Raw genomic sequence first — 72,089 nt, 5'->3', positions numbered from 1 at the left:
CTGCTTAAATATCTTGAATAATTCTTATCTTAATATTTACAGTCCTTACAGAGGTATATCACAAGACTCAATTAGTAACACCTGCAGGAACGTACAGTACAAAGAAACATAGAAACATAGAAAATAGGTGCAGGAGGAGGCCATTCAGCCCTTTGAGCCAGCACCGCCATTCATTGTGATCATGGCTGATCATCCACAATCAGTAACCTGTGTCCAACTTCTCCCCATGTCCCTTCATTCCACTAGCCCCCAGAGCTCTATCTAACTATCTCTTAAATTCATCCAGTGATTTGGCCTCCACTGCCCTCTGTGGCAGAGAATTCCACAAATTCACAACTCTCAGGGTGAAAAAGTTCCTTCTCACCTCAGTTTTAAATGGCCTCCCCTTTATTCTAAGACTGTGGCTCCTGGTTCTGGACTCCCCCAACATTGGGAACATTTTTTCTGCATCTAGCTTGTCCAGTCCTTTTATAATTTTAGATGTCTCTATAAGATACCCTTTCATCCTTCTAAACTCCAGTGAATACAAGCCTAGTCTTTTCAATCTTTCCTCATATGACAGTCCCGCCATCCCAGGGATCAATCTCGTGAACCTACGCTGCACTGCCTCAATTACAAGGATATCCTTCTTCAAATTACAGTACTTAAGATCAGATCCAATGCTTATTTTCCAGATGAACAGTATGCATATTGTTCTCTCCTGAGATGCTGCCTGACCCGCTGAGTTATTCCAGCTTTTTGTGATACCTTTGGTATGCATATTTTTCCTTGCTTACACAGTTAAGGGCCTGAATGCCAAAATGAATTAATAATTTTAAGTGACCTTTTTGTAATATTATAAAGTTGGAAAACGAGTTTTTAAAACTTTAGAGATGCCAATATGACGTACCATTGCATACTGTCACAGAAAAGCACTGGACCAGCACTACTCGTTGGTCCCTGGGATGGCAGGACTTTCATATGAAGAAAGACTGGATAGACTAGGCTTATACACGCTGGAATTTAGAAGACTGAGGGGGGATCTTATTGAAACATATAAAATTCTTAAGGGGTTGGAGAGGCTAGATGCGGGAAGATTGTTCCCGATGTTGGGGAAGTCCAGAACTAGGGGTCACAGCTTAAGGATAAGGGGGAAGTCTTTTAGGACTGAGATGAGAAAACATTTCTTCACACAGAGAGTGGTGAGTCTGTGGAATTCTCTGCCACAGAAGGTAGTTGAGGCCAGTTCATTGGCTATATTTAAGAGGGAGTTAGATGTGGCCCTTGTGGCTAAAGGGATCAGGGGGTATGGAGAGAAGGCAGGTACAGGTTACTGAGCTGGATGATCAGCCATGATCATATTGAATGGCGGTGCAGGCTCGAAGGGCCGAATGGCCTACTCCTGCACCTATTTTCTATGTTTCTATGTTTCTATGTTACTCAATGAGGTCTGAAGACCACTTAACAATTTTCTCTTGGTTCAATGGAGTGTTTAGGCAGTCACTGCAAATGTAATACCTGTTCAAAAATACACTCTGTAACATTATAATGTCATTTGAATTTGCAGCCAAATTCTTGACGCTGTGTGTTATTTCACTTATCAAGCTCTACAACGACAGATTGAAGCATTACAGCCACTCACTGGTCCTAGTGCTCCCACAAAGTCTCTTTAACAGAAACCTTGTTGAAGCCAGACATTGGAGATGTGTGCAATGTGCATCAGGCAGTATATCCACCTCTACCCTCCTGAGATTCTTTTTCCCATTTAAAGCTTCAGAATGACTGACATTTCTCAAACTACAAGGCAGGAATCATAGACTGATCTTCTGACACTTGACATCCCATAGTGTAATTGCTAACTGGCAATCACCCGTACATTTCTAAAGACATCTCATATTTTGCTACAGCACCTCATATTTTGCTTGGGCAGCTTACAACCCATTGGTATGATATTTGATATCTCTTGCTTCAAGTAACCCTGGCTTCAAGTAACCTTCTCTCTCTGCCCCTCTCCTACCCAAATCGTTGTACTTGCTTCAAAACTGCCTTGTTGAGTCTCATTGTTTGGAATTTGTTTTCACCTAGGCCACAGCGAACAATGGCCTTTTCTCTTTATCATCGTTACTGTTTTGCGCATCTTTCATTCATTTGTTCTATATCTCTCTATATCGCCGTCTATATCCCTTGTTTCCCTTTCCCCTGACTCTCAGTCTGACGAAGACTCTTGACCCAAAACGTCCCGATTCCTTCTCCAGAGATGCTGCATGACCCGCTGAGTTACTCCAGCTTTTTATGTCGAGCTTCAACTCATTTGATATTGGCTCTGCCCATGGGATGGGACTCGATATGGGCTTCACTCTGGAATACAGCTGGATTTCTGACAAAACACCCTGCCTCGATAGTAAATTGTCACATTCACCTCATGGACCACCTACCTGAAACCACTTTTACTACTACCATAGACCACCGTGGTACAAGGGAAAGCCTGACAATAACAGGTTGCCTCTGGCAGGATTCATTAGTCTCTGATGCCAGGCTCTATAAAGTTCCTGTAGCTCCAAATTTGCCCTCATTGCAGCTAGACTCACTGTCCTGTCCTTTGAATCATCCTGTGAAGCTTATCTGTGGGATGGATAAGCATCAGGCCAAAGTATGGCATTAGTTTCTCTTGCAGTACACTGTGCCAGGTAAATAGGCAAGCATTGTATGCTTGGCAATGGCAGCTGCTCTCACACTCCCATGTACACAGCCCGAGCAGAACCTGACTAAGGATCTCCACCCAAAATGGCACCTATTCCTTTTCTCCAGAGATGCTGTCCGACCCGCTGAGTTACTCCGGCTTCTCGTGTCTATCTTCAGCAGAATCTACAATTAGTTAACGGCTCACAGTTGCACTAAGCATGGACTGCACAAATGGATCACAGCTACTTGAACGGAACTAAATATTTGGCTTCAAGCAAAAAATACTGAATCAACAGGCTAAAATCTATTAATTCCAGGTGTCTCTTAGTTTCTGTAAATGTACATGTATGTTTGGAGACGCATACCTACCTCCATGCTTGCCCTGTGATTATCACCCAGCTGCTAGAAGGCTGGATCTCTTCTCCTTGAGGATCCTGCAATGAGCATGTGACATTGATGAAACAAACTCCAGATTACTTGGTAAGAACTGGTGAGACTGCAGGCTTAGAAAGTGAGCTGGGGTTATTGGCAAGTGAACCAGAGGATGCGCCATAGACCTTGAAGTCTAGAGAAAACGCCACAGTCTTCCGATAATGGCATCTGTAGCTGCAGCTATCCAAATTGCATGACTGTAGTCGTGGCCTCTAGAACCCAGCCAAGGCCGGCAGGCAGATTTGTACCTTGTTATCACCACCAAAGCTGCTTAAAATTACCTGCTACTGATTTAGGGTTAGCAGAACTCTGTAGAAGGGCCTCACCTATTTACCTCAGCTACTGTCTTTCCTCAGCATTGCTATTGACTGACACAAACACATCACGTCCAAAATGTGTTAGAGTGCCCATGCCTTGATCTTTAAAATGTCTCCCTATATTCGGGCTCACCTGACCACTCTGAGTCATCACAAGTTCCATGAAATCAGAACTGTAGCTTCCCTTTAAAAATCAAACTACCTTGTCCTTCATCCCTGCAGATGCAACATTTTCTTATACTACTTGTCCTTCATCACTTTTCAGTTCGGTTTAGTTTATTGTCACGTGCACCGAGGTACAGTGAAAAGCTTTTTGTTGCATGCTAACCAGTCAGCAGAAAGACAATACATGATTACAACCGATCCATTTACAGTGTATAGATACAGGATAAGGGAATAATGGTTAGTGCAAGGTAATGCCAGCAAGGATAGCCCGAGGGACATCAAAGAGGTAGATAGTAGTTCTGGTTGTGGTGGGATGATACAGTTGCCTGACAACAGCTGGGAAGAAACTATCCCCGATCTGCAGGTGTGCGTTTTCACACTTCTGTACCTTTTGCCTGATGGGAGGGGGGGGGGGGGGGGGAGAGGGAGTGGCCAGGGTGCGACTCATCCTTGATTATGCTGCTGGCCTTGCCGAGGCAGCGTGAGGTATGAATGGAGTCAATGGAAGGGAGGCTGGTTTGGTCTGGGCTGCGTCCACTATTCACTGCAATTCAGGACGGAGTCCTGCATGGAGCTGTTCCCAAACCAAGCAGTCATGCATCCTGATGCCACAAAACTGCCTCAAATGTTCTTCAGCAGTCATGTTCCAAGCAGTCGTGCATCCTGATGCCTCAAATGTTCTTCAATTTTAATTTTATTTAAAAACTGACTGGAGCTACCAATGCTGAATCTCCTACAATGTTTATAAACTCTGCAATTGGCTGTGGGTCAAGACTTAGTTTAATTGAGCCATTTTACTGTCAGTTTCCCGACTTGTTTTCTTGAGGTTCCAATGGTCTTCCGAAAGATCTCTGATTAATATTCTGAATTTATGTAAGTCTTCTGACATCTGGCTTTCCCCTTGGTCTCATCCCTTAAAGTAAAACGTGGAAAAATCCCAGGGTATTTTAACTTCGTGAGAAAAAACTTTAATTATCCATAAATTATGTGTAAAAGTAGTGCTCACTTTTCATTTATTTTTAGAATATTAAGAAATGATTGTACATTAGGACACTTGCACCATTATAATAATACAAGCCAAAAGACAGCTACTTAATCTAAATTACTCCCAGGGTTTGGAATCACCATTTATTACAATTCAATACTCATCCAGGTGCTTTTTAAACATGATCTGTGTTGCTGTGTCACCACAGTTCAGGCTGTGAGTTATGGTCTCGGGATGAATGGGTTAATGTATGATCAGCGTTTGATTGCACTGGGCCTGTACTCGCTGGAGTTTAGAAGGATGAGTGGGGGACATTGAAACTTACTGAATAGTGAGAGGCCTGGGTAGAATATTCTTCTTGCGTTTGAGGCAGCAGAGGTTATGAAGCTGCTTCTGCTGTCTCTGTTTGTTGTCGTTCACCTGACTGAGGTCAGTTGACAGGGCTCACCACGGGGAGGTCGACAAAGTGAGTCCCCTGGGTAGAGTGGATGTGAAGAGAACATTTGCATTTGGGGGAGAGTCTAGAACCAGAGGGCACAACCTCAGAATAAACCTTTAGAAAGGAGATGAGGAGGAATTTCTTTGGTCAGAGGGTGGTAAATCTGTGGAATCCATTGCCACAGACAGCTGTGGATATGTCATTGGGTATTTTTGACTCTTGATTAGTAAGGGTGTCAAGGGTAATGGGGAGAAGGCAGGAGAATGGGGTTGAGAGGGAAAGATAGATCTGAATTGAATGATTGAATGACGGAGTAGACTCAATGGACCGAATGGCCTAATTCTTGTCCTGTGACTTTTGAAGTTATGGACGACTTTGCACTTTTTGGATGAAGAACATTTTCCTCAAAACCACTCTTATCCTTCTCCAAATTCTGTGAAATCCCGATTCCCCAGATATGATTCTCCCTGCTCTCTGAAGATATGTTGAATGTGTTGATGTGCTATGATTCATAGTCAGTTGCTCTTGGTGTGTGTCACCACACAACAGCTAGGAATTTGGATGATGGCAGTGCAGTTTAGCTAACCTCACCACCTGACGTTTAGTGAATTGTTACAGGGCATGAATATCAGACGGGGTATCAAACGTCTTCAAAGATACGACCTTCAAGGATGACCCAATGCTGCCAATGTTACGTGAGCAAACTTCTAACTCAGTGCGTAGTCACACTCAGTATTCCTGCTGAATGCCGTATAAAAAAACATTGTCAGGTGTCCTTTAGAAGATGTGGGGGTTTAGCCTTATTGCGCAGTGAAAATCAAACCGGAAGCACGTAATTGCTCTATTTGACCCTGCCAAGAGGCCACATTCCAGTTTTAAGTGGGGTGGAGATGAGCTCACCAGAACTCTGAATAAGGACAGGGTTGCTGATTCAAGGATATTCAAAGCTTGTTTTTCCAACAAAAATTCACATTGCACACAAAGCTTGTAATCTGATCTGCTCTGAGACATATTCGTTCATGCATCACATTGATAAAGATGTTCCATTGAATTTGTAAAAGCATTCATGTCACAGTTTCTGGCAGAAAGTGGTTTATTGCAATTCAAATACAGAAGTTTCCATTTCCCCATCAGTGAGACAGGAGCAGGTTCCTCTTCATTCCAGACTCACTATTTAAGTAAACAAGATGTGAAGCAGTTTACCTCAATGCTTTAATTGGTAAAAGAGGCTGCTTTTAGAAATTATGACTGTGCAGTGGAAAATTTAAAGACCTTTTGCCCTGAGATGTGAGCCTTTAAATACTGCTGGATTCTTAAAAAAATGTCCTGTCAAGCGACTTGCAGGGTCTTTGTGGCATCTATTCAGAGTCTGGCAATTGGAAATCCTCACTCCCTGTCGGTGTATTGCTGCCTCTTTGTTTCACAAGGTTCAATTGTAGTTAAGCGTGTGGCTGGAGGTGTTGGAGTGGGAGGGAGATGGAATTTCCCACTGACTCAACCTGTCATCAATACCTAAACTAATTCCAATTGATCAACGAACGTTGTCTCTTCCCAGCACCTTTGCTGAATTAGACTATATTGATATTCAAAGAAACACAGGACAGTCACTTAAATCGGAATCTCAGCAAATGATTTTGAATAGTTGCACAATATTTCTTTTTTATAATTAATGTTTTAATTAACTTTGCCTCCTTTCTTCTTCTTCCTGAAATGTGAAATAAACTCATCATGCCAATAAGCCAGGGATTGGAGATAGGTTCCCAGGCCTCCACATTTCTATGATTTCACAGCGGGTGGCTCATTCATAAGCCCACTGCCACCTTCCCATCTCCAACATTATACCTAACCCCAATGCTTCCACTGCTGCATCCCTAACCCCCTACCCCCTCCCTCACTGCCCCACTCTTCTTAGGAAGCAGCAGGCCGAGAGTGTCAAACTTACTCTTGATCTCTCACATATCACATTGCCGTGGCAACTACTAATGCAAGCATTTTTAATGACCTTCCTTTATCAAGTCCATTCATTTAATGAATGATTTCAGTGGCCCACCATTTTGTCCGGTGTCTGCAAAACTAGCATCACCTCTTGGGACGGGACTCAGGGTATTAGAGCTGGAGGGGTAAGGTCAGAGAGAGGGATTCGAGCAGTAGTTTGTGGATTAAATTCAAGATGTTGGCAGATGAGGAGCTAAATCGAGCAGGGCAGCACAGTGGCGCAGCGGTAGAGTTGCTGCCTTACAACGCCAGAGAGCCAAATTTGATCCTGACTACGGGAGCTGTCTGTACAGAGTTTGTACCCTCTCCCTGTGATCGTGTGTTGCGGTTTCCTTCCACACTCTAAAGACTCTCCAAAAAAAAAAGTTGCTTTGGTTAATTTGCTTTGGTAAAATTGTAAATTGTGTAATTAAGCTAGCCTCTAATGTAATGCTAGTGTACAGGGATCGCTGGTCGGCACAGACTCAGTGGGCCAAATGGGCATGTTTCCGTGCTGTAACTCCAAAATCTAAAGTAATGTCTTGATTGTTCCTTCTGGGGAACGCCATCCTTCTTACATCCCTTTACTGTTAGACTACGACACAGCATCTTTTTCCAATTAGCCTGATTCAAGTCTTCTGCGAATGCAGCTTCCTGAACTACGATAAGCACTTCAGCATATCTTGCCCCACTGTCCTTGACGATGGCACAGTCAGGAATCATGAAAAAGACCCAACAAATACGAGAATTCAACTGATCACCATGAATTCAACCTATTATTCCTGCTCAATCTTTAGCACTATTGTTGAAGGTGCTGAGATTCTGAGGAGTTGCTGCTGTTTCCCCATTCAATTTAAAATAATAACAGCAAAGGTACAATGGAAGGGTGTTTATAAAAATCTGGACAATATTCTTCCCTTAACTAAAACGCACCAAAGATCTCACCATTCTGTGATTTGTTTTGCTTCAAGTATAACAGTTTAATTAACTTCATAAACATAGCAAGTTAAAGAATCATCATTTCCAAGGAGGCAATTAAAATCTATGACTTCACAGAAGTGTCATTCTATTGGCAGCAGAGTGGCACAGCAGTAGAGTTGCTGCCTTACATCATCGGAGACCCGGATTTGATCCTGACTTCAGGTACTGCCTGTACGGAGTTTGTACGTTCTCCCTGTGAGGGCTTATTTCCGCGCTGCATCCCTGAAGTCTGAGACTGACTGTCCCAATGGTTTTTTAGGGGCAGCACAGTGGCACAGCTTTCGAGTTGCTGCCTTACAGAGCCAGGGACCCGGGTTTGATCTTGGCCCCGTGTGCTGTCTGTGTGGAGTTTGTACGTTCCCCCTGGGTTTCTCCGGGTGCACCAGTTTCCTCCCACACTCCAAAGACGTACAAGCTTGTAGGTTAATTGGCTTTGGTAAAATTGTATATTGTCCATTGTGCGTGGGATAGTGTTAATGTACAGGGTGATAACTGGTTAGCATGGACTCAGTGGGCAGAAGGGCCTGTTTCCACGCTGTATTTCTAAGCGGCACAGTGGCGCAGTGGCAGAGCTGCTGCCTTACAGCGTCAGAGACCTGGGTTCGATCCTGACTCTCTAGTTTGTACGTTCTCCCTGTGACCGCGTGGGTTTTCTCCGGGTGCTCCAGTTTCCTACCACATTCCAAAGATGTGCAGGTTTGTAGGTTGTCTGTCTTTTTTCTGTCTTTGTCTATTGTTAGCGTTTAAACATATGTATTGACCTATTTTTAGGTGTGTATATGTGGGGGGTGGTGGGGGGGGGGTGGGGGGAACCTTTTTTCTAAATCTCCTCCTCAACGGAGATGCGACCCTTTTCCATGTCGTATCTCCGTTCGCGCTAGGGCCTACCACCATGGAGTTGGTGGCCTCCAGCTGGTATCGACCTTGAAGGCTCCGGTCGCAGAGCCTAGACTCACCATCTTACCTGGACTTACCGCGGGCTCTGTGGACCGACCGCAACATCGGGAGCTCGTTGGTCCCTGGCTGGCGACCGGCTTTCGGGAGCTCCAGCCGCAGCAGCTTCGACCGCCCCGAATCGCGAGGCTCGATCGACCCGTTCGCAGGACCTTCATCGGCCTGCTCGGCTCGGGCCTGGGACTTTCCATCGCCCGGCGGGGGCTTCAAAAGTCGGGAGCCTCGATCGCCTCGAAGCAGCAGTCTGACTGCGTGACCGCGAGAGAAGAACAGAGGAGGAGATAAGACTTTTCTTTGCCTTCCATCACAGTGAGGGTGTGCCTGGAGGAATCACTGTGATGGTTGTCTGTGTTAAACTGTAATTGTGTGTCTTGTGCTCTTTATTGTTTATTGTTTGTGACTGCATGGTAACGACAATTTCATTCAAATCTATTTTTGAATGACAATAAAAGCAATTTGAATTTGAATTTGAATTTGAATTGGCTTCTGTAAATCGCACCTAGTGTGCGAGACATAGAATGAGTGTATGGGTGGTTGCTGGTCGGTGCAAACTCAGTGGGCTGGTGGGCCTGTTTCCACGCTGTATCTCTAAACTACATTACTTGTATAATCCCTAGTAGTCAGTATATATCATTCGGATGAATTAATCATATTTCTGACGGTATGTTGATTTAAAATGAATGTGTGAGATGGCATATGAGCATATGTGCAGGAATATACATGTGGTAGGGGTGTGTCTGAATGTGTATTGCCATGTATGGAGTGAAAGACAAAATAGAATCAGAAAAAAATAAAACTAGGAGAAAGCAAAGCCAGACTAATAACATTTATATTAGACATAGGAAATTCCACGTATAAATAAAGGAATGGAAATCATTTGAGGTCATCCTATCACGGAGGACAGCAACTGGTGTACAGTAATAGCACTTATCCTGCCATTCCTGCTCAGTTGTTCTCTCAATTTAAAAGAAAATTGTACTTTCTTATTGACGTTTTGTCCCTGATAAGATCATTAAAAAACAATTCAGTTGCAGATCTTTGCTGATGACACACAAACTTACCTCTGGCCTCCCCAGCATCCCCATGTTGCTAGACTGCTTGTCTGACATGCTGCACTGAGCAGGGGGCACACCTTTTGCAAATGAGTCTGGTGTGAGCCAAAGCAGTCATCTTTGGTACAGGCTGCAATTATGCTTTTCTTCCCACACATACCATCCATCTCTCTGATAACCAACTGAGTGAGGATGAACCAGACTGTTCACAGCCTTGTTGCCAGATTCCACCTGGATCAATGTTTTGGAATGACATTTGCAGTGCAGCGGTAGAGTTGCTGCCTTACAGCACTTGCAGCGCCGGAGACCCGGGTTCCATCCCGACTATGGGGGCTGTCTATACGAAGTTTGTACGTTCTCCCCGTGACCGCGTGGGTTTTCTCCGAGATCTCCGGTTTCCTCCCACATTCCAAAGACGTACAGATATGTAGGTAAATTGGCTTGGTAAATGTAAAAATTGTCCCTAGCCTGGGGCGGGCAAACACGCTGCCGCTGCCGCTGCTGTTGCACGTCGGGGCGGTCGTGGCTCCCGACATTGAAGCCCCCGCCGAGCAGAAAAAAATCCCGCGGCCTATTTCAGGCCGCGCCGGACGGTGAAATGTCCGCGGCGGGCTGACCCAGGCCCCACGATCCGGGGCGGGCGAAGATGCTGCCGCTGCCGGAGCTCCCGATGTCGGCATCCACGCGGACCAAGCCGAAGCCTCCGAAGGCGAGTCGCAGCCACTCCCGGACCTCCTGGACCTCCTCCATTGTCAAAGTGAGGTCACATGCAAAATGAAGGAGCAGTACCTCATATTTCACGTGGGCAACTTTACAACCCAGCAGTATGAACATTGATTTCTCTAATTTTGAGTAACTCCTGCATTCCTTACCCCCCACCCTCTCCCCACCTTAGTCATCCTACAAGTTCCACTGTTCTCATCCTTGCACCCCTGTCGTTAGCACATCTTCCCCAGCTAACAATGGGCCATTATGGACTCCAACCTTCCTAAGGTCATCTGTTGCTGGTCTTGTTTTGCCTTGTCAATCTTTCAGTCTGAAGAAGGGTTCTGACCTGAAATGCCACCTATTCCCTTTCTCCAGATATGCTGCCTGACCTGCTGAGCTACTCCAGCATATTGTGTCTATTTTTGTTATATTTTCTGCCTAGTTTGCTGCTTTGAAACACTTTCTCTCCATTAGTACTGCCTGACATGCTGGGCAGAGTCCACAGTTCATGACTTTTTTCTTCTTTTGTTTGTGCGCTCATTCTCCATCTACCATCATTTCAATAGACAATAGACAATAGACAATTGGTGCAGGAGTAGGCCATTTGACCCTTCGAGCTAGCACCGCCATTCACTGTGATCATGGCTGATCATTCACAATCAGTACCCCGTTCCTGCTTTCTCCCCATATCCCTAGACTCTGTTATCTTTACCATCTCTATCTAACTCTCTCTTGAAAGCATAGCTTTTATTCAATTCCTTTCACTCCAATTGTTCCCATGAATCCATTGACTGGGTAACCTCATCGAAGCAACCCTGGCCTCACCCCATATCCCCTTGACCATCGCTCGGACTATCCTTGATCGGACTTTGCCGGCTTTACCTTAAACTAGACATTATTTCCTTTTCATGTAATGGATCGATTGTAATCATGTATGGTCTTTCTGCTGACTGGTTAGCATGCAACAAAAGCTTTTCACTGTACCTCGGTACACGTGACAATAAACTAAAGTGAGAAACTGTCCTATTCAGTTTCTCCACAGCCTCACAACTGAAAACAAACGTATTTTCTTTTGTTCCCAGTTCTCATAAAGGATCTTTGACATGAGGCATTATCTCGAGCCCTCTTTCCATGGATGCCGCCTGACCTGCTGAGTGTTTCAAGCATTTTCTTTCTAAAAACAAGGCGAAGATTAAACAACGAAAAAAATGAAAGAAAGAATATGATTAAACAGAAATATATCACCCGACACTACTTCATGTTGTTTTATTTTCATAGCATCTTTACGGACCACTTTAAGATGTAAAAGGCTTTAAGTAAAGGCATTAAAGTGGTTTTGTTGACAGAGAGACCATATCAATGTTTCCAAATACACAGGACAAGATGTTAGAAATCCAAGTGCCAAATGTCAACTTGCTCCCGGTGGTGATGGGAGGCTGATGCACTCACCTATGCTCCTCCGATGTTGAGAAAGACTAGGCAGACACGTCATTGGGGTTATCAAGTGGGCACCTACTTTCATCGACGTTTCGCTGATTGGACCCATGACGTCTCCAGTAGGCTCAGCAGTGCATTCTGGCGTCCCAGAACCACCCCCCTCTGCATCTGCCTAGCCGGCTTATTTGGGAGACCAGATGGGGGTCTTTCCTCTTCAGCCAGAGCCACTGGCTACTCCGCTCTGCCAAATGAATAGAGCCAAATGATTTGAGGACCTCTCTCTCATCTTCAACAGAACTGTTTCTAGGAATGTTCATTGCACAACATAGTTAATGACGCGCAATGAGTTGAGCCCTGTGAGCAGATGAACTGGTTCCACTCAGTTTGGAGAGGAACATAGTAGAGATAGAATAAGTCTTCATACACTTCACCTCCAATTTCCATCCTGCCCTTAAATATACCTGGACTATCTCTGACATCTCCCTCCCGTTTCTGGACCTCACCATCTCCATCACAGGAGACAGACTAGTGACGGACATTTACTACAAACCCACCGACTCGCACAGCTATCTGGACTACACTTCTTCCCACCCGGTCCCCTGCAAAAAGTCTATCCCCTACTCCCAATTCCTCCGTCTACGCCGCATCTGCGCCCGGGATGAGGTGTTTCACACTAGGGCTTCCGAGATGTCCTCGTTCTTCAGAAAACGGGGCTTCCCCTCCTCCATTATAGATGAGGTCTCACTAGGGTCTCTTCTACATCCCGCAGCTCCGCTCTTGCTCCCCCTCCCCCCACTCGCAACAAGGACAGAATCCCCCTCGTTCTCACCTTCCACCCCACCAGCCAGCGGATCCAACATATCATCCACCAACATTTCCGCCACCTACAACGGGACCCCACCACTGGCCATATCTTCCCATCCCCTCCCCTCTCTGCGTTCCACAGAGACCGTTCCCTCCGTAACTCCCTGGTCCACTCGTCCCTTCCTACCCAAACCACCCCAACCCCGGGCACTTTCCCCTGCAACCGCACGAGATGCAACATCTGTCCCTTTACCTCCCCCTCAACTCCATCCAAGGACCCAAACAGTCTTTCCAGGTGAGACAAAGGTTCACCTGCACCTCCTCCAACCTCATCTATTGCATCCGCTGCTCTAGATGTCAACTTATTTATATTGGCGAAACCAAGCGCAGGCTCGGCGATCGCTTCGCTGAACACCTGCGCTCGGTCCGCATTAACCAAACTGATCTCCCGGTGGCCAAGCACTTCAACTCCCCCTCCCATTCCCAGTCTGACCTTTCTGTCATGGGCCTCCTCCAGTGCCATAGTGAGGCCCACCGGAAATTGGAGGAGCAGCACCTCATATTTCGCCTGGGCAGCTTGCAGCCCAGTGGTATGAACATCGACTTCTCCAACTTTAGATAGCTCCTCTGTCCCTCCCTTCCCCTCCTCCTTCCCAGATCTCTCTCTATCTTCCTGTCTCCACCTATATCCTTCCTTTGTCCCGCCCCCCTGACATCAGTCTGAAGAAGGGTCTCGACCCGAAACGTCACCCATTCCTTCTCTCCCGAGATGCTGCCTGACCTGCTGAGTTACTCCAGCATTTTGTGAATAGTAGAGATAGACATCAATACATGCAGATATTAACTCTCACGTGCCCAAACTATATTGCTGGTCTTCTTGAGGTTTACCATCACAGCTGGTAAAGCTGTTCACAACTCCAGTGACCGGGATGCAATCCCGATCTCCAATGCTTTCTCTGTGGAGTTTGCACGTTGTCACCATGATAGCACGGGCTTCCTCCCGGTGCTCCGGCTTCCTCCTACATCCCACATCCCAGGTACGATAATTGGCTGCAGCGAAGTGTCCACTGTCGGCTGGCGAGTGGTGGAAGTGGAGTGGGGTTGATGGGAATATGGGGGAAAATGTGACGTTAGTGCAGGATGTGCATACGTGATGTTTGATGGTCGGCAGGGCTTTGTTGGTCCACAGGAACTGTTTCCGCGAGGTATGACTTTATAACTCTATTTCCACAACACACTCTTGTTTGTTTTAATTGCATGAATGAAACACTTATTTTTTTATGGTTTAATTTCAACATTGAAATGTTTATATATATATATATTTTTTTAATGTTTATTTTTTTAATTTTTAATTTAATTGATTACAGTGCATATAACAACAACAGTAAACCCCCATCCCTCCCCTTCCCTACATAATCATGAAAACAAACAAACAAAAACAAGCAAACAAATAAATAAATAAAAATAAATTTAAAAAAAACCATAACTACAATGTGACAAAAAAAGACAAAAGCACAAAAACATGAGGCAAGGTAATTTTCACAAGTCAAATATTTCAGTATTTTCACTGCTGGATTCAAAGAAGGTACAAAAGTTGCTGTCTTACAGCGAATGCAGCGCCGGAGACTCAGGTTCGATCCTGACTACGGGTGCTGCACTGTAAGGAGTTTGTACGTTCTCCCCGTGACCTGCGTGGGTTTTCTCCGAGATCTTCGGTTTCCTCCCACACTCCAAAGACGTACAAGTATGTAGGTTAATTGGCTGGGTAAATGTAAAAATTGTCCCTAGTGGGTGTAGGATAGTGTTAGTGTGCGGGGATCGCTGGGCGGCGCGGACTTGGTGGGCCGAAAAGGCCTGTTTCCGCGCTGTATATATATGATATGATGATATGATATGAAAAGCATGTGGCATTGAGGGGATAGTTCTACTTGTCCTTAATATGCTGCAGCACTGGGTTCCATATGTTGAAGAACTTTTGAGGGTTGCCAGACAATTCATATCTCAACCTCTCTACGTGTAATATGCCCATTAATTCTCTTAACCAAGTCTCAAACTGAGGAGCAGAATCTGATTTCCATAGTTTCAAAATACATCTGTTGGCAAGAAATGTTTATATTTCTGAGACAAAATGCTGGTGGTGAAGGGACAGGGTCATTGGTAATGCACAACAGGAGTTGACTTCCAATTCTAAACTGATCACCACTTCGACCACTGACTTAAAAGTATGAGTGCAAAATCAGTACATTTGGAGCAATATCAGAAAATGGTGAAACATGACATCTTGTACAGAAGATTGCCTAGAAATTGGAGTTGACCATTCTTTGATTCCTTGGATGGAGGGTTATCCTATGAGGAGGTTAGGCAGACTGGGCCTGTACTCCCTTTGATGAGATTAAATTGTACAATATTCTTGTGAGGCCTACATGAGGTGGATGAAGGGACAAGGTTTCTCCTGGTTGGGGTTCTAGATAACGGTTGGGAAGAGTTTCTTCACCCAGACAGTAGTGAGCTATTGGAATTCTCAATCCAAGAAGGCATTGGTGGGTCAGTTGCTGAGCATACTGGGCGGCACGTTGGGCGGCACGGTGGCGCAGCGGTAGAGTTGCTGCCTTACAGCGAATGCAGTGCCGGAGACTCAGGTTCGATCCTGACTACGGTCGCTGTCTGTACGGAGTTTGTACGTTCTCCCCGTGACCTGCGTGGGTTTTCTCCGAGATCTTCGGTTTCCTCCCACACTCCAAAGACGTACAGGCATGTAGGTTAATTGGCTGGGCAAATGCAAAAATTGTCCCTAGTGGGTGTAGGACAGTGTTAGTGTGCGGGGATCGCTGGGCTGCGCGGACCCGGTGGGCCAAAGGGGCTGTTTCTGCGCTGTATCTCTAAATCTAAAAAAAATCTAAATCATATTTAAGGAGGAGACTGAAACATTTTTGGATGTTACCAGAACCAAGGAATATGGGGTTATTGCGGGAAATGGCATAGAGTGTTAAGATGAGTCTTGGTCTTATTGAATTACAGAGGAGACATGCTGGGCCGAATGAACAACTTACTCCAGCTTCTATTGTTTTATGATCGTGTACGTTGGAAATACTCAGCAGGTCAGAGAGGATCAATGGAGGGGGAACCAAAGTTCATGTTTCATGTTGAGAATCTTGAATCAGAATTGGGTAATGTTCTCACTGAAATATTAAGTCCGCTTCTCTCTCCACAATTCCTACCTGAGTATTTCCAAAATGTCATACTCATCAATACTCTGCCAGGATTGATGGTGGAGGAAGATATGATGCTGGCATTTGTATAGGCACATGGATACGCAAGGAATGGAGGGATATGTATCACGTGCAGGTGGAGGAGATTTAATAGGAACCTGAGAGCAACTCTTTCACACAGAGGGGCGGGTATATGGAACAAGCTACTAGAGGAGGTCATTAAGGCAGGTAGTTTAGTTTAGTTTAGAGGTACAGCACTGAAACAGGGCCTTCGGCCCACCGAATTAGCGCCAACCAGCGATCCCCTCACATTAATACTATCCAATACATACTAGGGACAATTTACAATTTTACCAAAGCCAATTAACCTACAAACCTGTATGCCTTTGGAGTGTGGGAGGAAACCAGAGCATCCGGAGAAAACCCACGCAGGTCACAGGAAGAACTTACAAATTCCGTGATGGTCACGATTGGACCCGGGTCTCTGGTGCGGTCAGGCAGCAACTCTACCGCTGCACCACCGTGCTGCCCCAGATTTTCCAAGATAACTGCAGAGATACATGGATGGATAAGGTTTAGAGGGATATGGGCCAAACACAGGCAGGTGCGACTACTGTAGATGGTGCATCTTGGTCAACAAGGGCAGGTTGGGCTGAAGGGCCTTTTCCCCTGCTATAAGACTATAAGTTTGTGCATCATGTTCAGCATGGACAATGTGGGCCGAGGGGCCTGTTCCTGCTGTACTCTGCTCTCCTACGCTATGTTCTATAGGGTATTTTAACTGCAACGTCTAACATAAGGAGGATGAAGCAGAGGGGTTATGACAGTCTTTGATCTCTCTCCCTATGCTGCAAGACTCATTGAATATCTTAACAAAAAGTGGCTTCACGGTGTAAAGTGCTCTTAGTTTCTGTCACGTAAAAGATAGGAGGGTAGGATTGATAATTATTCATTTAGACAATAGACAATAGACAATAGGTGCAGGAGTAGGCTATTCGGCCCTTCGAGCCAGCACCGCCATTCAATGTGATCATGGCTGATCATTCTCAATCAGTACCCCGTTCCTGCCTTCTCCCCATACCCCCTGACTCCGCTATCCTTAAGAGCTCTATCCAGCTCTCTCTTGAATGCATTCAGAGAATTGGCCTCCACTGCCTTCTGAGGCAGAGAATTCCACAGATTCACAACTCTCTGACTGAAAAAGTTTTTCCTCATCTCAGTTCTAAATGGCCTACCCCTTATTCTTAAACGGTGGCCTCTGGTTCTGGACTCCCCCAACATTGGGAACATGTATCCTGCCTCTAACGTGTCCAACCCCTTAATAATCTTATACATTTATTGACACCCTGAAGAATGGATGAAGAGGGAACTGTTCAACTTAAAGCCTCGATGTTAATATATCTGTGAATTATCCACCCTGTCTGCAATGCAACTCCCACTTCTGTTATTCTGGAGCAAAGCAACCCCTGATTCCTTTCATTTGGGCAAGAGCTTGATGCTATAAAATTTATCACACAAGTGAGTTGCCTCCCTAGTGTGGCAAAGACAAATCTATTTTCAGAAGTTATTTGCGGGATGCTTGTTCAAAAGGTTATAATGACCTTAATGATAAGGATTCAGAAACTGCAATGCACAGACAGCTTAGTTTGACATATGGAGGACATAAATTTCTCCAATGCTCCTTCTTAATTGTATCTGCTCCGGCATAGTTCATTCTACATATTAATTCTTTTTGACCCTTAGATGTCCATCTAATTTTCACATTGCCTCTATTTCAAGGTCGTTTCAATCCACATTACTGAAATAATCAGGCTAGATGTTTTTTCTACAGTGGGCGTGTCAGTGCCGTGATTATTCAACATGCTGTCTCCACTCCTTTGAGTCTTATTAACTATTTCACGTTGTATTGTTTTCTGAGACCTGTTCTTCAGTGTTAATTCATAGGCGAGTTGTTTTGCATATAGCCATTTAAGTTTGCATGCAAGTATAAATAGAAAATGTGTAGGAAGGAACTGCAGATGCTGGTTTACACTGCATATAGACACAAAATGCTGGAGTAACCCAGCGGGTCAGTTAGCATCTCTGGCTGGAAGGAATTGGTGACATTTAGGGTTGAGACCCTTCTTCAGACTCTGAGTAGAAAATGTTGGGAACACTCATTATGTTCGGTAGAGAAAGAGGTCGGTGGAAAGAGGAACAACTAATGTCTTAGGTCATAGACAATAGACAATAGACAATAGGTGCAGGAGGAGGCCATTCGGCCCTTCGAGCCAGCACCCCCATTCAATGTGATCATGGCTGATCATTCTCAATCAGTACCCCGTTCCTGCCTTCTCCCCGTACCCCCTGACTCCGCTATCCTTAAGAGCTCTCTCTTGAATGCATTCAGAGAATTGGCCTCCACTGCCTTCTGACGCTGAGAATTCCACTCCAGGTGCGGTCTCACTAGGGCCCTGTACAACTGTCATCAGGATTGCGATGAGGAATAAATAAGTTAGTGTTCAGCTGCAGGGGCCCTGAGGGTGAGCTGGATAAGACGTGGGAAGTTTCTTTGATTGGGTGAGATCAGGGTTTCCGCTGCGATAAAGAGTATTGCTGTGAAATGACCGTGTCAAGAGAGAGTAAACACACATCAAGGAAATGTAAAAGCTGCAGGGGATGATAAGCAGGTCAGGCAAAGACAATGTGAGAGAAAAGCTAAGCTCATATCATGCCTTAGGTCATCCATCTGCAAATTGCCCTCACGTTCCAGCTTCGTGTTTGTTGATGTTATTTCCCTCCACCTATCCTTCATTAACCCACCGAATGGACTACTTCAATAACAGCAAACAACACGAATATCTTATAGAAACATATAAAATATGAAACATATAAAATTCTTAAGGGGTTGGAGAGGCTAGATGCGGGAAGATTGTTCCCGATGTTGGGGGAGTCCAGAACAAGGGGTCACAGCTTAAGGATAAGGGGGAAGTCTTTTAGGACCGAGATGAGAAAACATTTTTTCACACAGAGAGTGGTGAATCTGTGGAATTCTCTGCCACAGAAGGTAGTTGAGGCCAGTTCATTGGCTATATTTAAGAGGGAGTTAGATGTGGCCCTTGTGGCTAAAGGGATCAGGGGGTATGGAGAGAAGGCAGGTACAGGTTACTGAGCTGGATGATCAGCCATGATCATATTGAATGGCGGTGCAGGCTCGAAGGGCCGAATGGCCTACTCCTGCACCTATTTTCTATGTTTCTATGAAAGTGGCGAAGGTGTCGATGGCAAGGAAGGTTGTCGAAGGATACAGGAGGATATAGATCAGTTACAAATGGTGTTGTGAAGAATGGCAGACACGAGTGAGGTGCATTTTGAGAGGTAAAGGTATACAATAAATCACAGAACTATTAGGAGGATTGATTTTCAGAGGAATCTTTGGCTGCAAGTCCATAGTTCCTTGAAAGTGGCAACGTAAGGGGATGAGGTGGCCCATACCAGGAAATCAGAGATGTCTTCATTTTTAGGGAACGGGGGTTCCCCTCGTCCATCATAGACGAGGCCCTCACTAGGTTCACCTAGATATCCCGCAGTTCCGCTCTTGCTCCCCCTCCCCCCAGTCGTAACAGGGACAGAGTCTGCCTTGTCCTCACCTTTCACCCGATCAGCCATCACATACAGCATATAATCCACCAACAGGATCCAACCACTGGCCATCTCCACCCCTTTCCACAGAGAACGTTCCCTCCGCAACCCCCTGGTCAACTCATCCCCTCCCACCCAAACCACCCTCTCCCCCAGGTACTCTCCTCTGCAACCGCAGGAGATGGAACACCTGTCCCTATACCTCCCCCCTCGACTCTGTCCAAAAGACCCCACGGTCTTTCCAGGTGAGGCGGAGGTTCACTTGCACCTCCTCCAACATCATCTACTATATCCGCTGTTCCAGGTGTGGACTCCTGTATGTCGGCGAGACCAAACGCAGGCTCGGCGATCATTTCACTGAACACCTCACGCTTTGGATGTATTGTGTGCAGTTCCAGTTGCCACACCATAGCAAAGATATGAAGGCTGATATGAGGATGCAGAAGAGGTTCACTAGGATGTTGCTCGAGTTCATTAACTAGAAAGAGAGGTTGGACGAACTTGCATTGTTTCCTCTGGAATGTTGGGTGAGGGGGTGAACTGATAGAAGGATTTACGATCAGGTAGATACACGCCTGGATGATCTTACCAAAGGATCAGAGCCTTCCAAGGTCTACATTGATGACAAGCTGTGTAGGAAGGAACTGCAGATGCTGGTTTACACTGAAGATAGACACAAAATGCTGGAGTAACAGCAGGTCAGGCAGCATCTCTGGATGGGTGACGTTTCGGGTCGGGAGCCTTCTTCATCAATGAAAAGCTGTTGGACAATCCACTTTCCGTTGACCTGATACATTTATATTAACAAATAATGTAACTTGAATGTATAGCTGCCACCTGATAATGGGCAGGTTTCTTTTCATTCTTTTTTCATATTCAGGGCAATATCACTTTGTTCTTTGCCAAAGCTTCTTGTATTATTGCTTCTACATTGCCGACATTCTACTGTAAATGTTCTACAATCCAATGCATGCTGGACTTGACTGGTGCTAATGAATCATTTATGCTTGTTAATCTCAGGGCGGCCTGTGACGGGTCTATTATCACATTTACCTGGTATATTTAAAGTAATCGTCATCATGTTGCTTCATTGTTCAGCAATAAATCACCTCACATTTAATCAAACACATTTTAATTGGGATGTTATCGAGTCATAGAACACGCCCTTTAACCCAACTTACTCAGGCCGCCCAACTTGTCTTCCTGAACTAATGGCATTTGTCTGAGTTTGTCCCATATCCCTTTTAACCTTTCCTATCCATGCACCTGTCCAGATGCCTTTTAAATGTTGTATTTGTGCTCACCTCCACCACTTCCCCTTGCATCTTGTTTCATGTACCCGCCTTCCTCTTGTGCAAGACCTGTCCCCTGGGTACCTTTTAAATCTTTCCTTCTCACCTTTAATCTATTTCCTCTATTTGGTTTTCCTTAGCCTGGGGAAAAGTCTGTGCTTAATCACCTTACATATGGGCTTCGTGGTTTTATAAACCCTCGGCCTTCTTTTATCCAGGATTAACAGTTCTATCCAGTGTATTCCAATAACTCAAGCCATCAAATCTTAGCAAAATCCTTGTAAATCTTTTCTGCATCCACTCTCACTTAGTCACATCCTTCCTCGGGTAAGGTAACCAGAACTGTGTGCAACATTATTTGCAGTGTGCGGTCCCACCAATGTCTTATACAGCAGTAACATGATGTCCAAACTGTTGGACTCATTGCCCATCCAGTGAAGGAAAGCATGCCATCACCTCTTTCACCACTTTGTCTATCTCTGTTGCCACTTTCAAGGAGCTATGTACGTACACAACACACACCTATATTAATACCAAACTCCTTGTCCTACAGTGAGACCCAGGGCTTCCTTCAGTGCTGCCCTGATTACTACCTGAGATACCTCCTTCATGATGCTCTGATCCATCCCTCAGTATTGCCTTGACGTTGATGCAGGTCCTCAATCAGTGTTGTCCCAATTTCACCCTGAAGCTCCTTCAGGTGGCGCTGAATCTGACCAAGGTCTTCTCCCAACTTTGTCTCAACCCCGGGCCCAATTTCTCCCTCAGTGCTGTCCTGGTCCTGGCCCAGTTTTTCAGCATCCTCCCATTCCAGGCCTGGGTTATTCCAGCACTATCTCAACATCTGCTCTGAAGACACAATTCACTCAGCAGGTCAGTCAGGGAGGTACGAGGTAAAAATCTCCTCTGCACCAACCGTATACTGGAATATATTTTTGCTTTATTTAATAGCTGAAAAAAAGAGAATGCTTATTATTTAAAAAATAGAATCATTATAGCCGTTTTGAGCTCTGAAAACTTGGCCCGCTCAAAAGACGGAAATTTGGGCTAATTTTCCAGGCACTTGGCAACCTTGTAGATTAATGCACTTTACAAGTTGTGAGTAAATCTGTGTTGACTGTAACATGTAAATCCTGATTGTATCCTTGCCCCAAATAGATAAAATTGGGAGTATTATTCCCCGAAATGGGAAGTTTCTTGTGCATTGAGAGAGTTAGATAGAGCTCTTAGGGCTAGCGGAATCAAGGTGTATGGGGAGAGGGCAGGAACGGGGTACTGATTGTGGATGATCAGCCATGATCACATTGAATGGCGGTGCTGGCTCGAAGGGCCGAATGGCCTACTCCTGCACCGATTGTCTATGTATTTATGTATCTAACAAGAATTGTAACGATGATTACACTTCAAAATAGCCCTTTGGCTCCAAGATACATTGAGGATGATCTGTTTTTATGGAAATTAAAGCCATGTCACAGTTGTTTCTGAATAGACAATAGACAGGTGCAGGAGTAGGCCATTCGGCCCTTCGAGCCAGCACCGCCATTCAATGTGATCATGGCTGATCATCCACAATCAGTACCCCGTTCCTGCCCTCTCCCCATACCCCCTGACTCCCTTGAGAATGGAAATTCATCTCAGACAAGGTTGCTGTTGTTAAATTAATAGCTGATGGTACATTCTATCCAATTGTCAGTTCCATTGCAGTTGGTAAAATGCAATATCTGTACCTGCATACACTCCCTGACATTAATGTTACGCATCTTCCAAGGTTCCTTAAAAGATTATGATTTGCAATTCTAAATGGCTTCTCTTACTGTAAAACAAATTCCATTTCATTGTTTATCATGACTGTCTGCCCATTAAAGTTCACCACAGGGTAGTTAATGGTTGCACAAGCAACTATTTGTATAAACTGGGATGGGAGGCAGTCACCAGGATTATGACTCATGTGATCGAAGAGAGTTATGTTTAGGTCAAAGCATTTGTTTGATTTTTTTCTTTTTTTGTTGTTGTTATTTTAAACAGAGTGTGATGTGATCACATTGAGATAATAGCTTAATGGTGAAACTCTGCAATGGACTGTTTTCAAAGGAACAGTTATAACTTGTGATTTATGGAAATGTTTTGGTACTGTCTTTGTGGAGTTTGCAGGTGCTTGCTCTGTTTGCAGGGGCTTCCTCCGGGTGTCCCTCATACCAAATGTGCAGCACAGGGAGGCTAATAAGGCCATAAGTCATCGGGAATAGGAATAGAATTCGGCCATTCAGCCCATCAAGTCTACTCCGTCATTCAATCATGGCTTCTCTATCTCTCCCTCCTAACCCTATTCTCCTGCCTTCTCCCCATAACCTCTGACACCCGAATAGGTCATTTAAGTTGCCACTCATGAATAGGAGAGTGCTGGAATCTTAGGGGAGGGGGAGTTGGTGGAATTGTAGGGAGAATAAAATGGTCCGTGTAGTGTTGGTGTAAAAATAGACACCTGATGGTTGGCACGGGGCCAAAGCACCTGTTTCCATTCTCTCTCTCTCTCTCTCTCTCTCTCTCTCTCTCTCTCTCTCTCTCTCTCTCTCTCTCTCTCTCTCTCTCTCTCTCTCTCTCTCTCTCTCTCTCTCTCTCTCTCTCTCTCTCTCTCTCTCTCTCTCTCTCCCTCCCTCCCTCCCTCCCTCTCTCTCTCCCTCTCTCTCTGCCATTGTTGCTTTCTGTCTTTGTCTGCTTGTCCCTCTCCGCTCACTACGAAAAATGGTGAAAGTACTCATCAGGCATGAGAGCATCTGTGGAGGGGGATGGTGTATTCATGTTTTATCAGGGTACTTTTAGGAAAGGGTGAAATGGAGGAGAGCAGAAGAGAATGGTATCAATTGAGGGGCCTCTGTGAGTATCTTTTACGGTCTGCACTGGAGTTATTCACCTTGGCTACCCAGACCACATAGCCTAACCCCTGCCCTCGACCACCAAGAAGGTGAAGGGCGTGAGGTACACAGGAGCATTCATATACCCCCTTCCGGGACTGCTCACCCCCTTGCTGGTCCTTCATCGCCGCAGGGTCTAACTCTTGGAACTCTTCCCTCAACTGAAGGACCAGCGGCTCATGTAGATGGATCACGTTAACTTCTCTAGGCCAGTGAGGGATGGGCAAAAGGTGCGGGAAATGGAGGTCCAAGCCCTGACATTCATTTCTGAGCGGCAGGGCGAAATGAAGGCACATCGGTGGATCCGGTTAGATGGGGGCTTGGCTTTACTTTAGAGCTATTGGATGAGAATGGATCTGAAACACGTTTTACAGGCAGTCACGCCATATTAAATGTGTGCTGCAACATTTATTTTAAAGAAACAGGATTCAATGACACATATTTAAGCGGCAGAATGACCACATACATTCGCCTCTGAAACAGAGCTTGTCCTCGTTGGATCTATTTGAGGCTGCAACCCTCTTTTCGTTAACTAAGAACTCCACAAGAAAGCCACGTTCCCTGCTCCTTAAACATCATCTCTTCTAAACCTTGTCTGCCTATGTCCTGGACGCACCTTGCTCAGTTTCAGTTCAGTTTATTGTCACGTGTACCGAGGCACAGTGAAATGCTGTTGTTGCATGCTAACCAGTCAGCGGAAAGACAACGCATGATTACAATCGAGCCATTTACCGTGTATACATACATGATAAGATGAATAACATTTAGTGCAAGGTAAAGTCAGTAAAGTCCAATCAAAGATAGTCCGAGGGTCACCAATGAGGTAGATAGTAGTTCAGGACTATCTGCTATCCATTTTTCTTGTGATCGCACATTAACTCCCTGTCTATACAAAAACAAATTGGTACAATAATTATAGGGGTTAACATGATTTTTACCACCATTTTAACTTAAACAGTTCATGCTTCGACTCGTAACTCTAAGGAACCATAAGGATTTGCATTGTGTTCTGTACTATCAGAAAATCCAAGACAATCGTTTTACAGACAATTCTACTGACGCGTTATATTTTACGTAACCAGTCTGAAATCATGCAGAAAGATCCAACGAATACTCCTGCTACACCAGTAGCGGTCCTTGGATTTTCAGAACAGCATGTTCTGCTCTCAGTTGTAATCTCCTTTGTTGTAGTGGAACACAATGACCCATTTTACAATAGAAATAAGCATGAGTGATGGAAATTGGCCATCAGTGCAGCAAATGTGAGTGCTCGCAATGCATCATCTACAAAGGTTGGTATTATTACGCTTTCATTATTCACTTTGACTCGTGATTTTTCTCTTTTCAATTTCACTAATAATTTCACCCCTGCTAATTGATACTAATTCCTGACCTACTTTATGTCATCCACCAATGGCTTTACCACGTTCTTTCACTTGACCCGAAAGTAAAAGTCCCTTTTACATTTACTCTCTTCTTTCTTCTACCTCATTGTACAAAAGAGGAACATGAGTGAACCATCTAACCCTCATCAGCGGCTCTCTCATATCACTGCCTTTCTGTTGCTCTCTCCTCCCATTCCACTCCCTTTATTGAAGACTAAAACTTGTATTTGAATTTTATGATGGAAGATTATTGGCTGAAAGAGTAACTCTTGTATTCTATCTCCATTGACGTTGCCCGACCTGCAGAGTATTTCTGGAATTTTATGCTTCGTTTTTAATTCTCTTCTGTGTGATGAGCATCCTGTTTTATGATTTTAATTGCATATGAAGGGGAATGCAGGTGCTGGTTAACACCAAAGATAGACACAAACTCAGAAGGAGGTGGAGGCCAATTCTCTGAATGCATTCAAGGGAGAGCTAGATAGAGCTCTTAAGGATAGCGGAATCAGGGGGTATGAGGAGAAGGCAGGACCGGGGTACTGATTGAGAATGATCAGCCATGATCACATTGAATGGCGGTGCTGGCTCGAAGGGCCGAATGGCCTCCTCCTGCACCTATTGTCTATTGTCTATTGTCTAAACTGCTGGAGTAACTCAGCGGGAGAGGCAGCATCTCCAGAGAGAAGGAATAGGTGACGTTTCGAGTCGAGACCCGAAACATCACCCATTCCTTCTCTCCTGAGATGCTGCCTCTCCCGCTGAGTTACTCTGGCATTTTGTGTCTATCTTTTATGATTTTAATTACATGAATTATATGGATTGCAAGTTCAGAACGAATGCATTGGTGCTTGCTACTGCCATTGAAACATGGTGTGCACACAGATTCATCAGGCTCTCTACCAGTGCTCGATTACCTCTATTGTGAAGATTTCAAAGCCTTCCTTCCACCTTCTACAGGAGATATGTGCAGTAACACAAGAATTTAGCATCAGCCTGATCACCAACTAGACTGAAAAGTTCTCACAGACAATGAACCAGGAGATGAATATCACAATTATACAATGCACATTATATAATTTAATGGGGAAATAAAGATTGGGACATATACACGATTTAAGAAGAAGCTGAAATATCAGACATTTAAATATAATATTTATTATTTTATACATCACGATATTTATTATGTTTTTCTGAGCATATATATAACATCTGAGTGTGTAATATTATTTTTTAATGTAGTAGATTGTTCAGTAGTAATCAGAAGTCGCTCTTTTACAGAGCCCCAAAGGGCACTCTTTCAGAAAGAAGGTGAGGAGGAACTTCTTGAGTCAGAGGGTAGTTAATCTGTGTAACTCATTGCCACAGAGGGCAGCGGAGGACGTCAGTGGATATTTTTAAGGCAGAGAAAGACAAATTCTTGATTAGAACGGGTGTCAAGGGTTATGGGGAGAAGGCAGGAAAATGGGATTAGGAGGGAGAGATCAGCCATGATTGAATGGCGGAGTGGACTCGATGGGCCGAATGGCCGAATTCTAACTCGTGAAGTCAATGCAACATTGTCACTCAATTTCATTCAACAGGATTCATTTCACTGGGACAATTGCAGCAAAAGGTTTCATAATTCACTGATTTGGTGTTGAATGAATCTACAGAGACTGCAACCGGTCATACTGGAGATGTGTAGCACCTCATATTTCGCTTGGGTTGCTTACAACCCAGCGGTATGAATATCGATTTCACTACCTTTAAGTCACCCTTGCTTTCTCTCTCTCTCTCTCTCTCTCTCTCTCCATGTCTACCCCACTCTAGTTTTCTGACTAGTTTCACTGTCCATCTGATTAATTTTACTAAATGTATGCCTCCTTGCCACCTTCCCCTCAGTTAACAATGAACCATTCTACATATCGTCTGCTTTGATCTGTCGTTTTCATCTATCTAGACTCCCTTCCATATATCTAGACTCCATCTCCCCTGACTCTCAGTCTGAAGAAGGGTTTCGACCCGAAACGTCACCCATTCCATCTCTCCCGAGATGCTGCTTGGCCTGCTGAGCAACTCCAGCATTTTTTAATCTATCTTCTGTGTACACTGTTTCAGTCTTTGCCGATTTATTCAACACCAGGGTGTGTCAGGCAGCAAGTTCCTATTCCCGCACTTAACTACACAAGTGCTGGCTCCAGAGGTTGCTGTTTGTTTACAGAGTAGATACGGTCTATGTGGAAGTTACAAAAGCTGCTGTATACAGTAGTGTAATCATTCATTTTGGTTCTTTAAAATATTTACTCTAGTGACGGCTGGTGAAACAACTCCACACACATTTCAGAAGGACTTTGAAAGCACATGTGATATTTTCTCAGATTGTATGGCAACATGATGTCGGTGGAGATGGGCTGAGTGTTTGTTTTAGCTCTTAAAGTGTGAACACCTGTCAATTATTGAACACACATTCCAAAGGTTTGTGAATTTCCCCTCTGCACAGTTTTTCATTTATAAATGACTAAACATAATCGATTACGTTGTCTGATAGGACCGGTAGATTAACGGAGGTCAGCCATGGCCAACTGTAACACATTGGTAATGGTAATTCAGAACGCTGTGGATTCTATGGCCAACTCCAGATGTCTGAGCACATATTCATGGTTAATATTAATGCTGTACTGAGACAGTGGGTTTTTTTCTGGGTATAATGTGGATCTTTCAAATGAAATGTTAATATAAGACTCTTTCAGATGGTTGTGAAAGATAACGTGGAAAGCATTGAAGTTGTCCCACAGTCCTGGCCAATATTCAAGTGGTCGTAAGGTCATAGGTGATAGGTGCAGAATTAGGCCATTCAGCCCATCAAGTCTACTCAATCATGGCTGGTCTATCCCTCCCTCCTAACCCCATTCTCCTGCCTTCTCCCATAACCTCCAGGGCGGCACGGTAGCGCAGCGGTAGAGTTGCTGCTTTACAGCGAATGCAGCGCCGGAGACTCAGGTTCGATCCTGACTACGGGTGCTGCACTGTAAGGAGTTTGTACGTTCTCCCCGTGACCTGCGTGGGTTTTCTCCGAGATCTTCGGTTTCCTCCCACACACCAAAGACGTACAGGTATGTAGGTTAATTGGCTGGGTAAATGTAAAAATTGTCCCTAGTGGGTGTAGGATAGTGTTAATGTACGGGGATCACTGGGCGGCACGGACTTGGAGGGCCGAAAAGGCCTGTTTCCGGCTGTATATATATGATATGATGATATGATACATACACCCCTTATCCTTCAGCCAGCAGCCGCTGAGTTACTCCAGCATTTTGGGCCTATCTTCAGTGTAAATCAGCATCTGCAATACCTTCCTAGCACTATAGGGATTTACTGAGAGATTCACCCATGGAAATACACTTAATGGTAGTGGCAGTTTGGTGCACTCTGCCTCCTTTTGTTCTATGGAGTACTATTCAACTGCGACACAGTGCATTGAATACTAATACCTGAAGATGGATTTTGTTAGGTGATTATCTAATTTGTTTGTGGGATTTATTTGTCTATAAGTTAACTACATTTGGAAACTACTTGAACAAGTCATCAAGTGCTGGAGGAACTCAGCAACATCTATGGAGGAAATGGATAAATGATGTTTTTGGGTCAGGACTCTTCTTCAGATTCAAAATGAAGCGCAGCGGTAGAGTTGCTGCCTTACAGCGAATGCAGCGCCGGAGACTCAGGTTCGATCCTGACTACGGGCGCCGTCTGTACGGAGTTTGTACGTTCTCCCCGTGACCTGCGTGGGTTTTCTCCGAGACCTTCGGTTTCCTCCCACACTCCAAAGACGTACAGGTATGTAGGTTAATTGGCTGGGTAAAATGTAAAAATTGTCCCTAGTGTGTGTAGGATAGTGTTAGTGTGCGGGGATCGTTGGGCGGCGCGGACTCGGTGGGCCGAAGGGCCTGTTTCCGCGCTGTATCTCTAAATCTAAATCTAAAAAAAAATCTAAAATACTTCATTGGTTATAATTGATATTGAGATGCCCCATGCCTGTGAAAGGCAAGGCTTTCTTATCAGTTGCCAGGGCGCCAAGAATGCAGATGGGCAGTTGCTGCAAAAGAAGTTGAAAGTTATCCACAAAATATGTCAAATTATTGACCAAAATTGTGTCAATAGAGTCATAGATCTGTGCATAGATCATCGAAACAGGCCATTTGGCCCACCTCACCAATGCCAACCACTGTACCTATCTAGACTAATCTCACTTGCTTGCTTTAATTCCATATTTCTCTAAGACCTGCACGTCCAAGATGCTTCTTAAATGTTGCACTTGCCTCTGCCAATTTCTCTGGAGGCACATTCCAGATACCAGTTACTTTTTTTGTGAAGAATGTACCAATCAGATATACTTTAAACCTTGATCTCACTTTGAAACTATGCGTGCCAGTTTTAGACACCCCTGCCATGGGAATCAGGCTCCAGCTATCTACCCTACCTATGCCTCTCATAATTTTATATATCTTTATCATGCATCTCTCAGCCTCCTTCTCCCCAGGGAAAACAGGTCCAGCCTGTCCAAAATCTCCTGCTAACTCGAGCACTCCGATCCAGTTAAGATTTCTCGTGCATCTTTGCAGCACCCCCTTGTACTTAGCCACATCCTTCCAATAATGTTGAAACGGGAATGGCACACAATTCTTAAAGGAAAGGGAAAGATTGGACAATAAACCATGAATGAACAATGTCTCGAATGATCTTCTGTGCTCTGAACTGCTGCAGCTAATTGTGCTTTCAAATTCAGCAAGGTTAACCTGTGCTAAACCCAGCAGAGGAAACTTTGCACTGACTCTAAACTTGATCATCAGACATGAAGGCCTCACCTCTGACCCACCTTTAATGATCAATTGATGAAGAGGCAAGATTGTTTTATTGTTATAAGTCCCTGATAGAACAATGAAATTCTTCCTTGCAGCAGCACAACAGAATATGTATCATATCATATCATATCATATATATACAGCCGGAAACAGGCCTTTTCGGCCCACCAAGTCCGTGCCGCCCAACGATCCCCGTACATTAACACTATCCTACACCCACTAGGGACAATTTTCACATTTACCCAGCCAATTAACCTACATACCTGTACCATGATACACTGTAAACATTATAATAAGAAATAAAGTGTATATTCAAGGTTCAACGTTCAAGGTTTGTTTACTGTCACCTGCACCAATTAAGGTACAGTGAAATTCAGCCTGCCATACAGTCATGCCAATAAAGAGCAACAAGACACACAAATACATTTTTAACATGAACATCCACCACAGCGACTCCCACATGTGATGGAAGGCAAACATGTTCGATCTTCTTCCCTTCTTTGTTCTCCCGCAGTCGGGGCACTCGAACCTTCCGTTGCCGGGGCGATCTTGCCTCCCGTAACCGGCGGTCGAGCCCTCGGCGTCAGGGCGATCAAGCTCCCGCATCGGGGGGGGTCTCAGCTCCCCGCGCCGGGCGATCGGACTCCCGAGTCGGGGCTGGTCGAACCTCCTGCGGCTTGGAGCTTCCCGACATCAGTCTCTACCCGAGACTGCGAGCTCCTCGATGTTGAAGTCCGCTGGCTGTGGTTGGATCCCGTGCTTTGATCCCAGGCAAGGGATCGCAGGCTCCGATGGTAAGTCCACGGCCCCACAGTGGGGTTCAAAGTCAGTCTCGAGCAAGGCCGCCATGATGTTAGGCCGCAGAGCGACCGGAGATATGATACAGAAAACAAATCGCATCTCCGGCAAGGTAAGAGATTGAAAACAAGTTTCTCCTGACCCCCCCTCCCCCCGCCACATTAAACAAACCAGAGAACACTAAAACGTATTCTTTAGCAGGTACTGAGGTGTTTGAGGTTGTAGTGTTTAATACCCTAATGGCTGTAGGGAAGAAGCTGTTCCTGAACCTGGACCTTAAAGTTTACAGGCTCCTGTACCTTCTTTTACAGGCTCCTGTACCTTCTTCCCGATGGCAGGGGTGAAATGAGTGTGTGGCCAGGCTGGTGTGGGGCTGTGATGATGCTGGCTGCCTTTTTGAGGCAGCGACTTCGATAAATCCCTTTGTTGGTGGGGAGGTCAGAGCTGGTGATGGACTGGGCAGAAGGTGAAATGTAACCTACCCTTTCCTTTATTTGTCCCACACCGGGGAAATTTACAGTGTTACAGCAGCAAAGTGGATAGCAAGAGAGCAAGAGATCATTCATTATAAATAAAAGATACATAAATTGTCATCAGTTTTCTGTGTGTTCTTAGCTGTTATTGTTGACTCGTCTGCTGGGAGCAGTGCTGGTTGTGCAGTCTCACAGCAGCGGGAAGGAAGGACCTCCTATATCTCTCCTTCACACACTTGGGGTGAAGGAGTCTGTCACTGAAGGAGCTACTCAGTGCAGTGATAGTGTCCTGCGTGGGGTGGGAGTCGTTGTCCAGCAGCGATGTTATCACTTTTTTAGGACCCAAACAGTCTTTCCAGGTGCGACAGAGGTTCACCTGCACCTCCTCCAACCTTATCTATTGCATCCGCTGCTCCAGATGTCAACTTATTTACATCGGCGAAACCAAACGCAGACTCGGCGATCACTTCGCTCAACACCTGCGCTCAGTCCGCATTAACCAATCTGATCTCCCGGTGGCTGAGCACTTCAACTCCCCCTCCCATTCCCAGTCTGACCTTTCTGTCATGGGCCTCCTCCAGTGCCATAGTGAGTTTTCCCACCGGAAATTGGAGGAACAGCACCTCATATTTCGCCTGGGCAGCTTGCAGCCCAGTGGTATGAACATTGACTTCTCCAACTTTAGATAGTTCCTCTGTCCCTCTCTTCCCCTCCCCCTTCCCAGATCTCCCACTGTCTTCCTGTCTCCACCTATATCCTTTCTTTGTCCCATCCCCCTGACATCAGTCTGAAGAAGGGTCTTGACCCGAAACGTCGCCCATTCCTTCTCTCCTGAGATGCTGCCTGACCTGCTGAGTTACTCCAGCATTTTGTGAATAAATACCATCGATTTGTACCAGCATCTGCAGTTATTTTCTTACACATTATCACTTTGCTTTATTGATCTGCCAGGCGTTGGGAGCATTTAAATGACATCTCCACAAATTATACACATGAAGTGTAGTTGCAGCCTGAGATATTACAACTTAACTAATCACAACTGCAAATCTGAGATATTTTGCATGAAAGAGTGATTGGAATCATCCCGAGCTTTTTAGATGTAAACTAGGAAGCAAGGCTTGGATTCGCTTACGTATAAAAACACTGAGGTGGGAGTTTGTAACTTGGACATCCATTAAGAATTCAAAAGAATCGATAAAGGGAAACATCCCAAACAGTGGAAATCAAACTTTACAGATGCTGGAAATCTGAAATAAAACAGGAAATGCTGGAAACACTCAACACTTCAGGCAGCATCATCGGAACTGAATTTATGTTTCATGTCAGAACTGTGAAAGTGAGAAAATAAGTTAGTCTTGACTTTCAGAGATTAAAGGGATGGATGGATAAAGGGGACATTTCTAATGGGGTGAAACTAGGGTTGTAACAGTGATAAGTAGGTAAAGCCATCTGGTTGAGAGGTCAACAAGGATGGTTAGACAGAAACAAACATCTGAACATGTACAAGTTATAATGCAGGTCAGAGCTCTGGGGAACACACAGACGATCGGTGTAGGAAGGAACTGCAGATGCTGGTTTAAACCGAAGTGATTCACAAAATGCAGGACAGGCAGCATCTCTGGAGAGAAGGAATGGATGACATTGCAGATCAAGACACTTCTTCAGCAGCCTGTGTTTATGGAGAGAGAGTCATTGACTTAGTGGAGACAGATAACTTACAGTGGAGCAGGGTCACTTCTGACACAGAGAAAAGTGAAGTACCTGAGATTGTTGAATTCAATATTGAGTTTGGGCGGATGCACTTTCAGCCAGAACCTCGCCAGAACCTGCTGTACCTCGGGCTTATGTTAGGCATCATTTGAACTTTACAGGAGGTTGCAAACAGGTCAGTGGAAGTGGGATGAAGTTTAAAGTGACTGATAACTGGATGGTTAAGGTCACCAACTGCCGCCTCCTGAACGCTGATCATTTCTCCAGTTTCGAGGTGCAACTAATTAAAGTAGGCCTAGCCTATCCCCTCTTAATTGTTCTTGTGTATCGCCCACCAAAAATGCATAAGGACTTCATCACCCAATTTGCTGATCTGATTTCTAGCATTTTGCCCAAATTTGACCGGATCATGATTCTTGGTGACTTTAATATTCATGTTTGCTGTCCCACTAAGCCTCTTGTGAGTGAATTTATGCACCTGGTTGAGTCCTTCAATCTGACTCTTCACACCACAGGACCCACTCACAAGTTAGGCCATACTCTCGACCTAGTGTTATCGTCCGGATTCCCAATCAACAACATTGAAACTACTGAAGCCTGTCTATCGGACCACAGCGCTATCATTTTTGACGCATCTCTGCCTTTATCTCCCGCAAAATCTCATCTCCCTGTTCGCTACTCCCGCGACATAAATTCATTGACTGCCAGTAAATTCTCCGAGGCTCTCACAGCTGCCCCCAACATCTGCACTATTGAGGCCTCTCCCCCCCCCCCCATCTCAGCACTGAGGATCTCGCCTCTTTATTTAATATCACTTGCTCTTCCATCCTGGATTCTATCGCTCCCCTTAAAATGAAAAAGCCTAAGCCCAAAGGTCGGCCGTGGCTCAATGACACCACCAAAGCCCTAAGAAGGGAGTGCAGAAAATCAGAAAGGAGGTGGAAATGTGACAAGCTTCAAATTTCCTTCGAAATTCTGAGAAACAATCTTCTCAAATACCAGGAAGCAGTAAAGTCTGCTAGAGCACAATACTTCACCGACCTTATTTCCAAAAACTCTCATAACTCCAAGGTCCTATTTAGCACAATTACCTCTGTCATATGTCCCGCCCCCAGTACCAGCTTAGTTGGGTCCCCTGCTAAGTGCGAAGAATTCGCTAAATGTTTCACCAACAAAGTTGAGAACATTAGAATGAACATTTCCCCTCCCACCCGTGACCTAGCTGTCTCACTAGTCTGTTCATCTAAATTGGACTGCTTCCAACCCGTCACTCTATCCTCCCTTGCAAAGCTTGTCTCCGCTATGAAACCTGCAACCTGCCCCCTTGATCCTGCCCCCACTGCCCTTCTGAAGGATGTCATTGCAATAGCCGGTCCCAGCATCCTCTCTATTATCAACAGTTCTCTGGCCACTGGCACTGTTCCAACCAGTTTCAAGCACGCGGTGGTCCAGCCCCTACTGAAAAAACCTAACCTAGACCCCACCTTGCCTAGCAACTACAGACCCATTTCCAAACTGCCATTCCTGTCAAAAGTCCTTGAAAAGGCAATTCTAAACCAATTAGTGCCCTACCTGCACCAAAACACCATCCTGGAAAGTTTCCAGTCAGGTTTCAGAGCCCACCACAGCACAGAGTCTGCCTTGTTGAAGGTACACAACGACCTGCTTCTCGCCATCGACACCGGCGACTGTGCAATCCTGCTCTTTCTCGACCTCAGCGCAGCGTTCGATACAGTGGACCACACCATCCTTATTGACCGTCTCCGGTACGCGGTTGGCATTGATGGCACTGCCCTGAGCTGGTTCGCTTCGTACCTCAAAGATAAGAGTTTCGCCATCAACATAGGCAGTTATTCCTCTGCTCCAGCTAGCCTCTCCTGCGGAGTTCCACAAGGCTCCATCCTAGGCCCCATTCTCTTCTCTCTATACATGCTCCCCATTGGCCAAATCATTCAAAGGCACGGCATTTCTTTCCACTGCTATGCCGATGACACTCAGCTTTACCTCCCCCTGAAACCCAACAACCAGTCAAATTTAAACAGCCTCTTACACTGCCTTGAGGACATAAAATGTTGGATGGCACAGAACTTCCTCCAATTAAATGAGAGCAAGTCTGAGGTCATCCTATTCGGCCCCCCCGACTCCATCAAATTGATAACAGGCAGTCTTGGAAGTCTATCCTGCCTAGTCAAACCGCATGTCAAAAACCTCGGCATGATATTTGACTCTGCATTAAAATTTGATAAGCAAGTCAACGCTGTGGTAAAAGCCAGCTTCTTCCAACTTCGAACCATAGCTAAAATCAAACCTTTCCTCCAATTCGACGACACAGAAAAAAATCATTCACGCTTTCATTTCCTCCCGCCTAGACTACTGCAACTCCCTATACACTGGGATCAGCCAATCTTCCCTGTCCCGCCTGCAACTGGTCCAAAACGCCGCAGCGAGACTCCTGACGGGTACCCGTAAAAGGGACCACATCACCCCGATTCTGGCCTCTCTCCACTGGCTCCCTGTACGGTACAGAATCAACTTCAAGCTCCTCCTATTCACGTATAAAGCCCTAAATGGACACTCCCCCCCCACATCAAAAATCTTCTAACCCCCCTCTCTTACTCCAGGTCCCTCAGGTCGGCCGACTTGGGGCTACTCACTATCCCGCGGTCTAGGCTTAAGCTCAGGGGTGACCGCGCTTTTGCGGTTGCAGCTCCTAGACTGTGGAACAGCATCCCTCTCCCCATCAGAACTGCCCCCTCCATCGACTCCTTTATGTCCAGGCTCAAAACCTATTTCTACTCCCTAGCGTTTGAGGCTCATTGAGGAGGCGCTGTGAACTGTTTGCGTGCTACTGTATGTTTCATTTTTTTTCCATTGGAACCTAATCAGATGTACAGCACTTTGGTCAACGTGGGTTGTTTTTAAATGTGCTATACAAATAAAATTGACTTGACTTGACTTGACCCTTGGAGACCCCAGCACAGTCACTTTAATAAGTAATGAATCAATCTGTGTTTGGTTTTGTCAGAGGGGACCACTTGCTGTTCACTGTGGTTGGAAGAAAAGCTAGTTATTCGCTGCTTCACCTGAAGCAGTCTGACCGCGGGAGAAGACGGCAGGGGAAGAGAAAATACATTCTGGCCTTCCATCACAGTGAGGAGGTGACTGGAGGAGACTCACTGTGATGGATGTTTCTTTTTATTTTGTGTTGGTTTGTGATTGTGTGTGTTATTGCTTATTTTTATTGCTCTTATTGTTGGACTGTGGGTAACGGAATTTCGTCCAAAAGACTTGTTTCCTTGGATGACAGTAAAGGTTATTCTGATTCTGATTCTGAAGGAACGGTTTGAGTTGTTATGTGGTGGGATGGGGTGTGGTAAAGGGTCAGTCGCTGCATCTCCAGCAGTTGCTTGGCACAGTGGCATGAGGAGAGTGGTTGGTGGAGGTGGAGTGGAAGAATGTTTCAAGGGAATGGTCCCTCAGGGTGTTGAAAGTGAGGGGAGCGAGAGATGTGCCTGGAATCTCATGATGGTGCTGGAAATTGTGAAGGCTGATTGCTTGAATGCAAAGGGATGCAGAATGAGGACCAGGGAAACTTATTCCTGCTCTATCTTGGAATGAGCAGGGGTGAGAGGAAAGGTGCAGGAATTACTGGGGCAGATGGTAGAGCTGCTGCCTCACATAGAAACATAGAAACAGAAAATAGGTGCAGGAGTAGGCCATTCGGCCCTTCGAGCCTGCACCGCCATTCGATATGATCATGGCTGATCATCCAACTCAGTATCCCGTACCTGCCTTCTCTCCATACCCCCTGATCACTTTAGCCACAAGGGCCACATCTAACTCCCTCTTAAATATAGCCAATGAACTGGCCTCAACTACCCTCTGTGGCAGAGAATTCCACAGACTCACCACTCTGTGTGAAAAAAAACGTTCTCATCTTGGTCCTAAAAGACTTCCCCCTTATCCTTAAACTGTGACCCCTTGTTCTGGACTTCCCCAACATCGGGAACAATCTTCCTGCATCTAGCCTGTCCAAACCCTTAAGAATTTTGTACGTTTCTATAAGATCCCCCCTCACAGTGCTAGAGACCTCGGTTCAATCTTGACGTCGGGTGCTCTCTGTGTGGAGTTTGCACGTTCTCCGTGACCATACATGGGTTTTCTGCAGGTGCTCTCAAAGACATGCAGGTTTGTAGGTTAATTGGCCACTTTATGGGGCGCACGGTGGCACAGTGGTAGAGTTACTGCCTTACAGCGAATGAAGCGCCGGAGATCCGGGTTCGATCCCGACTCCAGGCGCCGTCTGTTTGGAGTTTGCACGTTCTCCCCCTGACCTGCGTGGGTTCTCTCCGAGATCTTCGGTTTGCTCCCACACTCCAACGACGTACAGGTATGTAGGTTAATTGGCTTGGTAAATGTAAAAATTGTCCCTAGTGGGTATAGGATGATATTAATGTGTGGGGATTGCTGGTCGGCGTGGACCTGGTGGGCCGAAAGGGCCTGTTTCCATGTTGTATCTCTAAACTAAACTGTAAAAATTGCCCCTAAAATGCAGGGAGTGGATGCAAAATTGTGGGATAACAGAGACCATGTGTGAATGGGTGATCAATGACTGGACTCTGTGGACCAAAGGACCTGTTTCCATGCTGTATCTCTCAACTAATCTAATCGTAATTAGATGAGACCCCGTTAAAGACTCTGCCACCTTTGATAAATGCATAGCCATGGTTCAGGAGATAGGAAAACATCTAACGAGCTTGTCCCTGGAAAGCCCTGAACCTGGAGTCCTGGTGGAGAAACGAGAAGAGTGGAATGCCTCTAGCAGGCCAGGGTGGGAAGAATTATAGCCCAGATGGCTGTGGCAGTCTGTGGCTTGTGATAGATAGCTGACTGCCTCCAACTTTCCCCAGAGACAGAGACAGGGAGATCCAGAAAAAACATGGGTCGAGTCAGAGAAGGCGAGAACAGGCTGGAATAATTTTTGTCTCTTGTTACGAGTGTAGGGATCAGCACCAAGACCAACCTTAATGTTAGTTCTGTGTTCTCTCTGCACAGACATGAACTTTTCAGGTATTTCCAGCATTTTCTGTTTTTATTCATTCCTCTGTTGGATGGTGGCATTTAACAAGGGCGTGTGGATGTGCAGGGAATGGAGTATGGATTGCATACAGGCATAGATTAGTTCAGCTTGGTGCTATGTTTGGCACAGACAAGGTGCACCAAAGCGTACTTTCTATGTTCTCTGAAGTTAGCAACACTTAGAGCAAGGGATATGGCGGCAGGAAATGGGGAATAAAGTTGTCCCAGAGAACCCTGAAACCCTCTCCCAAAGACAACTGGTGTCATTTGAGGCAACTGGAGCTTTCAAGGTTGTGACGGATTAATAGCCAGATCAGTTAACTGAACGGAGAAACGTGTAGGGAAGGAACTGCAGATGCTGGTTTGCTCCGAAGATAGATTCAAAATGCTGGAGTAACTCAGCGGGACAGGCAGCATCCTTGGAGAGAAGCTGCAAGAGATGCTTGCCTGAGATGCTTCCAGAGATGCTGCCTGTCCCGCTGAGCTACTCCAGCATTTTGTGCCCATGAACAGGAGACATGGGCTGGCGAGGGTAATGACCATAGATAGACACAAAATGCTGGAGTAACTCAGCGGGACACGCAGCATCTCTGGAGAGAAGGAATGGCCCGTTTCTTCTCTCCAGGGATGCTGCCTGTCCCGCATTTTGTATCTATCTTCGGAATAGGTGACGTTTCGGGTCGAGACCCTTCTTCAGACTGTTCCTTTTCGTCACCCAGTACTTCTCTCCAGAGATGCTGCCTGTCCCGCTGAGTTACTCCACCATTGTTCTGTCAATAGACAATAGGTGCAGGAGTAGGCCATTCGACCCTTCGAACCAGCACCGCCATTCAATGTGATCATGGCTGATCACTCTCAATCAGTTACCCCGTTCCTGCCTTCTCCCCATACCCCCTGATTCCACTATCCTTAAGAGCTCTCTCTTGAATGCATTCAGAGAATTGGCCTCCACTGCCTTCTGAGGCAGAGAATTCCACAGATTCACAACTCTCTGACTGAAAAAGTTTTTCCTCATCACCGTTCTAAATGGCCTACCCCTTATTCTTAAACTGTGGCGCCTGGTTCTGGATTCCCCCAACATTGGGAATGTGTAGAAAGGAACCGCAGATGCTGGTTTAAATCGAAGGTAGACACAAAATGCTGGAGTAACTCAGCGGGTCAGGCAAGTATCTCTGGAGAGAAGGAATGGGTCTCGACCCGAAACGTCACCCATTCCTCCTCTCCAGAGATGCTTGCCTGACCGGCTGAGTTGCTCCAGCATTTTGTGTCTACTACCTTTGTTGTGTCCTCCCTCTAGCCTTAGAGGGAGGACAGAGAAGGTTCACCAGATTGATCCCTGGGATGGCAGGACTTTCATATGAAGAAAGACTGGATAGACTAGGCTTGTACTCGCTGGAATTTAGAAGACTGAGGGGGGATCTTATAGAAACATATAAAATTCTTAAGGGGTTGGAGAGGCTAGATGCGGGAAGATTGTTCCCGATGTTGGGGAAGTCCAGAACTAGGGGTCACAGCTTAAGGATAAGGGGGAAGTCTTTTAGGACCGAGATGAGAAAACATTTCTTCACACAGAGAGTGGTGAGTCTGTGGAATTCTCTGCCACAGAAGGTAGTTGAGGCCAGTTCATTGGCTATATTTAAGAGGGGGTTAGATGTGGCCCTTGTGGCTAAAGGGATCAGGGGGTATGGAGAGAAGGCAGGTACGGGATACTGAGTTGGATGATCAGCCATAATCAGGCTCGAAGGGTCGAATGGCCTACTCCTGCACCTATTTTCTATGTTTCTATGAAGCAGCGTTTGCAGTTGCTTCCCACACAGGTGCAGCAGAGAGCAGCGGGGGAGCTCCATGCACCTGTTGTGCCGGCCAGGTGGAGCAGGTGCAGCAGGTCCGCTGGAAGGCAGGGTGAAGCGTCCTGTCTTGAGCCAGTCTCTCTCTCTCTCTCTCTCTCTCTCTCTCTCTCTCTGGTACACAGGTATCAGAGGAGCGGCGTGAGTGGGAGGTCAGGTCTGAACCGCGCCGTGGAAACAGAGAAGGGCAGAACAAACGCAAAGGAGACCGGATTTCATCTAACTTTTGAGTTGGGAAAGTGATGGGAAAAGAGCATCCGGCTGGAGTTCTTGATCCCAACACCAACTCTCTCCCCCCCCACCACTGTGAATGAAGCCACAGCCTATTGCACCCTGTTTTGTTTTGTTCTCTCTTCTCCAACGTTGCACAAGGTGTTGGCAATGGTTAATAGGAGCGGTCTGCTTTCCCGGCACTGCTGGGCTGGGCTGGGCTGGGCTTGGGCTTGGGCTTGGGCTGGGCTGGGACACTTTCCAGGGCGTTCTCTTCTCTCCTCCCTCTCTCTCCTCTCTCCACCGTCACCTCTTTATGCAAATCCTCGCCAGGTGACCATGGCCCGGGACCAGGTAGGAATTCCCCTACAGGTGGGGCATGTGTCCAGGCAACCATCATGTGATCCAGGCGCGCTATATATAAAGAGACAGGCTGTTTAAAAGCAGCACATATATGTGTTGTACTCGCACAGGATCACAGGAACACTCTACCTAGTGTGAGGGACAACCTTGAGTCGGGATTACGGACCGTGTTGTGCTAAAGCACACCGCTTTCTGCAGGTAGACCCCCCCTCAGAAGCTGCCAGGTTTTTCTACCTGGTCTTTGTTTATTGATTTGGCATCTATTTTTAAAAAAAAAATTTTTTTTAATGAGAAGAGATTTATGGAAAAGGAGTTTGGTTGCTGGAGAGAGGTGTGTTGGTGTTTGTACCGAAACTGGTTGCTTCCTTCCTGCAGGAGTGATGATGGCTTCGTCTTGTGGTCTCGGCAGTATCCTGACTGATGTGATGCGCTCTATGTACCAGACCGAAGACAGCCAGGGCTTGTCCACCTGCGGCAGGGACCTGCAGCTCGGTCCCATGCTCCCAGCCGACATGCCCGGTAAGCCAAGGGGGTGGCAAGGTGGGCGATGCAAAAGTAGACGGGGTAGGGGGTGGACTATGCCGAGAATTGTACAATAGTGGTAGCTGGGCAGTCAGTGCTGAGCCTGACGGTCAGATTGTCGATACAAGGCACTATAGCTGCCGGTTTATACAACAACACCCAAAAGGTGCTGGAGTAACCCAGCGGGCGGTTCTGAATAAGGGGTCTCCTCTCCAGAGATGCTACTTGACCTGCTGAGCTACTCCAGCACGTTGTGCCTTGATCAGTGAGATTTACGCCGTTTGATCGACTTTTACCTGTATGCTTGCCTGTTGCAAAGGCGAAACAACTGCTCAGTGACCAATGCTTTTTTTAAAAAAAAGCATGACATTATTGAGGAAATAGGCGCTTGGCTTCGTGGGATCAGTTAGAGTCCTTCCACTGTTCGCTTTCCACTGCTATTCTTGTTAGCGACTGAATGCCCAAATGCAAACATCAGGCAAAAGCAATGACTTCATAGAAAGTTATGGTTGACCAGCTGTTGTTGGTTGACACCCAGTAAATAAAGTATTATGTGTCCCTATTTGTTTTAGACTTTGCAGTTGATGTAAATGGAAGTGTGGATTGTCCATTAATGTAGTTGTACCTTGGTAGCAGGACAGTGTCGGGTAGTTTTACATTGGGGCAAATCCTGATAATGAGTCGAGTCACTTCAGTCTGAAGAAGGGTCTCGCTCGACCTGCAAAGTCGCCCATCCATGTTCTCAAGAAATGATGCCATGCCTGCTGAGGTACTTGGCACCTTGTGTCCTTTTGCCACTTCCTTTACTGGATTGTTTTACTTTGTCCAGATTGCACCTCTTGGTTTCAAATTGACCCTCAGTTATGGAGCAAGCAGCATGTCTTGGAATGGATCAGTTACCATGTGGAGAAACACAAGTACGATGCCAGCATTATTGACCTGTCCTTCTGTGACATGGATGGGGCCACACTGCATGGGCTGTCAAAGAACCAACTTGTATCCATCTTCGGTCCATTGGGGGAAGAACTCTACAGAAGTCATCAGGATTTACGTGAGAACAGTAAGTAAATCAGTAGTTACGTGTCGATCATCCGCTGTGTAAAGTGCTTATTTATTCAATGCGTAGACTCTCCTAACTGCTGGGCATGCAGTCAACGGTTTTATTTTTCCATTCACGATTATATAAATAAAAGTAAAATGGAAGGAAAGATGGAGATTAAGTAAAAGTTGCTGCTAATCTTAAAACTCATGGGCAGAGGCTTGCCCTGGTGTAGCGAATGATTCCTCGAGGAAAATGGGGAACCTACAGTTCATCATTTAGATCAATGATAACCTCTGACGAAAACTCCTAAACCGAAATGGAAACTTTTTTCCATTCAGTTACAGTCACTTAGAAATATTGCTACTTGCCCATGAATTCCGTGGCTGTTTAAAAAAAAAAAAGTGCTCTGTAAGAACATGTTCCAGCGAACGGTAAATAATAGTTTCTTGTAATGTCAGACATTATGCAAGAGACTCAGGTTAATATTGTTTTCTTTCGTCGCCAGGTTTTGATTTAATACCAGATGACTTCAGTGACATCTTCCTGCAAAGCATCCTCCCAGAAGATTGTAGCGAGTACAAGTTCCTAGACACTGTAATCAGTAAGTTTTTAAAAAAAAAAGCTTTCAAATGAAGACCAAGTTGATGGCATTTCATGCGCATTAACAATGGCAGTGTACCTTAATCTGACTGGCATGGACCTTTGTCTCAATGCTTGATACTCTAGTGTCTGCTGCCTTTATAAATGTGATACCAGATGCCAAGCCCTTTGAAAGGTTTTGGAGCGGGGTGTGTAATGTACTGATCTCAAGGAACCAATGTTCATAACATAGACCTGTTGGAGGACTGATAAGCTCAGAAATCTACCTCTTTATTACTTAATAAAATTGATTATTATTCTGGAAGCTCACTTGATCTGTTGACTCCTCTTGCTAGTACTATATTAGTGGTGAAATTAGTGGTTCCCAAGCTCCCAACTCTCTGGACGAAGTGAATCTGATTTTGATCACTCAATAATGAATGGACAATGTGGAATTCAAAGTGGTAAAGATTTTGATTTGTTTTAAAGGGATGCGCCAATATTCCCATTTTATTTTTGGTTTATTCTCATTTTTGGGGTGTATTTATTTTTCTCTCTGTGACTGTTATTTTTCCAGTGCATCGTGCACCCAAGCTAATCGTAAAAATGTTTAGGAAGGAACTGTATTAGTGGTGAAAAAAGGGGAATGGGAGGAGACTCTTCATGGCTAAGCACTCAGATTGAAATGTTGAAAGCCAACAGTTGCAAGTTGAGAGACTGGAAGAAGAATCTCCAGGAATTTTGGAGCTAAATTCTAACTTGAACTTTTTAACTTCTAAATTCCTATTTGGTCTTTGTTGGCACAATATTTGTGGGTTCAAATCAAATTCAGGACTGGAAAGAAAAGGGAAAAAAATAACTCGTTGATGAAATTGAGTTACTTTAAGCTCGGGTGCTGCCAATCATCACTGTCATTGCCAATGGGGATGGAGCCAACTACTTCCCTTTATGATTGTTGGAGTTTGACCATTTCTGTGCCAGTTGCCATATTCTTTAACCTTTGATCATATAGAAAGGGAGCAATTTTCCTGTCGTTTTTATCTTGAGATAATGATTGTGTTTGAATAGACCATTGTTTTCAATTTTTATCATTTTGCTCCTAGCTTGGAACGAGTTGGAAAATGAAGAGTCGCCTGATCACTGGAAAACCTTGCCCGATTTCCATCCCAGTGATCCTGGCTATGAATCTGCCCCCACATCTCCATATAGTGTGGACGACTCCAATCCAGGTAATTAGCCACGGTTCACAGGACTCACTGCCGACAAAGAGAAAGATTAGCTGATGCCTGCACTTGACGAATTAATTGAGATAGGGAAAGTTCTTAAAAATGATTTCTAAAAAATCAGCAAGACTAATTAACAGAAAGATTAGCACTACCAATTGAGCAATCGGTGAGAATATCCAGCAAATTACATTGACAATCCATGCAAAAAAAGTAATAGGTTCTGTTAGATCTTTATTTATTGGGCTTAGAAGTTCGCAGGCATTTTGGCAATGTGATATGAGGGCGTTTTGAACTGTACGTTTGTCATCGTTGTTCAAATATTAGCTCAGGGTTGGTCATGTGCACGGCATCTTCAGTGAACCAATCTCCACAGTGCCATTTACTTCCCCCCTGTTGGATTGGAAAGGTTCCTTGGCCAAAGAGAATTAATAAAGCAAAGACTTCTATTTGGTCGAGTAGGCAGGAGAAAAGACAGTTCTTCTGCGAGACTGAGTCAGTTGTGAAAAATGAATAGTCAAACGCTTATTCAGTTCTGTTGTTCCTTTCTTTTCTGGAGCCATTTGTGTTTGTATTGTGGTTTTTAAAAAAAAAACTTCTAGGACATTCAAAACGGCTAATCAAAAACTAATTTCATAGTTTATTTCACTTGATACTGCTCAGTAAATAGTGTTAAATGAAGTGAAATTGGCTATCAAAATCAGTTGAATGAATTTGAGTGATGCAATTAATTCTCTGAATGGAATTCTTTGCCTCAGAAGGCAGTGGAGGCCAATTCTCTGAATGCATTCAAGAGAGAGCTAGATAGAGCTCTTAAGGATAGCGGAGTCAGGGGGTATGGGGAGAAGGCAGGAACGGGGTACTGATTGAGAATGATCAGCCATGATCACATTGAATGGCGGTGCTGGCTCGATGGGCCGAATGGCCTCCTGCACCTATTGTCTATTGTCTATTGTCTATTAATATATAACATTTCACATTCTGACTGTATTACAGGTTCACAAGCTCCTAACTCTCCAGACTCCGGTGGAAGTGAATCTGATTTTGATCACTCAATGACGAATAGACAGCATGGAATTCAAAATGGTAAAGATTTTGATTTGTTTTAAAGGGATGCGCCAATATTCCCATTTTATATTTGACAATAGACAATAGGTGCAGGAGTAGGCCATTCGGCCCTTCGAGCCAGCACCACCATTCAATGTGATCAATTTGATTTATTCTAATTTTCTGGGTGGATTTTTTTTTTCTCTCTGGGACTATTATTTTTCCGGTGTAACATGCACTCCCAAGCTAATCGTAAAAATGTATAGGAAGGAACTGCATATGCTGGTTTACACCGAAGATAGACACAAAATGCTGGAGTAACTCAGCGGAACAGGCAGCTTCTCTGGAGAGAAGGAACGGGTGACGTTTTGGGTCGAGACCTTTCTTCAGAAAAAATGTCCTCTACATGTGCCTTCACCACATATGAGGGCTCATATACATTGGTTAACATCACCAATAGCTTGCATGGGCATCTCTCCATTTATGCTAATATTATAAGCAATGCTAGGCAGACACTATCCTACTGGGAGTTTTTAATGGCAATGAGGACACAATGAGTTGTCCAAGGAGAGTTGAAAGTTCTTGAAATATTATGATAAGACATTAACTATTACTGGCTTTGACTCTAGAGCTTAAACGTGAAAGGACTTTGTGCTTGCCCGTTGCTTCAATCAATATTTTTTAATATATAAATATCTTGAGATTGAAATTAATTTAACATAAAATCCTTATTACTGCCCATTGTATTGTCTTTTGCCAAAGTTTTTCAATAGAAAAAAAAACCTTTTTGGTAACATGATGTATAGATCGTGTTTGATAGGTTCATTTTTTGTGGTAGTTGAATTGTAATAGACTTTTTCATTGTTGTGCAGTAGACAGCCTTTTTAAGTTCCAACTTGCATTTCATTTTGACCAGTAGTAAATCCAATTTTTAAGGGATTATTATTTCTGCTGTCTCCTTTAATACAGAAGGATTTCCTAAAATTTCAAGCAATGATCCCAAACCACCCAAACGAGGAAGGGGAAGGCCAAGAAAATTTGGAAAAGAAGAAAAGAACTGTTCAGAAATGAAGAGAAGCAAACACTGTAAGTGAATTCACACCAATGCATCTCACATCCAATGAAAGCATCTTAAATGGAACTCTTCTCACAACAGGCATTCAATTCTGGATGAGTTATCATTGAAGCCTTTCTTCAATTAGAGAAATATTTTTTCTTGGCTCTTTCATAGGTACAACCTGATCTGTGCTGTTTTAATCAAAACAGTAATCTGCTTGCACCAAATATTTGATTTCACCCCTACTGTGTTTTTGTTTTGCGTTATTGTCCTCACACCCTTAAATCGCCAAAAACAGGTTCAACTAGTTACACAGTGTGAGCTGTTCAGTGCACAACAGTTCTTGTCCACCCGTGCAACTAGTCAATGCCCTTCAAATGTAATTTGCTGCATGAAGTCCTGTGAAATATTTTCAGGTTTGGTGTGAATCCTACTAGTTGGTAATTCTCCAAGTTTTCAAAATAACTCGAAACGCTTAAATTCACCTTGGAGGATTTGTCGATGGCCACTTGTTAGCAATCTGCTTTTTGTCCATTTAAGGACAATTACACAAACATTGGATAGCTAGCTCCCATTATATCCCAGCTGTCGTCTGACTTTGTTGTATTTTAATGTAACTCATTTAACTTTGATGACTAATTTCTTGTTTTCTTCCATAGCCCCACGAGGCACACACCTTTGGGAGTTTATTAGAGATATCCTCCTCCATCCAGAGGGTAACAATGGCCTTCTGAAGTGGGAGGACCGGTCTGAAGGGATCTTTAAGTTTCTAAAATCGGAGGCAGTGGCGCAGCTGTGGGGAGATAAGAAGAAGAACAGCAGCATGACCTACGAGAAGCTCAGCAGGGCCATGAGGTGAGCAGATCTTGCAGGAGGTTCTACCATTAGAAGGTAGAACAGCACAATGCAGGAGCGGGCCCTTTGGTCCACAATGTCCATGCCAAACGTGTTCCATTTTTGTTCATGGAGTATGGGCATCACAAGCAAGGTTGACACTTATTAGCAATTCCTGGTTGTCCCTGAAGATGGTGGCCAACCAGCTGCTTGCACGCATGGTGTTGAAAACTTGGCATTTATTTTAAGCAAGGAGGACCTTCAGGGAGCACTGTTATGTCCAAGCCAGGATGGGGATGAACTAAAACAACGCACTATGGGTTCTTTCAGGATGATGTGACAATGAGGACCTAAAGTGTCCTTTCTACTGCACATGTTAATGGAGGTTCAGTAGTAAAGCCCTTGTCTGCCTTTCTGACAGAGGTATATCCCATGGTTTGGGGGAGGAGAATTTCAAGATGGAGTTCAATCACTTTGGATCCGTGATAAGAGATTGTTGATTATCAATAAAAAACTGTAAAGAACTGAATTGTTTTTTGTTTTCTTAAAATAAATGAAATATGGGGCATCCGAGACCAGCGTCCGAGGGTAGTTAATCTGGGGAACTCATTCCCACAGAGGGCTGTGGAGGCCAAGTCAGTGAATATTTTTAAGGCAGAGATAGACAAATTCTTGATTAGAATGGGTGTCAAGGGTCATGTGGAGAGGGCAGGAAAATGGGATTAGGAGGCAGAGTTCGGCCATGATTCAATGGTGGAGTAGACTCGATGGGCCAAATGGCCTAATTCTACTCCTATAACTTGTGAACTTATGAAACCTTGTTGGTGGGAGAACTGAATCAATTGAAATGCTGGGGCGTGACCCACTATAACTATTCCTACTTTCTTGTAGATATTATTACAAACGTGAGATCCTGGAACGTGTGGATGGAAGGAGACTGGTCTACAAGTTTGGAAAGAACTCCAGTGGTTGGAGAATTGGAGATGCATAAGACGAAGAAACATTTTCACTCCAGTAAAAATTCACCTTCTCTATAAATATGTTTGCTGGCAGACAAACCCTGACAAAGAGATCATGGTGTGCACTGGACTAATGAACTGCCCCTCTGAGGGCTGTGCTCCATGGACACTAAGTGGTGAAACTTTGTTTCTTGAGAAGATGGGTGTGTTCGTGTTTGTCTTTTTAGAAATTCTCTATATTACCAGACTGCAGCCTTTCTTGGGCCAAAAGTATGTGCCATAAAAGTGGCACTGGAAATAGTATGCCTATATTTGGGCCAAAGTAGGTTATTGAACCAATTTGATATTTTTAGAAAAATGTTGTGGACCCGAATCCCACTGAATGTGCAACACATATTTCGAAGGTATCGGGCAAGTGTGAGCAGCCAGTTACAAGAATCAATCTCTTTATTCTACTCTGGCAATGTTAATATTGCTCAGCAACTTGAAATATGCTCTGTGGTGTCGACACATACAGATAATGTACAGCGGGACTTCTTTCTTTGCTTTTGCATAGAAGTGCATTTTGTATATAGTTTGTGTTACAGAGATCGCTAATCTATGTATGTTTTATATGTATAAATATATTATGAAACAATGGGAAGCTATTCAGCTGGACTGTATAACTTCCACTGGAACCTGACTGTACATATGATTTAAATGAAAAATCTGGGGTAAATATTCTTTAATAGATTGACTAGATTTTGTAAGAAGTTTAAAGTCCCTGAATATAAAATTTTGGATCTGCATGTCCTTTGTTTATTTTCCTATGAATACATTAATATTTTGCAAATAAAAACAAATTTTAAAATGAAAACCCATCTGTTTTGTGAGTCTGAATCACCAGTTTCAACTGTGATAGTATTTTCATGGTGTCCCCGATCTTAGTTTTCCCTATTAGAATGTGGGAGTTTACTGTTCTTGTCACCAGCAGAACATTTCCCATTGTAATCCATGCTCTTGAATAATATCCAGCAGTGACTCCTTAACTTGAGGTAGAGTCCCATTGTACCAATGTGATCTATTGTGACTGCAGACCAATCTCTAAGTTGATGATTGCTGACTTATTGCCTCGTCTCTGATCTCTGCCTCAAGACCTGACTCGTCTCGTCAGTCACACAAACGCAAATTGGAGGAATGGCATCTCCCATTTCGCTCGGGCAGCTTACAGCCCAGTGGTATGAATATTGATTTCTCTCACTTCAGGTAGCCCCGGCATTCTCTCTATCCCTCCCACACCTAAGTTGCACTAGCTTCTCGTTTTCACCCAAAAAAACAGCTAACAATGGCCTGTTTCCTTTATCATTGTTACTTTTTTGCATATCTTTTATTCATTGTTCTTTATCTCTCCACATCATCGTCTATATCTCTAATTTCCCTTATCACTAACCAGTCTGAAGAAGGGTCTCGACCCGAAACTTCACCCATTCCTTCTCTCCAGAGGTGCTGCCTGTCCCGCTGAGTTACTCCACCTTTTTGTGTCCATCTTCGGTCTAAACCAGCATCTGCAGTAACTTCCATCTCTTCAGTCTATTTGTAAATAAGATTAACCTAGTCAATTTTGAAATTTGGGTGGCTTAATATACAAAAACCTCTGGATAATGATAGCTCTAAAATCTGGTCCAGAAATTAATTTACGCGTGGCGATGAAGCAATTATTTAAGGGAATATTGAGAAAACAATAATGTAATGAAGCAATCCTAGGGTAACAGAAAGCTGGCAGTGAATTAAAGGACAATTATTGAGGTGATTTGGTTAAGGTGACAGACATACTGTGGAAAAAGGTGATAAAGTGGGGTGTTATGCATATCAGCAGAGATTTGACAGCTTAAACTGCCCAAAATGTCCAACCTCATCAATTTCAATTCAATATCAATTTTCATATCAATATTGACTTTACTTATTATAGTAGGAATCTAATCACAGTGAAAATATATTAGGATGAAAATTACCTGATGCCACCTGAATACAATAGGTTTGTTTGGTAATCAGGTTCACATAGAAATTGCCATAGAGACTAATGACTACTTATAACATTGCTTGGCAAAATTCTCCTCTAAGACTAGCCTAGCCAGATAATAGAAACTAATAGAATGAAGGCTAAATGGTTTCTAATTGTCAAATAAGCTCGACAATGAGATTAGTCTTTAGACTGTCACCAAATCCGGGAAAATTCCAACCTCCCTGGTCTTTGGTGAAACAAGTACAAACATTACAGTGTAATAAATCTACTAAGTTTTCAGCAGTAGCTTTATTACGAAGATATTCATACCATTTTACACACAAAAAGTGAGAGATTTTATACTGGTGTCATCCATATTCCAGAACCCTTTGTTTTTCTTTTATCACGTTGAGTTTGGTTAGATATTTTATACATTTAATGCAAACAGCTTTATTCATGCATCTATGCAGTTTCTCTCTTGGGAGCTTTGCACATTGTGGAGTGAGGAACATAACAGTGAAACATGATTTTAATTTTCACTGTCGGCTCCACAGTTTATACACTGTAGGTTGCCTCCATCTTGATTACAGACATGGGCGGATCCATCATTGTTCTCACCAAGTATACCATGTCTTAGAAAAAAAGACAAAAAGTGCTGGAGTAACACAGCTGATCAGGGAGCATCTTTAGAAAACAATGATCGGTGATGTTTTGGGTCGGGTTACTTCTTCAGACTGATTGTAGTAAAGGGGAGAAAACTGGTCCCTTACTTCAATCAGTCTGCAGAAGGTCCCAATCCGAAACAACACCTACCCATCTTCTTCAGAGATGCTGCCTGACCTGCTGAGTTACTCCAGCACTGTCTTTTTTTTATAAACCAGCATCTGCAGTTCCTTGCGTCTAAACCATATCATGTGGTTGTACAGATAACTTGTGCCCCAAAGACCGGATCCAATCTGAATTTGAGTTAAAGCTGCATCTTCATGACTACTTATAAAAGAGTCCATTGCCTAGACATTTGAGCCTTGTGTAGCCTTTGAGCCACATGAGGCGGCATGGTGGCACAGCGGTAGAGTTACTGCTTTACAGCGCCGGAGACCCAGGTTTGATCCTGACCATGGATGCTGTCTGTATGGAGCTTGTACGTTCTCCCCGTGATTTGCGTGGGTTTTCTCCAAGATCTTCGGTTTCCACCCACACTCCAAAGGCATACAGCTTTGTAGGTTAGTTGGCTTGGTATAAATGTAAAATCGTCCCTAGTGTGTGCAGGATAGTGTTAATGGGTGGGGATTGCTCTTCGGTGCGGACTTGGTGGGCCAAAGAGCCTGTTTCTGCACTGTATCTCTGAACAAAATTAAACTAAATGCGCAGAATAACCAGTTTAAAATGACCATGTCCATTTGCAGTGTAGGTTCTGCCCACCTGGATGCTGGACTGGGCACCTCCTCTGTGCAATTCACCAGAGTGCAGGCGTTATTGTCCCGCTGTCATTTGTTCCCATTACAAGATCATCAACGCAAGCTGGTTTTTGCCCTACTGGTAGAAATTGTTCTAATTATGAGAAAACTTGCATTTTTCACTCACGACAGAGCACTGAGCCAACCGTGTGTGAGTTAATCTGTCCTGCTGGGACACTGATGTTTTGCTCTGAGTGTACTGGCCTGGCTGTTCACGGCACTGTTTGTACCTGGAATTGTTTCTACACGTCAGGGGTTTTCACTCCACAAATCAACGCAAAAATCTCTGCCTCAACTATGAGTTAACAGCTTACAAACACTCAAGAATGGAATCTATCCTCGGGAAATATTATTGGGGGACCGGGGTGCAGATACCCACATAGACTAAAGACATTGAATATTTCTCTGTGTACCATCTCACTTATTCGCTCTGTTTCCCCCTCATCTCCACAGCAGTGTTATTCTACTGCACTGGCCTACCATAGAAAGTGTACTTTAAGGCTTTGACTTGCCTTCCAGCAGCCAGAATTATCAAATGCAACTGCACAGGAGATTTCAATAGTGTCAAAGGAACTACAAACACTGCTGGGATCAGGTAATGCACGGGGAATGTTGAAGGTTCTGGAAACGAGTTGAGCGATTTTCCTGAGAGGAATACTTCACCAAATTAGTCTTTTTTTTTTGTGGGTACCAACTTGGGCATTGGGGATAAATATGATATCCATTTATCACGACAGAAATGGGTGGATTTCAATTTCTAGGCATTTAATATTCTCCACCACCCATATTTTTTTTTAACCAGAATGGTACAGTGGTTAAGAGAATTAGTGTATTTGGAGTAATTCGAGAAGATGGGATTATTCCGCTTTGAAAAGAGAACATTGGAGAGATTTAACAATGTGTAAGTGGAGAGAATCAGATTGCACCACAGGAGTGATGGAAACCAAAGGCATGAACTTAAAATATTTGACAAATTAATCAGCTGAGAGGAGGAGTCAGATGTCCACACAGTGAGCTATGATGATGTAGAACATACCGTCTGAAAGGTAATGGAGGCAACTTTTAAAAGGGGATGATAACAATTTGAATAGATAAAGAATTCCAGGACCTCTGCAAAAAAGATTGGTTGGAGGGCTAATTGACCCAGCACCATCTATGTGGGCAGATGGTCTCACTGTGTAGATCCATTTAATAATTTGAGGCACAGATTTCTTCAGTTTTGGATCTGTGATGTGACATCAACGATGGACTACAACTGTTGGCCTCTGCCTCATAGATAGACTGAAGGAGTCAGTCTATCTTTTTTTTAAGATGGTGCCGACGATGGCTGCCATGGTGTACTGCTCCTTGCTGTTTTGTATGTGTTTGCTCGTTTGTGTCATCTGTGAAAATCCCACCAAGATCATTTTCACGAGAGGGGTACTCATTAACATCAGACATACGGTACCTTCAAACATGGTTCTGGATTTCTCTCATTCGCTGGATTATTTGGACATAGTCGTCGGCGGGGCTGTGGCTGTGTTCAAGGTCGTGAGACGGAGGAGGACCCGTGGGAAGCACTCTAGAGCACTCGCCCGACCCCGGCGATGAGGATTACGGACACCGCTTCCGAGTATATTCCTGGCAAATCCAAGTTCTCTCAACAACAAAGTGGACGAACTGCAACTCCTGTGCCACACTAACAAGGACTTCTCTCGAGCCGCTGCCCTTGGCTTCACTGAGACCTGGCTGTGTGAGTCGACCCCGGACAGCGCGCTGCAAATGGCCGCAACTTCAACTACACAGAGCGGACCGCCACGCAGAGGCAGCGGGGAAATCAAGAGGAGGTGGAATATGCCTCTACACTAACCAGGATTGTTGCAGCCACATCACGGTGCTGTGTAACCTCTGTTCCCCCAATCTAGAATCATTCTTTATCAACTGCAAACCCTTTTACTCTCCGAGGGAATTTACCTCTTTTATTCTCGCTGGAGTTTACTCACTCAAACCTGCGTACGTGAAGTGCAAACGCAACTCGCTGACCAGGTATTGAGGGTATAGAGTGACTTCCCGGACTCCATGGCCATTGTTTTGGGGGACTTTAACAAGGCCAACCTCAGTCGTGAGCTCCCAAAGTACAGGCTCCAAAGTTACCTGCCCCACCAGAGGGGAGAGGACACTCGATCACTGTTAGACTTCAATCAAGAACGCGTATCGCTCTGTTCCTCGGGCGTCTCTGGGTCTCTCCGATCATTGTTTGGTTCACCTTATTCCGACCTACAGGCAGAAACTAAAATCTGCTAAACCTGTGGTCAGAAAAGGTGGACGAGCGAGGGCATTGAAAACCTTCAGTCCTGCTTTGACTGCACTGATTGGAATGTGTTCAGGGAAGCGACCACAAGCCTCGATGAGTACACAGACACTGTGACATCCTATGTCAGCTTTTGCGAGGCCAGTTGCATTCCCACGATGACCCGGATATGGTTCAACAACAATAAGCCCTGGTTCACAGCAGATCACAGACAGCTCCGCCAGTCTAAAGATGAGGCCTACAGGAGCTGGGATACAGACCTCTACAGGCAGGCCAAGTACAAGCTGAGAAGAGGAATCAGAGCTGCCAAGGAAAGGTACTCTGAGAAGTTGAGGAGCAAGTTCAGGCTAATGACTCTTTTTCAGTTTGGAAGGGCTTGCAAGAAATCACCAGCTACAAGAGGAAGACCCCACGCTCCTTGGACAATCGTCAGCTGACCAACGACCTGAACGGGTTCGACTGCAGGTTCGATAAACAGAAACATAACCCTGGTACCCCCTTCCCCCCTTCCCCAATCACCACTTCACACCCACTCACAGCCTGACTCCAGTTTGAAAAGACTGGTCCCTTCCCCATCCACCCCTCCCCAATCACCACTTTGCACTTACTTACAGCCTGACTCCAGTCTGCAAAGACTGGTCCCTTCCCCATCCACCCCTCCCCAATAACCACTTTACACCCACTTACAGCCTGACTCCAGTCTGCAAAGACTAGGCCGTCGTCCGCTACCCACCCCCTCCTTGCCGCCCAACATCAGTCTGGTCACCTCCCCATCACCAACAATAGAACTTGAGGAGGTGGAGAGGCTATTCAGAAGACAGAAAGGCTGGAAATCTCCAGGACCGGATATTGTTTCCCCCTCTACCTTCAAGCTCTGTGCCGAACAACTGGCACCGATCTACACAGACATTTTCAACCAGTCGCTGCAAACCTGCACTGTCCCTGCCTGCTTCAGAGTCTCCACTATTGTCCCTGTACCCAAAAAGACAAGGATCACTGGTCTTAATGACTACAGGCCTGTCACACTTACCTCTGTGGTCATGAAGACCTTTGAAAGACTTGTGCTGGCCCAGCTGAAAAACATCACAAACCCCCTGCTGGACCCCCTGCAGTTTGCATACAGGGCCAATAGATCGGTGGATGATGCAGTCAACCTAGGCCTGCACTTCATCCTCTAGCACCTAGACTGCCAGGGGACCTATGCAAAGATTTTGTTTGTGGACTTTAGTTCTGTATTCAACACCATTGTGCCAGAGCTACTACACTCCAAACTCTCCCAGTTGACTGTGCCTGAACCCCTCTGTCAGTGGATCATCAACTTCCTGACAGACAGGAAGCAGCATGTGAGGCTGGGAAAGCACATCTCGGACCCGCAGACCCTCAGCATAGGAGCACCGCAAGGCTGCGTACTCTCCACTCTCCTTTACTTTCTCTACACCAACGACTGCACCTCCACAGACTCCTCTGTCAAGCTCCTCAAGTTTGCGGACGACACTACCCTGATTGGACTGATCCAGGATGGGGACGAATCTGCCTACAGAGGGGAAGTCACACAGCTGGCGTCCTGGTGCCATCGCAACAACCTGGAGCTCAATGCTCTCAAGACAGCGGAACTAATAGTAGGACTTTAGGAGTTTCCCCTTCCTCCACTCACCATCAACAACACCACAGTCACATCTGTGGAGTTATTTAAGTTCCTTGGAACTATCATCTCCAGGGACCTTAAATGGGGGGCCACCATCGACTCCACAGTCAAAAAGACCCAACAGAGGATGTACTTCCTGCGGCAACTGAGGAAACAAAATCTGCCACAGGCAACGATGGTCCAATTCTATACTGCCATCATTGAGTCCGTCTTCACCTTCTCCATCATGGTCTGGTTTGACTCAGCCACCAAGCACGACATCCGGAGGCTGCAACGGATCGTTCGCACAGCTGAGAAGGTTGTTGGCTGCAACCTTCCCCCCATTGACGAACTGTACACTGCAAGGGCCAGGAAGCGAGCGGGCAAGATCATCTATGACCCCTCTCACCCCGGCCTCAAACTCTTTGAAGCACCCCTCTGGAAGGCGACTCCGGACTGTCAAAGCAGCCACAGCCAGACATAAAAACAGTTTTTTTCCACGAGCAGTAGCACTACTCAGTAACCAAAAGTCTGTAGTCTCCTTTTGCTCTGGTATTTTATTTCATTCACATGTTTAATCTATAATGTTATATTCTTAATGTTTTATGTTTAATTCTTAATTGTTTACTCTATGTCGTGTTGTTACTTGCGAGCGGAGCACCAAGGCAAATTCCTTGTATGTGTACATACTTGGCCAATAAAACCTATTCAATTCAATAATTACTGTGGTTGTTAATCCATTACTGACAGGCGATCAGAGGGAAGTAACATTGTCAATAGTTAGATAATGAGGCAGAATTTTTTTTGTTGAAAGCTTCATTTCTTGAAGTGAGCTGGCTAATATTTAATTGCTTAATAAATTGTACTGAAATATATTTTGTTTATAGTTGCTCTTTAAAAGTTATTTCATTGAATTTTTTTAATTAATTATTTTAATTAATTTTCATTTATCATTTCATTTCATTGTGTAAAAAGGTGTGATTTATTGTTGGATCCACTCCAAGCATCATGACAGCTACAAAGAGCTGGTTCACTAGACAACCAGACAACAGACAACCAGACAACAGCTGGTTAACCAGACCACCAGACTAAAAGACTAAAGACTGAACATAACTAGCAGACCAACTTCTATTCTCAATACTCTGACTGATGAAGGCCAATGTGCCAAAAACCTTTTTGACCGCCCTATCTACCTGTGACGCCACTTTCTAGGAACTACGTACCTGCACTCCTAGATCCCTCTGCTCTACAACACTCCTCAGAACCCTACCCACTCACTGTGTAGGTCCTACCCATGTTAGACTTCCCAAAATGCAACATCTCACATTTCTCTGTACTAAATTCCGTCAACCATTCCTCAGCCCACCTGCCCAACTGATCAAGATCCTCATGACAGCAATCTTCACTATCTACAATGCCACCCACTTTTGTGTCAACTTTCTAATCATGCCATGTACATTCTCATCCAAATCATTGATGTTGATGGCAAGCAGCAATGGGCACAGCACTGATTCCTGAGGCACACCAGTAGTCACAGGCCTCCATTCCAAAAAGCAACCTTCCATCATTACCCTTTGCTTCAATCGACAATAGACAATAGGTGCAGGAGGAGGCCATTCGGCCCTTCGAGCCAGCACCGCCATTCAATGTGATCATGGCTGATCATTCTCAATCAGTACCCAGTTCCTACCTTCTCCCCATACCCCCTGACTCCGCTATCCTTAAGAGCTCTATCCAGCTCTCTCTTGAATGCATTCAGAGAATTGGCCTCCACTGCCTTCTGAGGCAGAAAATTCCACAGATTCACAACTTTCTGACTGAAAAAGTTTTTCCTCATCTCAGTTCTAAATGGCCTACCCCTTATTCTTAAACTGTGGCCCCTTGTTCTGGACTCCCCCAACATTGGGAACATGTTTCCTGCCTCTAACGTGTCCAACCCCTTAATAATCTTATACGTTTCGATAAGATCTCCTCTCATCCTTCTAAATTCCAGTGTATACAAGCCTAGTCGCTCCAGTCTTTCAACATATGATAGTCCTGCCATTCCGGGAATTAACCTAGTAAACCTACGCTGCACGCCCTCAATAGCAAGAATATCCTTCCTCAAATTTGGAGACCAAAACTGCACACAGTACTCCAGGTGCGGTCTCACTAGGGCCCTGTACAACTGCAGAAGGACCTCTTTGCTCCTATACTCATTCCATCCATGAAACCACTTTTCTATCCATTCAGCTATCTCTCCTTGCAATCCTATGCGATCTAACCTTCCACAGCAGCCTACCATACAGCACCTTGTGAATGCCTTGTTGAAATCCATGTACTGCATCTACAACTCTGTCTTCATCAACCTTTATGGTTACATCTTCAAAAAACTCAATCAGATTTGTGAGCCACAGCCTCCCACATACATAACCATGCTGACCGTCCCTAATCAGCCCTTGTCCATCTAAATGCATGTATATCTTATCCCTCAGAATATTCTGTAGTCACTTTCTTACCACATATGTTAGGCTCACCGGCCTGTAGTTCCCAGGCTTTTCACTGCAGCCCTTCTTGAATAGAGACACAACATTTGCCACCCTCCAGTCTCCCGGCATCTCACCTGTATTTAATGATGAATCATAAATCTCAGCCAGGGCTCCTGCAATTTCCTCTCTGGCTTCCCACAGTATCCTCCGATATATCTGATCAGGCCCGGGAGATTCTGAACTGATTACAAAGTTCTTGCTGGTTTCAGCATCACACTGCAACTTGGACATGAAAGTCTTTTCATAATGATCAAAAGTCATTAGAACATTTAGGGAATGGCAGCCTTTTTGTATAATGGTGAGATTTTGTTTCACATCAGGACCCTGAATTTCCATGTACCTGCAAGCAATCAAACCGCAAGCCTTTAAGAAGCTCACAATCCTCACCACTCTGCCAGATGCTCACTACTCAAGAAAGGGATGAAATCCCTCCACCCTGAGCAAAGAGCGTTGGTGACCTCCAGACGCATTGCAATTGGAGTACTAGGGCCTCGAGTATGGTGCCCTGTATATTCATGGAGTACTAGGGCCTAGAGTATGGTGCCCTGTATATTCATGGAGTACTAGGGTTGGATTATGGTGCCCTGTATATTCATGGAGTACTAGGGTTGGTGTATATTCATGGAGTACTAGGGTTGGAGTATATTCATGGAGTACTAGGGTTGGAGTATATTCATGGAGTACTAGGGTTGGTGTATATTCATGGAGTACTAGGGTTGGAGTATATTCATGGAGCACTAGGGTTGGAGTATATTCATGGAGTACTAGGGCCTGGAGTATATTCATGGAGTACTGGGGTTGGATTATGGTGCCCTGAATATTCATGGAGTACTAGGGTTGGAGTATATTCATGGAGTACTAGGGTTGGAGTATATTCATGGAGTACTAGGGCCTGGAGTATATTCATGGAGTACTGGGGTTGGATTATGGTGCCCTGTATATTCATGGAGTACTAGGGTTGGAGTATATTCATGGAGTACTAGGGTTGGAGTATATTCATGGAGTACTAGGGTTGGAGTATATTCATGGAATACTAGGGTTGGAGTGTGGTGCCCTGCCTATTCATGGAGTACTCATGGAGTACTAGGGTTTGGAGTATTTTGCCCTGTGTATTCTTGGAGCGCTGGCGTGATCTTTTCTTTCCCGCCAAATGTCAGGGTCCCAGGAATGTTTGCCTCAAATGCTTTGTGTCCATCAAGTTCATTTAGGGAACAAATACTCACTGAGTACTTCCATCAACGTTGTGGAAACGGCTCAGTGAGCAGGGGGAGGGGAGGAGGGTGTAGGTCAGACGAAGGAAAGGCAGTGGAAACACAGGGAGACGAGAAGTAGGGTTTAGTTGGATAGGGAATTCTGGAGATGGGAGGAAGGTTCCCTTTTCATCACCCTGGGACTTAAACATCCATTTGGGTGGAACAGCAATTCACATACACTTGCATTTTGGTGACCTGCACTCAGTCTCATGATCTGATCTCCACTACATTGAACAAACCCAATGCAGATTGGGTGAGCTCTTTGTAGACCATCTCTGTTCAGGTTATGTGGGAGATCATGAGCTTCCAGTTGTGTGTCACTGTAATTCTCCGTCCCGACCGCACTCTCTGTCCTTGGTCTCCTACACTACTTTAAAGACACCAAACATAAACTCAGGTATTCAACACCTCACCTCAGACTGATGAACGGTCCCGACCCGAAACGTCACCCATCCTTTTTCTCCACAGATGCTGCCCGACCCGCTGAGTTACTCCACCATGTTGTGTCTAACCTCTCATCTGTGGATATGGCCGTCCTCTGATTTAACATTGAATTTAAGAAGTACAGATTTTTTTTTTTTATTCACTCAGCAAATATTTTTCTCTTTCACATTATTTCTTAATTTCTCTTCTGTCTCTAACTGCTGCTTTTTAAAAAAGTCACTATTACCTTGAGAACTTGTTAACATTGTTACCTTGGGCTCTATCGCAGGCATTCTCTCTGTTCCCTCTCACCTCTCCCAGCTCTGTTGAAGGGTCCTCACGTCAAACCTGGGCTCTGCTTCTCTCCAAGTTGATGCTGCTGGTTTCATTTCTTTTAAAATGAATGTTTGCAGCTTCACAGTAGATTTACAGGCATCTTACTGAGCTGATACATTTCCTGGAGATACAAGAAACCACAGATACTGAAATCTTGAGGGAAAACGCACAGCTGGAATAACCCAGCGGGCCAGTCGGCATCTGTGGAGAGAATGAACAGACACCATTTCGGGTCGGGACCCTTCTTCAGACTGGTCGAGAGAAGGAGAACTTCTTCAAAATGGTCAGTCTGAAGAAGGCTCCTGACCCGAAACATCTTCTGTCAATTTCCTCCACAGATGCTGCCTGACCTGCTGAATTACGACAGCACTTAGAATAAGTTATGATAAGTTTCTTCTTGAGGGTATTAAACATTTTTCGTTTGGCAGAGCCAAACTGTTTGAAGGTTATCTTGAAGGTCAATCTGAGTTGATTTTGTTTTATTGATTTGACTGGGTCCTCTGTGGTAGTGTGGTCCACTGTGGTCAGGGCGGCACGGTGGCGCAGCGGTAGAGTTGCTGCCTTACAGCGAATGCAGCGCCGGAGACTTGGGTTCGATCCTGACTATGGGCGCCGTCTGTACGGAGTTTGTACGTTCTCCCCGTGACCTGCGTGGGTTTTCTCCGAGATCCTCGGTTTCCTCCCACACTCCAAAGACGTACAGGTTTGTAGGTTAATTGACTGGGTAAATGTAAAAAGAAATTGTCCCTAGTGTGTGTAGGATAGTGTTAATGTGTGGGGATCGCTGGGCAGCGCGGACTCGGTGGGCCGAAGGGCCTGTTTCCACGCTGTATCTCTAAATCTAAAAATCTAAATCTATTGGGTGCTGAAGATAATTTATGAACCTTTTGATCCTTCCTCTAGATAGTGATGAGCTCGACTGGGTAATGGTAAGTTTGCAAATAAGGTGGATTTTAGACATTTTACAGTTTGAATGAATACATTCCCATGAAGCAGCAATGAATATCCTGCACTCTTTATGTGTAAGATGGTGGAACTGGGCCATTGTTTTCCTCAACTAAACTAAAAGATAATAAGCTATGACTTAACACCTGCCTGAACCGCGACTGACGTCTTTATTATTAATATTAATCTTACTCCTCAGGGGAAAGGATCTTCAAAACTTAAGTTGCACTGAATTCATTTTCATCAGATATTCCACCTGTGTGGTTAATTTTCTGCCCCTCCCCTCCTGTGATCTCCTGTACGGAACCTCAAATGTCCATGTCTTCAGGCACTGGATATTCCTCTTCAAACTTCCATTTGTAACCATCCTCAAGTGGAGAATGCCCTCTGCTCTTGCAAACCAGTTCCTCGTCTCCGTTTCTTCTGCTTTGCCAGTGAATACTTCCTGATACCACTGACATGTTCCTTTGGCATATTTATTTTATCTGCTGGGCTTTTATCAACCCATACAATTTGGGAAACAGACAGGTCAGGTGCAGTCAGAATGTAATAAATAGGAACTGCAGATGCTGGTTTATACCAAAGACAGGCACAAACTGCTGGAATAACTCAGCGGTTCAGGCAGCATCTCTGTAGAAAATGGATAGGTGACGTTTCAGGTTGAGACCCTTCTTCAGGCTGATTGAGGTGGCGGGTGGGCGGGGGATTGGAAGCAAGAAAAGACCAGGTCAAATCAGGGCCAGCAGCAGATGGCCTGAGGCAGGGAGGTTCCCTGATTGTTGGCTAGGAACATGTGGGGGCGTGGCTGTGTTCTGCAGCTGCGGCTCACCGGCAGTCTCTCCGTTTTTTTTTGTGTTTTTTTTGTCATTGTCGTTGTTAAATGTACGTTTTGTTTTATTTTTAATTCTGTGTATGTAGGGGGGTGGTGGGGGGGGGTGGGGGAAACCTTTTTTTCAATCTCCTCCTCAACGGAGATGCGACCTTTACCGTGTCGTATTTCCGTTCGCGCTACGGCCTAACATCGTGGAGTCGGCGGCCTCCAGCTGGGATCGACCTCGAAGACTCCGGTCGCAGGGCCTGGACTTACCATCTCGGAGGCTTCGGCCATTGGGCCCTGCAGACCGCAACATCGGGAGCTCGCAGGTCCCTGGCTGGCGACCGGCTTTTGGGAGCTCCAGCCGTAGCAGCTTCGACCGCCCCGAAGCGCGAGGTACGATCAACCCGCCCGCAGGCCCTTCATCGCCCTGCTCGGCTCGGCCGCGGCATTTTCCATCGCCCGGTGGGGGCCCAGGACTTTCATCGGCCTGCTCGGCTCGGCCGCAGCACTTTCCATCGCCCGGTGGGGGCTCAGGACTTTCATCGGCCTGCTCGGCTCAGCCCTGGGACTTTCCATCGCCCGGTGGGGGCTTCAAGGGGTTGGGAGCCTCGATCGCCTCGTGGCACCACGGGAGAAGAATGAGGAGGAGATAAGACTTTGCCTTCCATCACAGTGAGGGTATGCCTGGAGCAATCACTGTGATGGCTGTTTTGTGTAAAAAATTGTATCTGTGTGTCTTGTGCTTTTTGATGTCTACTGCCGGACCCTGACGTGAGAGGACGCTGGCGTTGAGTATTCGCCGCTTTTCCGTCAGGATAGTTTGTCTGTTTGTTTCTATGTTAATTGTATTTGTAAAGCGCTTTGAGCATGTGATAAGGCGCTATATAAAATAAATATATTATTATTATTATTATTATTATGATCCCAAGAGGGATAGGTCATTGCAAACTGTTAAATTGGTTAACTGTCTTTTAGTGGATGAACGGTGCAGTGCCTTTTTTTGGATCCCTTTGCAGTCCATGACATCCATACAGAGGTTTGTTATGGCACAGATTATCTCCTGCCTCAGTAATAATTTGGACCCATTTCAATCTGCCTAACGTCTCCACAGATTGACATTGGATGAGATCTCATCGGCTCTCCGCTCAGTGCTGGCCAACAGGAAAACTGACATCAGGCAATCTTTCACTGACTACAGCTTGCCGTTCAACATCATCATCCCTTCGAAACCCATCGTCCACCTCAGGGATCTGAGTCTCTACCCTTCCCGATGAAAATGGATCCACAAATTCCTCATTAGCAGATCTCAATCAGTACGAATTGGTAAGCACACCTCCTCTTTGCTGACCATCAGTATAGGGGATACCTGAAGATAGACACAAAATGCTGGAGTAACTCAGTGGGACAGGCAGCATCTCTGGAGAGAAAGAATGGGTGATGCTTCGGGTGTGATTGGGACCCTTCTTCAGACTGAAGGCCGTGGTGTCAGCCCCCTGCTCTATTCTCTATATACCCTCAAATGTGCAGCCAGACACAGGTCCACACCATCTTTAAATTAATCTGCAATATCACCATCAGTGGCCAAATTACATGCAGTGAGGAGTCAGAGTACTGGAGGGAGATTGATCATATAGTTGAGTGGTGCCACATCAACAATCTTGCTCTCAACATTGGAAAGACCAAGGAGCTGCTTGTTGACTTCAGGAAGGGAAAGCCGAGGGTCTATGCCTCTGCCTTCGTTGGCAGGATGGTGATGGAGAGGGTCAAGTTCCTGGACATGTATATCACTGATGATATGTCCTGGGCCTAACATATTGATACAATGACCAAACAAATCTCACCAATATACCTTCAGTCTGAAGAAGGGTCTCGACCCGAAACATCACCCATTCCTTCTCTCCTGAGATGCTGCCTGACCTGCTGAGTTACTCCAACATTTTGTGAATAAACACCTTCGATTTGTACCAGCATCTGCAGCAATTTTCTTATATCACCAATGTACCTACTTTCTCAGAGGAGATTTGACATGTTGCTGAATACCTCAAAGAGGTAGATAGTAGTTCAGCATTGCTTTACACCACAACCAGAGAGCAGTGCTGAACTACTATCTACCTCTTTGATGACCCTCAGACTATCCTTGATCGGACTTTGCTGGCTTTACCTTGCACTAAACCTTATTCCCTTATCATGTATCTATACACTGTAAATGGATCGATTGTAATCATGTAATAGACAATAGACAATAGGTGCAGGAGGAGGCCATTCGGCCCTTCGAGCCAGCACCGCCATTCAATGTGATCATGGCTGATCATTCTCAATCAGTACCCCGTTCCTGCCTTCTCCCCATACCCCCTGACTCTGCTATCCTTAAGAGCTCTATCTAGCTCTCTCTTGAATGCATTCGGAGAATTGGCCTCCACTGCCTTCTGAGGCAGAGAATTCCACAGATTCACAACTCTCTGATGGTATTGTCTTTCTGCTGACTGAATAGCATGCAACAAAAGCTTTTCACTGTACCTCAGTTTAAGACTAAGGGTTAGGCCATTTAGAACGGAGATGAGGAAAAACTTTTTCAGTCAGAGAGTTGTAAATCTGTGGAATTCACTGCCTCAGAAGGCAGTGGAGGCCAAGTCTCTGAATGCATTCAAGGGAGAACTAGATAGAACTCTTAAGGATAGCGGAGTCAGGGGGTATGGGGAGAAGGCAGGAACAGGGTACTGATTGAGAATGATCAGCCATGATCACATTGAATGGTGGTGCTGGCTCGAAGGGCCGAATGGCCTACTCCTGCACCTATTGTCTATTGTCTATTGGTACATGTGCCATAGACTAAACTGAAGTGAATACTCTGTCGAACCTCTAGAGGTGTGCAGTGGAGATCACGCTGACTGGTGGTATCACGGCCTGGTTCAGTAACTCGGAAGCTCAACTACGAATGAGGCTGTGGAGAGTGGTGCTGCCTGGTCCCTCAGGGTATTGACCTCCCCACCACCGAAAGGATCTGCTGGAAGTGCCGCGTTAGGAAGGCAGCTAATATCATCAGACTCCCACACCACCCTAACCACTCTCTCATCTCGCTGTTAACATTGGGAAGATGGTACAGGAGCCTGAGAACCTCCAGGTTCATGAACAACATCTTCCTTTCAACCATTGAGCTCTTAAAAAAATCTTCGCACAACCCTAACCACAACAGTAACTCAGCAATGAACTACTATGGGTTTTGCACTACTGAGCTTGCACAACATACTTTGGTTTGCACTATTGTGGTCTAGTTTACCTGGAAGAACAGTTAAATTATTGTGCATTTATTTATTGTGACGTTTCTTTCAATGTACTTGTAGGGCCGCAGCAGGTAGGAAATTTGCTGTTCGGGCCATGTGTATATGGCAATGAAACATTCTCAACTCTTGACTCTTGACTCTAGCCTGTGTGAGACTGGCATTCCCCTGATTTTTGGGGCAGTCTTGGCAGCGTTAGATTAAATTTACCTGCAATGTGTGTTTAACTGGGTGAGTGGTAGAAGGAGAAGGGATTAGGTATTTAATTGATTGCAAACAATACTTTATTTTTTTCATTTCATTTCGCTGGAAGATGTTGTGGAGCATTCTTTCAGTTAATAAGTCAGCCTCAGCAGGCCCCAAGGACTTCGCCTCACATCTGTAAAAGCCACCTGAGTACATCAGTGTTTAATTGCCTGGCAGGCAGAGACTTCTGGGCAAATGCCAGAGGTCAATTCATTCACGCAACTTACTGTAACTGGACCTGCTCTGAACAGTAAATACAGGGGTGGAGACATGAGAATAGAATGAGCTCATTGGTAAATAGTTGGAGAGTTCATTTCTAGCATCGCTTCACATGAGTTCACCCACAATAGAAAATATATTTGTTCATTTCATAGGCAATTTATTTAAAGCCGTTGCTTCTTTTAAACTGATGTTTGATCAATGAGGCAGTAATAAAGCAGTATTCCAATGATATGAACTCCATTGTCACGGCCGGGCTAATTAAAATATTACTTACTTTGGACGTACACAATGACATTGAGATGAAAGCATTTTCTCTTTTCTCTTTATGTGAGAAACGTTGACTATAAGAGATGACTTCATACTTGGGAATGAAGAGTTCCCAGTTGGGGCCACTCTATTTTACCATTAAAAACACTTTCCAGCCAACTATACCTTTGTGAAACGCTTCCCCTCAGAAAACCACCCCCTTATTGTACTGATGTGACTTTTTCCGTTTCTCTCCCACCTGAAACTAAACCTGCCAATTCAAAGCTAATCAACACTGAATGTTGGACCCAAGCTGGCAGAAGGAGTGGCGTTGAGATTGAAGTTGTTTTTACAGACTCATCCAGTCTGGGTTGGCTCAGAGCACAGATTCACAAGTTGAACCTCAATGCTATTGCAAGAGACAAACTGATGGAGGAACTCAATGCGTATCTCTGAAGGAAATGTACAGACAATGTTTTGGACTGGGACCCTTCTTCAGACTGATGGAATAGAAGGGACATAGGAGGATGAAAGTGAAGTTTAGTTTAGTTTAGTTTAGAGATACAGCGCAGAAACAGGCCCTTCGGCCCACCGAGTCTGCGCCGGCCAGTGATCCCTGCATATTAACACTTTCCAACATGCATTAGGGACATTTTTATTTTACATTTACCAAGCCAATTTACCTACATACCTGTACGTCTTTGGAGTGTGGGAGGAAACCGAAGATCTTGGAGAAAGCCCACTCAGGTCACGGGGAGAACGTACAAACTCCGTACAGACGGCACCCTTAGTTGGGATCGAACCCGGGCCTCCAGCGCTGCAAACGTTGTAAGGCAGCAACTCTACCGCTGCTCCACCGTGAAGAGAAGGATTGGGGCAAAAGCTGGCAAGTTATAGGGAGAACCAAGTAAGGAGAGGTTGGTTGGAAGATGGACGATAGACACAAAAAGCTGGAGTAACTCAGCGGGTCAGACAGCATCACCGGAGAGAAGAAATAGGTGACATTTCGGGTTGAGACCTTTCTTCAGACTCAGATAGTCATGTGGAGAAGAGAAGGATGGAGGTATTTGGAGGTGATAAGTTAAAAGGACAAAAGGGTGAAGGATGCAAATGGTGGAATCTAATAAGAAAGAAGGTTGCGTGGTGCAATAAAGAATCAGAGGGTGGAGTGGGAGGGGGAAGGGAACATAGGTGGGAGGGAGGGGATGAATAATGGGTGACAGAGTAGTGAGGGCTGTGTGATAAGTCGATGGAGAAGGCAGATGAGGAAAAAGTACTTGACGGGGTTGGGGGTGGTGGGAAAGAAGGGTGTTTGTGAGGTGTGTGGAGCCACGTAGATGAGAATGAGAGGGGTGGGGGTTCACCTGAAACTGGGGAATTTGGTATTCATACCTTGGTATTCATGTTGTCTTCATGCTATTGGGTTGTAGGCTCTGTGTCCAAGTCACTGCAGTTACACTCATAGAGTCACAGTCATAGAGTCATATAGCACAGAAAGAAGCCCTTCGGCCCAACTCCCCATGCTGACCATGAGCCCCTTCTAGGCTACGCTCATTTGCCTGTGTTTGGCTCATATCTCTCTAAACCTTTCCTATCCATGGGCATGCCCAAGTGTCCTTTGAATGGTGTCATTTACCCGCCTCAACTACCTCCTCCGGCAGCATGTTCCACATGTACCCAGTGGTTGGCTCTGCGTGCAACTGTGAAGTGGGCCCAGATCCTCAACATATCTCGTCAAACATATATATCACTGTACACATGCACGCACACACGCACACACACACACTCACATGCACACGCACACACGCACACACACACGCACACACACACACACACACGCACACGCACACACGCCCGCACACACATGCACACACGCACACGCACACGCACACGCACACGCACACGCACACACCCACACACGCACATGCACACATGCGTGCACACGCCCGCACACACATGTACACACGCGCACACGCGCACACACACACGCACACACACATACACACACATACACACGCACAAACACACACACACACACACACACACACACGACAAGAGACTCCCTGCTGCGTACACTCAAATAGTGAGCAGCCCACTTTACACAGCTGCACCCTGTGACTTCAAAGCTGATCAGTGCTTACATCTTTCACTTGTAGATGTAGTTTGTCTGTTAATATAATTTCTCTTCAGGTATTTCAACATTTGAATGCATCCCCGTTTTAATGCCTGTTAATGCCTTAGAACATTAAAAAGAGGGGCCTTCTTGCATCTATATTTTGTTTTCTATTCCTAATGCAAAGACTTACTGTATGCAACCACTCAACACCCAGTGAGGTGGGGTTTGTTTCCGTTTGGAATTACAGAGTTAAGTACAGGTAACGTGTGAGCAGAATTATTTCAACAGAGAATTTTACTTCCCATTGCATCCCACAGTTTAAATTTTCCTTTTGTTTGAATGTTGAGAAAACCATGCCAAGGGCTAAAGCCATTCTGAAAATGAAGAGCAGGTAAGGGAAGAAAAATGTTGTGGTTTGGCAGTGTGGCAATATCTTCTAAAAGCTCTAGTTTACTGTAACTCGGAGAAATAAAGAGACAGCATATTCATTTCACTGCTCTGATTTTACATAATACTGGAGCAAATAAATCCACTGAGGATCTGTGACGCCAGATTTCACTCATTTGCTTGGCTAATTTGTAAGGTGGAGAAATAAAACTGGATGCCACTGAAATATGTGTGGGCATGTTTAAATAAAGCTGGCATTGAAAATTCCATTCTCCATCAATTGAGAGGGAGAAGGGAAAATCAGAAGTGTCAGTTTTACAGTATAGCAAAGGGGATTGCAGAGGCATGAGGCAGGAGCTGGCCAGATTTGACTGGAAGGAGGCCCTCGCAGGGAAGACGGTGGAACAGCAATGGCAGGTATTCCTGGGAATAATGCAGAAGTTGCAGGATCAATTTATCCCAAAGAGGAGGAAAGATTCTAAGGGGAGTAAGAGGCACCCATGGCTGACAAGGGAAGTCAAGGACAGCATAAAAATAAAAGAGCATAGCATAACATAGCAAAGTATAACATAGCAAAGAAGAGTGGGAAGCCAGAGGATTGGGACCCTTTTAAAGAGCAACAGAAGATAACTAAAAAGGCAATACAAGGGAGAAAAGATGAGGTACAAGGGCAAGTTAGCCAATAATATAAAGGAGGATAGTAAAATGTTTTTTAGGTACGTGAAGAGGAAAAAATAGTCAAGGTAAATGTGGATCCCTTGAAGACAGAAGCAGGGGAATTTATTATGGGGAACAAGGAAATGGCAGACGAGTTGAACTGGTACTTTGGGTCTGTCTTCACTAAGGAAGATACAAACAATCTCCCAGATGTTCTAGTGGCCAGAGATCTTAGGGTGTCGGAGGAACTGAAGGAAATTCACATTAGGCAGGAAATGGTGTTGGGTAGACTGATGGGACTGAAGGCTGATAAATCCCCAGGGCCTGATGGTCTGCATCCCAGGGTACTTAAGGAGGTGGCTCTAGAAATTGTGGATGCATTGGTGATCATTTTCCAATGTTCTATAGATTCAGGATCAGTTCCTGTGGATTGGAGGGTAGCTAATGTTATCCCACTTTTTAAGAAAGGAGGGAGAGAGAAAACGGGAAATTATAGACCAGTTAGTCTGACATCAGTGGTGGGGAAGATGCTGGAGTCAATTATAAAAGACAAAATTGTGGAGCATTTGGATAGCAGTAACAGGATCATTCCGAGTCAGCATGGATTTACGATGGGGAAATCATGCTTGACTAATCTTCGGGAATTTTTTGAGGATGTAACTAGGAAAATTGACAGGGGAGAGCTGGTGGATGTGGTGTACCTCGACTTTCAGAAAGCCTTCGACAAGGTTCCACATAGGAGATTAGTGGGCAAAATTAGAGCACATGGTATTGGGGGTAGGGTACTGACATGGATAGAAAATTGGTTGACAGACAGAAAGCAAAGAGTGGGGATAAATGGGTCCCTTTCAGAATGGCAGGCAGTAACTAGTGGAGTACCGGAAGGCTCGGTGCTGGGACCGCAGCTATATACAATATACATTAATGACTTGGATGAAGGGATTAAAAATACCATTAGCAAATTTGCAGATGATACAAAGCTGGGTGGTAGTGTGAATTGTGAGGAAGATGCTATGAGGTTGCAGGGTGACTTGGACAGGTTGTGTGAGTGGGCGGATGCATGGCAGATGCAGTTTAATGTGGATAAGTGTGAGGTTATCCACTTTGGTGGTACGAATAGGAAGGCAGATTATTATCTGAATGGTGTCAAGTTAGGAAAAGGGGACGTACAACGAGATTTGGGTGTCCTAGTGCATCAGTCACTGAAAGGAAGCATGCAGGTACAGCAGGCAGTGAAGAAAGCCCATGGAATGTTGGCCTTCATAACAAGAGGAGTTGAGTATAGGAGCAAAGAGGTCCTTCTGCAGTTGTACAGGGCCCAAGTGAGACCGCACCTGGAGTACTGTGTGCAGTTTTGGTCTCCAAATTTGAGGAAGGATATTCTTGCTATTGAGGGCGTGCAGCGTTGGTTTACTAGGTTAATTTCCGGAAAGGCGGGACTGCCATATGTTGAAAGACTGGAGCGACTAGGCTTGTATACACTGGAATTTAGAAGGATGAGAGGGGATCTTATTGAAACATATAAGATTATTAAGCTGGACACGTTTGGAAGCTGGACACGTTAGAGGCAGGAAACATGTTCTCAATGTTGGGGGAGTCCAGAACCAGGGGCCACAGTTTAAGAATAAGGGGTAGGCCATTTGGAACGGAGATGAGGAAAAACCTTTTCAATCAGAGAGTTGTAAATCTGTGGAATTTACTGCCTCAAAAGGTAGTGGAGGCCAATTCTCTGAATGCATTCAAGAGAGAGCTGGATAGAGCTCTTAAGGATAGCGGAGTCAGGGGGTATGGGGAGAAGGTAGGAACGGGGTACTGATTGAGAATGATCAGCCATGATCACATTGAACGGTGGTGCTGGCTCAAAGGGCCGAATGGCCTCCTCCTGCACCTATTGTCTATTGTCAATTATCACTGACATTCGGTTCTGATGGATGAACTAACATGAGGTAAACATTCAATGTTGCCAGGTGTAATTGAAAATGCAGAACTATCTTTAAAAAGGGAGAGCAGGTCATTTTGAAAATACTGTGATATTTTCTGTGAAACCACAGATCCTCATATTCTGCTTGGGTAGCTTAGAACCCAAAGGTATGAGCGTTGAATTCTCCCATTTTAGGTAACCTCTTTCCCACAGATGCTGCCTGACATGTTGAGTGTTTCCAGTATTTCCTGGTCCTATTGTGTTTCGAACATTGCTGTATTTATGTCACAAATTTCTGAGTGGATCTTGTAACATCTTCAGATGTGACTGGGAAAAAAAGTCATCAATGAATTATAGGATAAGATTTTTATTTTCAGACCTACAGAAGCCTCTTCCTATGGACTTGTGGGAAGACAGTTGTGCTGGAGTTCTGTTTAGAAGTGCATCCTCAATAGAAACATAGAAACATAGAGAAATAGGTGCAGAAGTAGGCCATTTGGCCCTTCGAGCCAGCACTGCCATTCAATATGATCATGGCTGATCATCTAAAATCAGTACCCCGTTCCTGCTTTTCCCCTCATAACCCTTGATTCCTTTAGCCCTAAGAGCTAAATCTAAGCCTCTCTTGGAAACATCCAGTGAATTGGCCTCCACTGCCTTCTGTGGCAGAGAATTCCACAGATTCACAACTCTCAGATTCATAGCTCAGTCAGACACAAAGAGCAACACAGTCCATTTTTTGTAGATAGACACAAAAAGCTGGAGTAACCCAGCGGGACAGACAGCATCTCTGGAGAGAAGGAATGGGTGAAGTTTCGGGTCGAGACCCTTTGTAATCTTTTTTTGTCATCTGAGAGTGGCTGATGTCACCCAGAAAATGGCCAACAAGGGTTTGTACTCTGTTTAGTTTACAGGTACAGCGCGGAAACAGGCCCTTCGGCCCACTGAGTCCGTGCCGACCAGTGATCCCGCACACTAACACTATCCTACGCACACTAGGGACAATTTACGATTGTACCAAGCCAATTAGCCTACAAACCTGTACATCTTTGGAGTTCGCAGGAGCTTCGCAGCTCCTGGAGAATTCTCCCTGAGAGAACGCATACAGACAGCACCCGTAGTCAGGATCGAACCCGGGTCTCTGGCGCTGTAAGGCAGCAACTCTACTGTCGATCTGCCACGCCGCTTGTTGTGTGGTCCCGGTCAGAATTTGTAAAAGCAAGCAATCCAACAGGCAATAGTTAATGCCACCTTGCAGTCTGTGTGCGAATCTTGTTACTTTTTGTACCAACGAGAGGGTTAGATTTAGCTCTTCGGGCTGAAGGACTCAAGGGACATGGGGAAAAAGCAGGAACGGGGTACTGATTTTAGATGATCAGCCATGATCATATTGTACCACCGTAGAAAAGACACTCACTGTAGGGTGACAGCTCAGACACTGTAATGGGGCACA

The 72,089-nt window shown here is 45.0% G+C and overlaps 1 protein-coding gene across 1 annotated transcript; it reads left to right on the top strand.

The window, feature by feature from the left end:
- Positions 1 to 40,738: 40,738 nt before the first annotated feature.
- On the top strand, positions 40,739 to 48,718 carry elf3 (E74-like factor 3 (ets domain transcription factor, epithelial-specific)). The gene is made up of 9 exons (XM_078420354.1): positions 40,739 to 40,844; positions 41,022 to 41,165; positions 41,998 to 42,228; positions 42,716 to 42,811; positions 43,893 to 44,018; positions 45,009 to 45,098; positions 46,029 to 46,145; positions 46,776 to 46,971; positions 47,842 to 48,718. Exons 2-9 carry the CDS (start codon positions 41,027 to 41,029, stop codon positions 47,939 to 47,941), a joined length of 1,095 nt encoding a protein of 364 aa, XP_078276480.1. The 5' UTR covers positions 40,739 to 40,844; positions 41,022 to 41,026; the 3' UTR covers positions 47,942 to 48,718.
- Positions 48,719 to 72,089: the final 23,371 nt, after the last annotated feature.

Source organism: Rhinoraja longicauda, chromosome 24 (genome assembly GCF_053455715.1).
Source record: "Rhinoraja longicauda isolate Sanriku21f chromosome 24, sRhiLon1.1, whole genome shotgun sequence".
Classification (NCBI taxonomy): Eukaryota; Metazoa; Chordata; class Chondrichthyes; order Rajiformes; family Arhynchobatidae; genus Rhinoraja; species Rhinoraja longicauda.
This window is presented reverse-complemented; position numbering and strand designations above follow the sequence as displayed.

Coding starts and splice junctions, on each gene's coding strand:
- elf3 (XM_078420354.1), top strand. CDS start 41,027: ATGATGGCTTCGTCTTGTGGTCTCGGCAGTATCCTGACTGATGTGATG. Junction 42,812..43,892: donor GTTCCTAGACACTGTAATCA/GTAAGTTTTTAA, acceptor TTTTGCTCCTAG/CTTGGAACGAGTTGGAAAAT. Junction 44,019..45,008: donor TGTGGACGACTCCAATCCAG/GTAATTAGCCAC, acceptor ACTGTATTACAG/GTTCACAAGCTCCTAACTCT.